This window comes from Ricinus communis, chromosome 5 (genome assembly GCF_019578655.1).
Source record: "Ricinus communis isolate WT05 ecotype wild-type chromosome 5, ASM1957865v1, whole genome shotgun sequence".
Taxonomy (NCBI): Eukaryota; Viridiplantae; Streptophyta; class Magnoliopsida; order Malpighiales; family Euphorbiaceae; genus Ricinus; species Ricinus communis.
Genome location: NC_063260.1, coordinates 9,887,551 through 9,958,707, shown reverse-complemented (window position 1 = coordinate 9,958,707; position 71,157 = coordinate 9,887,551). Strand labels below are relative to the sequence as shown.

At 30.5% G+C, this 71,157-nt stretch overlaps 8 protein-coding genes across 16 annotated transcripts in view; 3 read left to right on the top strand and 5 right to left on the bottom strand.

Annotated features, from left to right (window-relative positions):
* Positions 1-1,601, bottom strand: part of LOC8276959 (proline-rich protein 4) — a 1,751-nt gene extending 150 nt beyond the window's left edge. The window contains exons 1-2 of the mRNA XM_002525880.4: positions 1,155-1,601; positions 1-1,043 (exon numbers count right to left, since the gene is read on the bottom strand). The exon at positions 1-1,043 is cut by the window's left edge and continues 150 nt beyond it. Of these exons, the coding sequence (XP_002525926.1) occupies positions 52-1,043; positions 1,155-1,314 (1,152 nt within the window). The 5' untranslated portion in view covers positions 1,315-1,601 and the 3' untranslated portion in view covers positions 1-51. The remainder of the gene's footprint in view (positions 1,044-1,154) is intronic.
* A 5,935-nt stretch (positions 1,602-7,536) lies between these two features.
* Positions 7,537-8,690, bottom strand: LOC8276958 (cytosolic sulfotransferase 5). The gene has a single exon (XM_002525879.3). It carries the CDS (start codon positions 8,680-8,682, stop codon positions 7,747-7,749), a length of 936 nt encoding a protein of 311 aa, XP_002525925.1. The 5' UTR covers positions 8,683-8,690; the 3' UTR covers positions 7,537-7,746.
* Positions 8,691-16,863: 8,173 nt separating this feature from the next.
* On the bottom strand, positions 16,864-26,869 carry LOC8276957 (AUGMIN subunit 5). Its single transcript, XM_002525878.4, has 10 exons — positions 25,544-26,869; positions 24,125-24,667; positions 23,116-23,257; positions 22,620-22,796; positions 21,309-21,518; positions 19,968-20,153; positions 19,571-19,730; positions 19,158-19,353; positions 18,811-18,943; positions 16,864-17,498 (listed from the first exon to the last, which is right to left on the bottom strand). Exons 1-10 carry the CDS (start codon positions 26,095-26,097, stop codon positions 17,370-17,372), a joined length of 2,430 nt encoding a protein of 809 aa, XP_002525924.1. The 5' UTR covers positions 26,098-26,869; the 3' UTR covers positions 16,864-17,369.
* A 4,039-nt stretch (positions 26,870-30,908) lies between these two features.
* LOC107261786 (E3 ubiquitin-protein ligase At3g02290-like) lies at positions 30,909-36,942 on the top strand. Of its 3 annotated transcripts, XM_015723437.3 has the most exons (6): positions 30,909-31,202; positions 31,827-31,897; positions 32,000-32,192; positions 33,073-33,499; positions 34,857-34,966; positions 36,661-36,942. In XM_015723437.3, the coding sequence occupies exons 3-6, from the start codon at positions 32,073-32,075 to the stop codon at positions 36,685-36,687; spliced, it is 684 nt and encodes a 227-aa protein (XP_015578923.1). In that variant the 5' UTR covers positions 30,909-31,202; positions 31,827-31,897; positions 32,000-32,072; the 3' UTR covers positions 36,688-36,942. The 3 variants fall into 3 exon arrangements, with proteins under 3 accessions (XP_015578923.1, XP_015578925.1, XP_015578922.1); XM_015723439.3 differs by lacking the exon at positions 31,827-31,897; XM_015723436.3 differs by having other exon boundaries at positions 31,827-32,192.
* Positions 36,943-38,342: 1,400 nt separating this feature from the next.
* Positions 38,343-40,476, top strand: LOC8276956 (60S ribosomal protein L7a-2). The gene is made up of 7 exons (XM_015723431.3): positions 38,343-38,489; positions 38,567-38,617; positions 38,713-38,914; positions 39,483-39,652; positions 39,754-39,882; positions 39,975-40,067; positions 40,173-40,476. Exons 1-7 carry the CDS (start codon positions 38,487-38,489, stop codon positions 40,302-40,304), a joined length of 780 nt encoding a protein of 259 aa, XP_015578917.1. The 5' UTR covers positions 38,343-38,486; the 3' UTR covers positions 40,305-40,476.
* Positions 40,477-40,723: 247 nt separating this feature from the next.
* On the bottom strand, positions 40,724-43,309 carry LOC8276955 (uncharacterized protein YwbO). Of its 6 annotated transcripts, none has more exons than XM_015723432.3 (8): positions 43,086-43,309; positions 42,124-42,287; positions 41,918-42,037; positions 41,776-41,819; positions 41,572-41,697; positions 41,352-41,436; positions 41,078-41,134; positions 40,724-41,003 (listed from the first exon to the last, which is right to left on the bottom strand). In XM_015723432.3, the coding sequence occupies exons 1-8, from the start codon at positions 43,135-43,137 to the stop codon at positions 40,926-40,928; spliced, it is 726 nt and encodes a 241-aa protein (XP_015578918.1). In that variant the 5' UTR covers positions 43,138-43,309; the 3' UTR covers positions 40,724-40,925. The 6 variants fall into 6 exon arrangements, with proteins under 6 accessions (XP_015578918.1, XP_048230356.1, XP_015578919.1 ...); XM_048374399.1 differs by having other exon boundaries at positions 42,217-42,287; XM_015723433.3 differs by having other exon boundaries at positions 42,124-42,280; positions 43,086-43,284.
* A 9,800-nt stretch (positions 43,310-53,109) lies between these two features.
* Positions 53,110-59,023, top strand: LOC8276952 (ultraviolet-B receptor UVR8). The gene is made up of 9 exons (XM_002525873.3): positions 53,110-53,692; positions 53,952-54,232; positions 54,797-54,990; positions 55,095-55,142; positions 55,919-55,991; positions 56,237-56,408; positions 57,700-58,131; positions 58,215-58,406; positions 58,650-59,023. Exons 2-9 carry the CDS (start codon positions 53,974-53,976, stop codon positions 58,714-58,716), a joined length of 1,437 nt encoding a protein of 478 aa, XP_002525919.1. The 5' UTR covers positions 53,110-53,692; positions 53,952-53,973; the 3' UTR covers positions 58,717-59,023.
* A 1,710-nt stretch (positions 59,024-60,733) lies between these two features.
* On the bottom strand, positions 60,734-70,215 carry LOC8276950 (agamous-like MADS-box protein FUL-L). Of its 2 annotated transcripts, XM_002525871.4 has the most exons (8): positions 69,436-70,212; positions 62,197-62,275; positions 62,001-62,065; positions 61,799-61,898; positions 61,654-61,695; positions 61,409-61,450; positions 61,185-61,309; positions 60,734-61,096 (listed from the first exon to the last, which is right to left on the bottom strand). In XM_002525871.4, exons 1-8 carry the CDS (start codon positions 69,618-69,620, stop codon positions 60,982-60,984), a joined length of 753 nt encoding a protein of 250 aa, XP_002525917.2. In that variant the 5' UTR covers positions 69,621-70,212; the 3' UTR covers positions 60,734-60,981. The 2 variants fall into 2 exon arrangements, with proteins under 2 accessions (XP_002525917.2, XP_048230395.1); XM_048374438.1 differs by lacking the exon at positions 61,654-61,695 and having other exon boundaries at positions 69,436-70,215.
* Positions 70,216-71,157: the final 942 nt, after the last annotated feature.

Below are 71,157 nucleotides of genomic sequence, written 5' to 3'. Positions count from 1 at the left end.
TTGGTCTAAATACTCTAGACATTATTGGATAATTTTACATTGACAGATAAATCAAGGAGAAGTTTTGTGGGTGGTTGAAGTAGTACTAGAGGCTGCAGGGGGGATTCCTGGAATTCGAGGAGGCGAAGGAGGGAAAGGGAATGGGGGGAAAGGAGGAAAAGGAAAGACTGGTGGAGGTGGTGATGGAGTTAGGCCAGGAATTGGTGGGAAAGGAAACGATGGAGATGGAGGAGGTTGAAAAGGGTTAGGAGGGAATAATGGAGGTGGCTGAAATGGGTTTGGAGGAAGCAATGGAGGGATTAATGGAGGTGGCTGAAGTGGGTTTGGTGGAAGAATTGGTGGTGGTTGAAAAGGGTTTGGTGGAAAAAGTGGTGGTGTTGGAAAGAAAAAGTCTGGTTGTTCTTCTCCTGATTCTGGTGTTTTCTTCACACTTTCAGGGGAGGTTTTAACTTCTTTTGTGGTCTTCCCAGGGATCGGTGGAAATTTAGGTAATCCTGGAAGAGGTGGAAGAGGAGGAAGCTGTGGTAATGGTGGAAGCTGAGGAAGAAAAGGAAGAGGGAAAAAGTGTTGGTTAACAGGAGGGAGATTAGGAATTGTTGGATCTTGAAGTGGTGGTGATACAGGAGGGAGATTAGGAATTGTTGGGTCTTGAAGTGGTGATGATACTGAAGGAATACTGCCAGCACCAATAGTAGGTATTGATGAGATTTTCTTGGAATTGAATTCTTTAGAATCTTGGATACTTGGTTTTTGGTTGCAAAGATTTGGTTGTTTTTGTGGCTTGAAACTGAAAAAGCCAGCTGAGAAAATGTGTAATCCTTGCTTTCTTGATTTTAGACGTAGTGATGATGAAGTTGCTGTTGATGCCACTGCACAGTAAGGCTCACTGCTGCTTAATAACTTAACTGAACATTTCTTGATTCTTTTTACATGTTTACCAACAGAGAATGGTAAATGAACTCTGAATTCTCCATGTTCATCTGTTTTCACTTCTTGATGAAAACTTGAATTTTCATCTTTGCATTCCACTGCAACAGTTGCTCCTGTGTGCAAAATCCAATATAAACATTAAATTGAGAAACAGAATCAGTAAAAGGAGTTCAGATTAAAAAGAAAGGAAACAATTAGGGGAAGCTGTTATAAAATTAAAGAACCTGAAATGAAGTGACTGTTCTTCGAGAAATCTTCATGGAAGCAGGTGTCACAGTAAACAGTACCAACTACAACTGCAGATGGAAGTTTCTTGTTATGGCTAGCTTCTGAAAGATGATTAAATGTGGAGCAAAGAAAGAATATTATGAAAAACCAAGGCATTTTTGTTGTTTCTTCTTTTGAGAATTGATGCTTTTCTTGATTTATAGACGAATGAAATTGATGGGTTGGCTTTTACATGAATGTCTGCCTAAGCTAATATGCAGTTATGGCACTGCTCTTTTCTATTTATTAATAGCATATATGATCAACCTTATAATTATAAACCCTTATATAAAGGCTGACCCAAGAAGGCTCTTTATGTCATTCATGCAAAAACCAGTGAACTGCAAACTAGCAAAAAGTAAATGAGGTGATGGGGGTTTAATTTCCCACTACCAAACAGCTCAAAAGGAAGAAGGTAAAATTTGGGATGGAGAAGTAGATAAGGAGGAAGAGGAGAGGATCCAATAAGTACACTTTCTTTTTCTTTTTTTCTTTTTTCTTTTCTTCTCTTGGCCCTTTTATTTGTTTACCATCATTATTGAGTTTGTTCCTTTGTTGGTGTAAAATTACCAAGTGAAGAATATAGTTGGGTCTCTGTTGGTTCACGAGACATGTCAGAGTAGCCACAAATTTCTTATGTCTGTGTGTGTGTGTGTGAGATGACACTTGAAAGGCTCTTCTGTCAACCTAATAGTAACAAGAAGTTTGAGAATGTTGTTTGTTTGATGGGTTAATGTTATTTCACTTTTAGACAAAAAGTAGGACATCTGATGCACTTTCTTACAGGATCTAATAATGTTTATGGATGCTCCTAGAATTCATTGAAAAAGAAAAAAAAGAAGCAGTATACTATATAGAGCTTAATTACTGCCATCAATCCTGTCGCTTTGAGGAACATGTGATACATATTGTGAGATGATAAGTTTGTGTCTTTGGCCAAGTTCATATAAGAATAAATACATAAACAAATAAATAAACAAGGTGGTGTTTGCACATGGCCAAGTACATATATTTGTTTAGTTTTCATTAAAATTATTTGTATTTGTAAGAATCTCAGTACAATTATCAGAGTTATTTCACAATGACATCAATCAAATGTGTTCTCCATTTTGTTTTCATGTTCATTTTCATGGATTTGAAATCTGCACATACATCATAAAAGCACCTGAAATGCCTGAATTGGGGTTCCTTATCTCTGCCAGCTAGAACACTGTAGTACAACCTTTTAACATGTCTTGCTACATTACCAATTCATTTCTATGTTTGTCAATGTGCAAATTTTCTTCTTCTTTTTTTCCATTAAAAACAGGAAGGAGAGCAATTAATAATAGCAACGCTTGCTAAATGTGATTATATTAACTTTTCTCGCTATAGAAAATTTATAGATCATAATTAATTTGAATGGATTTAAAAATTCTTCATTACAACGCTAATTTTAGAGCTAAATAAAAAATTTAATTAAAATGGAGATATAATTTTTTTAAAATATATATTGTGAACGTTTAAGATTCCAATATAGACATTTAAATTATTTGATTATGTTTTATTATTTTATAATTTTAAATATGTTATCTTTTTCAAATAAAAAGTGATATACTATTAGAAATCATAATAAAAATATAATACTTTATCGTTAAAAGTTTTAATCATGAGAATTTAAACACATTAAATCTTATCAGTTATTATTATCATATCATTAGTGTTTAATAATATCAATTTAGAGTTTAACAACTCATAATTTAATTATTTAATTATTAAATTACAGCTTTAAATGTTATTAATCTGATGAGATCAATTTAATGTCAAACAATTATATTTTAAATTATTAAATTTTAAATGTATATTATTAAACATGAAAAATATACTAATAATTTAATCAAAATAAAAATACTTAAATTTTTACCAATTAATATTCTAATAATAAAATATTTGTATCTATTATAATTTTTAACTACATATATATTTTATATTTAAAAGAAATTATATTACTAAAAATTATTAAATAATAAAATCAAAATAATATACTTATCTCTTTTTGATGAAAGCGGTCCATCACTAAACTTCGGTGGTAATGTGTAAGTTGGATATAGCGCTCAAACTCCAATACGACTGTTGGCATTGGTCACCTCACCCGGGTTAAAGTGCACCATCTGGCAACCCCAAAAGTCGTCAATGCCATCACCATACGAGCTTCATCAAGTTTATACAATCATATACACCTGCGGTCCAATACCAAAATTAAAAGAAAATGTATAGCACACCGATCAAAGAGATAAAAATGTGATTCAATTTAGGAAAAAAAGCACAATATTATCCTTGTTGTTTCATCACTTTTTGACTATATGTACGTAATATTCTGATAAATCAGCATTATTTTACTCTGAGTGTTCATAAAACAGAAAAGAAAATATGCTATATTAATTCAATATTATATATTTATATCAGTAGATAAATTACTAAATTTATCTGAAAATTTAATCTGACAATTAATATATGTTTTAATTTAGACAAATCTTAAGCTCAAACTCCTCTTCTTTTTTTATTTTATTTATAACCTAAAACAAATGTTAGAAGGAATGTGTATTACATTAAAAATTAACTATGAGAAAATGTATTATGTAAATTCTTTTGTTATCATAGAGTGACATTTATTGAGAGGGTTTTACTGTGAGTACCCTTTCTCAAACAGGGACAAAAACCAAAAAAAAAAAAAGATTAGCTGAGCTTAAATATATTCGAATATTGTTAAATATGACGAGAGAGAGAGAGAGAGATTAGGAACAATTCCAACAAAGAAAAAGAAAAGAGACGTTTTGGCCCAATGCATGTCGATTGATCTCATCTTCTTCACGGGTGTCTTGGAAAGTTGAATTGAAACCCATTTAATTTTCTGTTATTCACGGACGAATTATTTGGTGATCATGTCCCATGTCAGCTTGTCTGATAATTTGGTTGACAAATTACTATTATGTCTTCAACAATAATAATAATAAGAGAAAATTTAAAAAAGAAATTATACTTGAGGCTTATATAGGATGATATTCAATAGGATCAGGTTGGCAATTTCTTTGATATTATATAATGGCTAAAAAGATTAATGGGGTGGATTCTGTTTTTCTTCATTTTCGACTAGAATTAAGAGAAACCCTAGTGTTATTCATCACATAGGAACATGAAACTACTTTCAATGGCACACTTGGAGTTGATATAAGAAAAGTTTTGAGACAACTCGTTACAGCTATGAGTAATGAAGGACCCCATGGATGGAACATGATTGTTCACTAGTATATTCTTCATAATTCGACTTTTTTTTCTGTAAGTGATATATACAAACATTAAATGATTGATCTAATAGGATGTCATTTAAAGGAAATGTATACAGAAAAAAGAATCCTTAAAATATTATAAATATATTTTAAAAATTGTTCTTATATGTCTCATAATATCAAACATAAATATTAAATTTATTTGTCATGAGTATATTATAGTTATTTATATGCTAAGTTACTTAATAAATAATTTTATTATTAAAACTTATTATAGTAATATATTATCATAAAATTTTGAAAATTAAGCTCAAGTTCACATTGAGAAAATTAGAAAAAGTTGAAAGATCAAATTTTAGAGCTGATTTGTAGAGAGGAAATCATGTGGAAGCAAAGGGCTAGAATCATTTGGTTGAAAGAATGTGATAAGAATACGGGGTCTTTTTCACTCTAAGGCTAGTCATAGGAGAAAGCCCTTGATTCTAATGGTATGGCTGCATTCTTTTATAAATCTTTTTAATAAATTGTTATTTCTATAGTACATATGATGTTTTAAATCCCAAATTTAATCCTTTCTTTTCATATGCTATTTTTATTGTTCTCATTTCAAAAATAAAAATCTAAAAACTCCAAAAGATTTTAGACCCATCAGTATGTACTGTGATTTTCAAGCTTATTACTAAAGTTATTGCTAATAGATTGAAATATTACCTTCCTGAAATAGTTCATGAGTGTCAATCAACTTTTACTCTAGGTAGAATGATAATAGACAATGTCCTTCAAAAAATTTGCACCATATGGAAAACAAAAGAATGGGTAATAAGGGTCATATGGCTCTTAACTTAGACATCAGAAAAGCCTATGATAGGTGGAGTGGATCTTAGAAGCCATTATGCTTAAGTTGGGTTTTGTAGCCTTATGGGTTTCTCTTATTATGAGAAGTGTCAAAATAGTTTCTATTCTTATAAGTGGGCAGCCCTAAAAAGCTTCTAAACCCACTAGAGGTCTTCGTCAAGCGGATCCACTTTTTTCATTTTTGTTTTTTCTTATGTATTGAATTCCTTTCCTGTGCTTTGCAAAATGCTAATGCTAGCATATTGTTACATGGTGTACAATAAATTTGAAAAATCAGAAATCAGCTTCAGCAAGAATGTTTCAGATGCTATCAAGAGTGTGATTACTCGAGCAATTGGTGTGAAGTGGCTAACCGTGTTGGGTATCTTAGACTCCCAACAATCACTGGAGAGTCGAAGAAATATGTTTTCAGCTTATTGATCTTAAAGATTAAAGACAAAATGCAAAGTTGGAAGGAGAAGAGTTTATCAAGTGCGGATAAAGAGATTATGGTGAAATCAGTCATCCAAGCAATTTCGACATGATGAGTTGTTTCAAAATTTCAATTGTTGTTGCGACAAAATAAATTCATCGACTTCAAATTTATAGCGGGATAGGTAGGCGGAAGAACGCAAGATCCATTGGGTTTCATAGGAGTCTATGACTATGAGCAAGAGGAGGGGAGGTATAGGCTTCGGGGATATTCATACCCTCAATTTAGGTTTATTAGCAAAGCAAATTTAGAGGTTAATAATTATTGATCGATCTCTTCTAGCAAAAACTTTAAAGGCTAGATATACTCCTCATGTTCCAGTTCTGCAAGCTTATAAAGGTTCCAATATGAGTTTTACTTAGCAAAGCATTATGGACAACAAATTTATGCATAGAGAAAGGATCTAGATGGTTGGTTGGAGATGGACAACCTATTCGAATATGGTGAGCTCCATGGTTGAAAAACCAGCCTGAATATAGAGTTTGGTTTCTGATTTCAGGATTGGATGAAAATGCAACTGTGCAGTCTCTTTTCTCGGAGGATAATAAATTTTGGAATGCTCAACTTGTAAGAGACATTTTGTCCCTTGTGAAGCTTCTGAAATTCTGAGAATTCCTATTTCTAGTTCAAAGCCACATGATACTTTAATTTGGAAGTATTCAAAGGATGGCTATTATACAGTCCGAAGTGGATATCATGTGCCAATGGAACTGAAATTTCCCACTCTCTTTGAATGCAAGGGATCAAGATACTAAGGACCACTCTCCTATATGGATTTGGATTTGGGAAGATCCAGAATTTCCCTTACCAGTTATATAAACTTGCGCTGCCAATTAAGACTAAATTAGTCCATCGTGGAGTTGATTTTTCCCCTTTTATGTATCAGGTATCATTTGGATATTGAGACAACCGAGCATGTGTTTCGAGAGTGCAGGTGGCAAAAGCCTTGATGCCAGTCTCTCCTGTAGAGTCCCAAATTGATACAAGAGACTGGATTTCTCTTGGTTTAAGAGCTAAGTACAATATTTTAGAAATAGATGAACTCATATTGATTGCCAGTAATATGCTTAGTGATTTTAGTATTAACAAATTACAAGTTTATTTTCTCAATCTGAGAGTCCAGTTTGGAAAGCAACTGAAGCTGGTAAGTTCAAAGTGAATATGGATGCTGCAATTAGGATAGGAATGGTGCCCGTTTAGGAACAAAGCTTCAAGGAACTGTTGTTGGTCTTCAATTTGTTAGATATCTGTCTCTTACTCATAAGAAGTGGAATCTGATTGTCAACAAGCAATTCAAGTCATTTTAGCAACAAACAAGCCATCTTCTTATGCAGGTTGTCTCGCTAAGGATATTTAAACTCTAACAAGCTCCTTTAGATTCTGATCTCTTAAGTGGTTTCCTCAAACAACAAACATTGCCACTTATAATACGGCTTTGTTGCTTTGTTTGCTATTGAAGATGTTCCTTTTCATATTCTCCGTTTTGTTGAACTGGATAATTGTATGGAATTCAACATTTAATATATGACCTTTCTTTTTTCTTTCTAGAAAAATAGGCATTTTATATGAATATATGTAACTTATAAATTAACATTATTAGAATGAATATATATATAAATTAAAATAGAGAGAGGATGCATGAGAGATAATAAAATAAATTACTAAGTTTAAAATATTCAAAATGATATGATGCACAAATGACAATGGTAACCATTATCTACTAATCATCTGTCATAAACAACACACTAACATAATCTTAGTGGATTAAATAATGAAATCACCCATATCTGATATGTCTATCCATAGATTAACATTTTTTATAACACATTGCAATCACACCACCCAAAGGTGTAGTCCATCGACAGATGGATACAGGTAGTTGATGATTTATTGGTAGCCAAAGCCAAAGGAGACAAAACCATGCACAACGTAGTTATTGCACTTACAATAGACTTGTTAAAGCTCTAAGCCAGATCCCTCTAGCTTCATCTTAGTAATCTTGTCCAGTCTCTCTTTCATTTCTTCTGATAATTTGTTCTTCCAATCCCCAACAGAACCCTGCCTGAAATAAGACTTATAGGTAAACCCAACATAAGGGTCCACCCCATTTTTATTAATCTCCAAGCTTTTCATTCTCTTCAGGCTACATTTTTCTATCACATTCTCCACTTCTTTCTCCTTCATAGAAGTCCTTCCAAGGAAAGAAGCCAGTTTTTGGATTTGGCCTTTTGGGTCACTTTTCAGCTCTTCATATTTCAAAAAAAGTATCTTTTCAGGCCGCTTTACACTCTCATTCCAATACCCTAAAACATGATCATGGAAAGGACCAAAGAGATGGACACCTTTGCAAAACTTGTCAAATGACTCATCAAAAGGGTATGAAAATTTTGTGTTCATAAAATGCCACAGTGACACGAACACATCTTTAGGATTGCGAGTAATGTACACAATCTTGCAAGCAGAGTTCTTGATAGACTCCGAAAGCAGTGGATAGGCAATATGTGTTCGGAAAAGTCTAGGAGAAGGCATACCTGAGAGATCAGGAATTGGATCTTGGCAATAGAGTTGAACCTCTAAAGACGGTATAAGAGCATTAGGATGGTTTTCTACAAAAGGGTCATAATCATAATCATAGCCATTGCCTAATGTAGAGTTGATAATACATGGGATAATAGCCTTGAGCCAGGTAGTTCCAGTCTTCATAGAGGAAGCTAAAATGACATCTTCATCCCGTGCCTCAAATCTTGATTTTGCAGCTATGGCAGCAGCAACATGTTGGCGCCAGAACCAGAAGCCTTGCCATTGGTACACATCTCCAACTCCGCTCAAACTTTCTTTAGGAAGTTCATCAAAAAATGTACGGGAAATTTCATGTGGACTAAAGGGTTCCATTTTACAAGATAAATTGCTCACTTCGTGAGAAATATCATTCATCATATATATTGCTCACTTAGGGGTAAATCCGGAATATAAATTAAGTGGGACTAATTTTTTCTTTCCATAATATTAAATATAATATAATATAATATGATAAGTCCAAAATATATATTTTTGGCTAAAGTTTAATAAACTAGGTTTGACGCTTTTTCACTTGGATAACGAACATATTTTTTGTATCAAAAAAATATCAGATACTTTATTTCTTTTAGCAATTTTTAGATATAATTTTATATTTTTATTATTTTTATATAGTTTTATATGATTTAATATGAGCTCTTATCAAATTATGATCTTACAAATAATATAGCATCTAACAATTTATTATGATTTTAATAAATTATTTTTTAAATTTAATTAAAATTAAAAAATCTATGTTCTAACAATTAAAAAATTTATATTATTAAAAATTTATAATTTTTATTAATATTTATAATTAAAAAATAAAATACATGTCACTCATTTAATATAAAAAAATTACCTCTATTCCTTAAAAGTAAAATCGCCAAACTCTAACATAATTTTTTGAATTTACCCTATCTCTTAAATAGGAGCAAAGTTTAGAAATCAAAATGAAAAAGATTTTAAGTTGAGGAAATTGTAGAAGGGCTAAGTGCCCCATTATCCCCATGTGGATTCATTGTGTAGTGGTATACAGACAAGTAATTATGGGGTACGACAAGATAAATTATATCCTTCTCTAAATCTTTCAAATATTCTTTGAAGACTAAATTGTCTTAACCAATAGCTCTGTTGCTATTATGGAGATTCTGCTCTTACTAAGGTGAAATCCAAGAGCTACTCTGGTGGAATAATTGCTTGTTTTTTTTCTTTATTTCAGATAATATGACAATGTGATGATTACATTAATCGATGCATCACTTAATATTGACCAAGACTATAAATAAAGCTGAAAATCCACTGGAGTTATGCTTTTTACCATTAAGCTGTCGCAATATCACTTGTTCCTCGAAACGACGCTACTCATGGTAATATTTAAGCTCTACAGTGTACTGCTTTTCTTCTTCTTTCTTTTTCACGAACTCAAGCTTCCATGATACCAATTTAATCTATTAAACTCGTATACAAATTTAATTTTATTATTTAAAATTTATTTAGAACTATATCAATGAAATCTTTTAAATATATTAAACTATTAAATCTAACATATTAAAGATAAAAAACATCACAATTTATTATGAATTCTAAATTGATACATCGAATTTTAACGCCACAAACAATAAATTATTTAATAAATTCAAATTAACTCATAAAATATATTAATCATCAATCAATAAACTTGATAGTTCGTACTAGGCTTTTATAGCCTTCAAAAAAACCATAACTCTAAACTATTAAGGAATTATAACTCAAATAGGATAGGAGATAAACATCATAACTAAAAGAAATAACTAAAAACAAAGTTTTAATACTTCTAAAATACTATGTAGTCGCCCATTAGGAGTAACAAATCCTAATTTCTTTAAGTCACATGGACTATTTTTTGTGGAGCTAATTAGGCTCAAACTCTCTTATGTGTTCCTTTATGTTCATTAAGCTTATATTATATTCACTAAAACCTAATAAATTGAATTAGATTAATGGGCCTTGAATTTGAATTCAAGTCTTAATGTGTCTTTGGCCTAAATGTTTTGAATAAATCCATTGAGAGTTTCATTTATCCTTTTTAGCCTTGAACCTTATAATTGGACCTCCATGGATGTAAAATGAATCTTGAACTCCTAGTTAAAATAGAATTCTTTATTAAAATAGGACTTCTAATGCCAATGGATTTGTGATGTGTCTAAATTAGTATTCGCAAGTATATGAACCGAATGATAGTTCGGGCAAGCTCACCACGAGGTCGATCTCACAAGAAATTGTATAGCATATATTATAAAGACTAACTATCACACAAAATATACTGAAAATAAATATAAACACTCTAAGTCAATATTTTAATAATGATCTTAAATTTAATAAAAGAAATTAAATAACCAGAAAATAAATATGCAACTAGAATGATTAATATGAACTATATGATAAAATAGCATTTAGTCTAGCTTTTACATAGTAATTCCCTTAAATCCTAATCTAACAAATAAGATGGTGATATGCCTTTTCTCCTAAATCACTCAAGCTAATGATACAACTTAGATTTCTTATGTCAATATAGATTAAAGTAAAGATAATGTTTCTAATACTTTTAACCTAAAGATTTTTATAATATATATTACTGCTAAATTGATATGATGGTCAACCAATAATAATATATAAAACTAATAAACATATGAAGATAAAGAAATCATTCATTAAACTCAAAATATATAAGGTTCATACATAAATAAAAAGCTAAACTAAACACTTATGGAACTTAGCCTAACATACTTAATCCAACGGTCATTGTAATTAAATAGAAAGACTTAAGATTTATAAAATAAAAAACTAATTGTTTTAAATCATTGTAATTATCTAATTATTTTTATTAAATACTATGATTAAATTATGTTAAAATTAAATATTTTTACTTTAATTTAATAAAAAAATTATATTTATATCTATTTTCTTAGAATTTAATTTAATTTTTCTTCACTGATACAAATTTGATTATATAAAATTTTAATATTTTATTCAAATTACATAAATTTTAAATGTACGAGTGGATTCCATAAATTTTAAAGATTTCAATGAAACACAATGTAAATATATCTTCGTACTTATTTATTAAATTGATAAATAATTGATACGTATTTATTAATTTTAAATAATTAAATATTATTTATTTAATTTTAAATTTTATATATACGTATCATTTTCCTATTTATATACAATTGAGATAGTTAAAACTATGAGAATGAAAATTTTTAAATGTGGGTGCGGTTAGAAAATGTGCAAGATTACCCTATTTCCAGAACTAAGGGTCATATTTGGTCAAATATGAGAAAACGTGGAAAAGATTTTTCCAAAGTGAAATAACATTAAAAGCATAAAACAAACAACATCCTGGTAAAGCTTGGCAGAAGAGCCTCCCAAGTGTTTCATCTCAACATACAAGAAGTTTGTGGTTCCTCTTAACATGTCTCGTGAACCAACCATATTCCTTACACCAAATTATTTCAAAAAAGAGACCCAATTTAATATAGAAAATGCCGCTGCTTTTCCTCAAGCTAAAGTTCCCACAATTATTAATTTGTTGAAGGAGTGGTGCAATCTTGTTTTGTATTCTTGCTTACACTCATATAAATAATTGCTTGGTGGTCCCTCGCGAAAATGACTTCTCACCAGAAAAAGACATTTGAGGTTTGTATTGACGATGCATGTGAAAGATATGGGATATCAATCAATTTTATTTTAGTTATAAGATTTTAATTTATTTTATTTTAATAATTTCATTTTAATTTTAGTTGTAATCTAATTATTTGTTAATAAAAAATTGACATGTCATTTTTTTATTTAATTATATTTTTTTATTGGCTGTTCTTGCCATATGTCAATTTTTTATTTCTGAAACGATTAAATTGAAACAAAATCAAAGTTGGATGATTGAAACAAAATAAATTAAAATTTTATAACTAAAATGAGACTAAATGCAAAGTTCAGTAACTATTTATATTATTATTTTTTAAAAATATGTTGAATAATAATAAAATAATATATAAATATCTAGAATTTTAGGATGATGTATTCAATTAAAATTCTTAAATACTTTATGAAATTTAGAAATTAGAGTGTATTTAATAATAATTTTAAAAGATTTTGCACAAGTTACGACGTATTCAATATTAATTTTTAAAGACTTTCAAAAGTCTATAGAAATTAGAATGTACTTAATTACAACTTTTATAAAATCTATTAACATAAGCTAATATTAGTGATTGACTTTTATAGACATCGACTTTTATATATTTTTAATAACTCTTTATGCCTTATTATGAGTAAAAGTTATCAAGAATTTTCTTTCACTTTTTTCAAAATTTATGGACTTTTTTTAAAAAAAAAAAATTCATCTTTATTCTTCTCATATCTTCTTGTATTATTGTCTACATTTTTCTTCATAATATTCTCCATCTTAAAATACATAAGAAATTAGATAAAACTCAGAAGCTAAAAGTTATTTACTAATATATAATAAAAGTTTTTAATTTAATATTAAAAGGGTCTTGTAAAAAATATAAATTTTAAATGAAGCATTTAGTGATTTGTTTTGAGCAAATAACCCAACTATATATAGATTTCTAGATTTTATTAGAAAGATTATTTAGATAATTATTTTCATTGGTATATGTGATTATTGTCGCTTTAGGTATTCATCAAATAATTGTTTAAGTATTTATCAAATAGATAATAAATAAAAATATGATGAATATGATATTAATTTGACAGCTTAATTGGAGATAAATTATGATATGATAATTTTTTTAAAAATAATTATTGTCTTAACAAAAATATAGTATTTATATTGTAAGATAAAAGATTTAAAATGAAATAAATTTAATACAATAATAAAATAAAGTCTATTATTGTATATGGAGTTGCAACTAGCATTATGTGGAATAATATTTAAAGTAGATGTAAAGAAAAAAGAAAAGATAATAAAAATAAAATAATTAAATTTATTTTTCGTTGCATAAATGCACCATCATTTGCGTGGTTCGAGGTGAGGCTGTAAGTTAATTATATTATACTATATATAAAAATATAAAAAAGAGAAAAACAAATAAATTTATAAAGACATTTTGTTAAATATTTAATTAAATAAATTAATTTGATCTTTTCAAATCTAATTTAATAATATATTTAATGTAATATCAATATGTAATAAGTAAAGAATTAAATAATATATAAAATAATAATAATAATAAGAAATAACATGTACATTTATAATATTAAATATAAAAATAAAAATATAATTTTATTTTTTAAATGATAACAAATTAAATAATTAATATTCAAGTATGACGTATATAAATAGAAAAACTTCATTCAAGAAGCTAAAAATACAAAATTGAAACAAAATACTAATGTACATTAGTTTAATAATAACAATAATAATAATTATATTATTTTATTATTATAAAATAAAATAAAAAATAGTAGTAGTATTTAAAGTATATTTACATGAAGTATTACATTATTATTTTACTATAACATAAATATATTTATTTCTTCTTAAAATGAGTATATGTCTTATAAGAGTTTTTTATATAGATATATTTTTGTCGGTGATCCTACCATTAAACTATTAACAAAAATTTAAAAGTTAAACATAAAAATATTTACAAAATTCTTAAATGATAATTTAAATAATTTCTTTTAATACTTAAAAAGTTATTAAATATAAATTTATAAGTTTCTATTTAAATATACTTATCCAAGATAATGATAATGATTTAAATATATTTTATACATCTAGAATTTAAGTTTCTATTCTAAATAAAATATTAGAATTTATGGGACAATTGAGGTTCAAAATTTTTTTATTTCTTAACTTAAATCACTTACACTAAAATTAATTTAAAACCTTATAACAAAAAATAAAGTACTACAATTATATTATATTTATATTCAACAACTATATAATAGAAAATTTTATTTTTAATCCATCAAACTAAAAAGAATTGCATATTACATAAATGTGTTTTTAATAGTTTCAATTCACCAAGTTGAACATTTGTAATATTTTATTGTCTAACTGATAAATATATTTTATCTAATTTCTCTAATATAATATAATGTTTTTTATTAAAAGACACATTATTAATAAGAATTATTTTATAAACATGATTAATTTTATATTAGTACTTTATCATCATAAGATAATAAAATTGATCTGCTTGGTACCAAAATATTTTTCATTATTAAGATTTAAAAGAATTTTAGGTCTTATATTTTTTAATTAAATAAATAATAATGATGTCAACTTGTAACTTTGCTAAACATCGAGATAAACTTAGTGAATAATTAATATTGTAATAAAATAAAAAACTTAGTGATTCTATTTTATTAGATTCATATTTGGTACTTGATTTTAAGCTTAAGCTTAAGATTTTAATTTATCTATCATAAAAATAATTATATATAAAAAATTAAATTTTAAATCAGTTCTAATTCCTATTCTTCGGTATAGCATAATACGGGATGGTTCGGCACAGTTCTCGCTATGGAGAACTAATGAGATCCATAACTGTACTGAAAGAAAATTTTGGTACGGTCTGGTTTGGAAAAAGACAAATGGTCAACAGATACTTTTGATATTTTGGTGCGGTTAGAAGTTTTCGAGTTGCATTATAAATGAGATGATAAGAGTCTTTTCTAAATTACCACGGTCTCGAGTTCGAAACTTAGATATGTAGCTGCATTAAAACTCTTAAAATAGTATTTTGACACCCCTAAAAACCACATGTACGACACGCTTTAAATTAACTCTAAATATATGTACACTAAAATAACAACATGCGTAAAATTATAAATTTTATAGGATTTTAGCAGCATGTATTCAAAAAAAAACATTGCAAAGTAAAAAAAGTTGCATGTATGAAAAAAATTATTGCAAAGTAAAAATACAAAATAAAGTTAAAAATTCAAAAGAAAAAGAAAAGATTTCATAAGCAAATATTGCAAGGAAGAAGCCATTTTAAATTAGTCATTTACTCATACAATATATGGCTTTTATTATTATCTATATTTATGTAAATATTTTGAGCCTTAAAATTTTTTGACATGTGTGTATATATTTTGACATATAATTTTTTTATATGTATATTTATTTTTGATATATAGAATTTAAATTTATGTGTAATTTTATAATTATTTTATTAATTAAAAAGTTATATTCCTAATTAAACATTGATTCTGATGCTAAGAAATAATATATTAATCATATTTTAATATTATATTAACTAATGAATTAATTTTATAATTAAATAATAATTCTAATTCTATTTTAAATAATTATATATTAATTATATTTTAATATTATATTACATAATAAATTAATTAATAATTAATTGATAATTTTAATTATAAAAACTAGTAATATCAATTATATTAATAGCATTAATTTATATAATATTAGAATTAATTAATAATATTTATAAAATAATTATATATTATTATATTAATAAAATCTTAAAATATTTAAAAAATCAGAAAAAAAATATTTCAAAACAGTGGATGAATAACTAGTTGAGACTTATATAGGACTCAAATTTAATGTGATCAGGTTGACAATTTCTTTGATAAATGAATGGCTATAATGATTAATACAGTGGATGTGTTTTTTTCTTCATTTTGGGCTAAAAATTAAGACAAACTCTTGTCTTATTCATCAAATTGGAATATGAAACTCTTAAAATGGTTAACTTGAGTTGTTGATATCAAAATTGCAGAATACATATTTATACCCTAAAATTATATTGATTAGTTAGTTTAGTATTTTTAATTTAATATAATAAATATCTAATTTTTTTTTTTTAATATTTAGACACTTTTAACTTTCAATTTAATATGTTGTACATCTAAATTTTATTTTTTAATACTATTTAAATATCTTTATATAATATATGTAAATCATTAAATGAAAACATACATTAAAAAGTGTTAAAATATTATACAAAAATAAACTTATGCATACTAACTAAATAGCTAAAATTAAAAAGCATAAAAATGCATTTGGACAAATTCATTACAGCTGTGAGTAACGAAGAACCACACGAATGGAATGTGAATGAGATCATATGTTCGTTCCATTCGTTTATATATTCTTCACAATTCTAATTTTTCTCTAAGCGGTTGATTTACCAGATATTATTTAAGGATAATGCATAGATAAAGTATATTTTATGATTATACGTTTTTGTCATTTCAAGGTTTGTGGGGTTCCTTTTTTAAAATAAAATAAAAAAAGTGAAAGCCACCATCTCTTAATAAATAAGAAATAATTACAAAATTTATAATAATTTTTAAAGCTAATTTTATAATTTTATTAAAGTAATAAAAAATTCTTACTACAATTTCTCTAACCGCGACTGTATTTATGAATTTTACTACTTTGAATTTTATTTTTATCTGATGGACAAAATAAATTATCAAGGAGAAAAAAAAAATATAAAAAAAAAAAATATGAGCGGTGCAGAATAAGCTACAAATACAAATTTGCTACAATTACAAACCTGATAATGGCATTATTCAAAAGCCTTGAACATGTAACAAGATTGCATAAGAAACCCACTCGCAACTGAAGAACAATAAACAGCCTAGTATACAGGAAGGAATTTACTTTAAAGATCCATTCTGTACAAAGTTAAAATTAAAAAAAGGGGTAAAAGAATCAATCGTGAATATCTAACTTCAAATAGTGCAGACCCTCACCTCATTGCCCGCTACCTTCTACACCAATCGACATGCATCCCTAATAGAACTTCTCCAACCATGCAAAAGGATTTTGACCATCTCCTTTCGCCTTGCATGCCAAATACATGGATACCCTCAAAGATATCTTCACTTGCATCGCCAAGTGTATCCCATGCACAAACAGAACTCCAGTTCAGGTCATTTTAAATATCAGCATAACCGTGGCAAGATGTGGAGACAAACGAGGAAATCTTAAGGAAAAATCCGTAGCGCTGGTTCTCTTATCTTTTTCACAGGAGTTCTTTATCATAAAATGCAAGGAGTTGCTTCACATGATTATGCCAAGCAGCAACATTTTGCCCATCGACAGTAACCCAGTCAACAACAGTAGATGCTGGTTGTTCCCACCATGCATCAAGCTGCAGTAAAATGTACCGGACGACTTGATAAATAATTTGAGAATTGATAAGAAAATAAAAGAGAAAAAGATCAAACTAATACAAGTAAGGTGTTCTTAAATTTTGACCATCAAACCAATCCAATGCAAAATCAGTGAAAAAAAATGGAAATGGATTGACAAAAAAAAGTGGAAACACAGATTTTGCCCCAAACTCAAAACCAGAAAACCTGTACCAATTACTGTTGCATATATATTTAAACCTAACAAGCACCTTTAAGCGCAATAGAAGGCAATAGAAGGCTTTGACGCAATGGGGAACTGATACTAAGAAACAAAAGTGAAATATTTATATACATCAACTACTGTTATGCAAACTTGACCCATCCAAATTTCTATGCATTAATTTACATTTTTTCCCTATAGCTCCTGAAATTGGTTTCACATTTACATTGACTGTTAAAATATTCATCATTCTTATTAAAGCATGTGCGACAGCAGCACAAACATACTACAGAAAGAATAATGTCATTTAGCAGCATCTTGTTTATTATTCATCAAAGATAACAAAAAACAATTTTAAAAGTGCATATACCATACCAGGAAGCTCCCACCTATCAAATTTTGGCTTTAGGAACTTTCCTCTTCTTGCTTTGACATCCACATTATATGACTTATTTCACAATACAGCGTCGAGCTTCCTATATACCAATCTAAAATAGGCTTACAAGTTTCTATGAAGCCAGATCACATCAATGCAAAGCTAGAGGTAACCATCAAATTTATGAACATATCTCACCCAACTTAAATTGTGTAGTTGCATTGCAGCCAATTTTTTCAATTTATTAATATGCAGTGGCTAACATGGCAATGCAGCACAATAACGAAAAAGAAAAACATAAAACAATGTTGATTAATTTTAAAAGATTGGAAGTGGATAACTGAATCCACAACAGCCGATCACTAAACAAAGGAAAATGATATTCATCTTCAGTTGTCAATATCTTACAAATTGAGAAGAACAAAAGAGCAAAAGGGATCAGTCTAGTGAAAAAATGTGTTAAAGCACTTTGCGGAAAAAGTAAAGCACTCTCAAGTTAAAGCATAAACTATGAAATGTATAACAATCAATTCCCCAAGCGTGTTCGATACTTGCCAAATTTAGCTTATAGAACTAACTGAAATTTCATGACTAGTATGCAACAGAATATATTTATAAGCCCAGACCAACTCTCATTTACTTTTATATTTTTGAGTCTCTTTTCTGTAAAATTAATACCATCAAACTGGTGCAATGAATAATTCAATAGCTTTTGATTATGATGGTTACTCACCAAACCCCTCACGTATTGGCATTCTTCCAAGCACTTCTGAGCATTCAAAACTGCTGTTTTAAGTTCAGGCAACCATTTATCTGTGACCATTTTCTCATGCTCAGACGCCAAACTCAGACAATATTTTGTAGTCCTGCATGCAAAATCGGTAGCTGATAAGCTTATAAAGGTACACAAAAGTATATAGAAAGATTATATCAGTTACTACACAATTTAGAATAGATTTCCAAGTCAATAAAGAAGGGAAAACATATGGCTTCAACAATGTAAAGAATTTTTAGTAAAAAGTTAATGACTTGGTAAGGACATAACCATAGAGTAACATACTTGACCACATTCAGCTTTACCTTTCATATTCTTGTTGAGAACGGTATGCATGATTCAACAATGCATGGCCACTTTCAACAAGATCCTGACGTATATGGACAAGATTGATTGCTTTTGCCAAGTCCTCCAATATGCTAGCTTCAGAGCCGCGAAGTTTCAAGCAGAACTCCAGGGATTCCAACACCGATGCTAAACCAGCATCAGAACCCTCCAGACCTGATTGTAAATGAATAACCTTCATTAAATGAAATAAAATATATATATACACACAAACACACATATATATCAAGCCATTAAACAGATCATCATCAGTATTCTGGTGGAAACATAAAAAGATAAATATGTTCCAATCTCCGCAATCACACTTGAACCCCTGCCAAAAATTCCAAAAGATAGCCATGCATCTATCATCCTAAGGTGAAAAGAAACTTACCAGCAGGATACTGAAGGGCAGCAGATACACGGCATATAGAAGGAATAGCCGATGGATCCCTAGCACCAGCTCTTGCTGTCAATAAAGCAGCACTTTTCTCAGCAGCAGCAACAGCTTCAGGTCCTGTAGATCCAGTAGAACCCATAGCCTCCAAAAGTGCCTGATAAAAGTAGATAGACAAATAAATAAATAGTATCAAAAAGCATAATTCACTAATGAGATATTTGAGACAAGAAAAACAGAACCAACATCAACAACAATTAATGTGCCAAAGGGGTTATGGTTTCGTAATCTATTAAACTAAGAATCGACAGCACAGGGAGAACACAATAGTTTCTTTCTGATCACAGTAAATGCTTAGAATCCAACAGCATAGTATGATAGCATTTTTACTAACCTGAGGAGTTGAAGGAAGCATGTATAGGCTATTATCAGGACTTCGAGAGAAAGCATTAACCTCTTTATCAATAAGATCTTTTGCATTGTTCGCAATATCTGCAACAACTTTACATGCTGGAATGATAGTACTTGATGCATATTCCCTTGCAGCCAACGGCTGTTGATTCCAAAATGCAGCTGCGTCCTAAAAGCGAGATGAATGAACTATATGAATAGCTGACTTCCCCAATTAACTTCAATATTTCAGAGTCTATTTGGACTCAAAAGACAGTGAACTTAAAGAAGGTTGTGTTTGAGATGCTGTTGGGTGTTGAAAAAGTAGATTTAGAATTTTTTTGATTTGATATATTGATCTTTTTGATTTTTTATAAACTGTTTTTCTAAAACCTGCTTTTGGGAAAAACATCAATTTACCTGCTTTTTGCAAAAGCAATTTTCAAAACTTAAGAAATAAAATAAAATAAAAATGAGGTTGGAGAAGCACTTCTCCAACCTTGATGCAATACAACCCCGAAAGGCATAACACCAATTTGAGAAAATTTTAAAAAAAAGATGCCATGTAACTCTCCTACATATATTTATAATTGAGAAACAAAAAATGATTATTGTCTGAACATTAATATTGTCAGCAAATTGACCTTTAGGATTGTACTAGGCTGCTACTGTAGTGTGTGTCAAACTGCAAAACACCTTTTCCTCAGACTCTTGAATGGAAAAGCACAACATTTGCATATTACATGGTCTTCTCCACACTGTGGATTGAATTAGACACCTTCAAATACTAGAGCAACCCAAAGCTGAAAGCTAAAGTCAAACACATGCACTTTCTAGTTTCATGCATGTAGTCTAGGCCATAGGGCTGCAAAAATGTAGGACGCAGTTTGTTGACTGTAACTAACTACTAATTAGTCACACGCTCGAGGTTTTCCATAATCATAGAAGCATAAAACTTAAGAATGAGGGAAGTTTATGATTCACAAGTTGAATTCTGTTTATGCCCACATTCTTCTCTACTAAAAATAGGTATTTGTCTTTGTCTAAATATAGTTAAGGTACAGCAGATGGATCTTTTCCTCCATTCCACTCTCTTAAGATCTGCATGTATAGCTAACTTCTTTAATATCTTCCCTCAACAAATTCTACATATTGTCCGTGTCCTCCTCACTCCTATAACTTGGAGAGAAATCTTAGTTTTTATTTAATACCAGAATAACAACTGACAACATATGCCAAGCTTCTTAAAAATTCCAAACAACACATGAACCAACAATTACCAATTCAATGCTAGACATTGGCCACATTATGTCTAATTAGAAATTACAAAGATATGATATGTTACCATGTTAGCCTTCAGTAAAGCAGTATATATGGCTTCAAGTTCAGATCTGCGTGCATCAAACTCTTCAATTTTCTTCCACTTCTTTCTTAAAGAATCCTCAGCCTCTTTCCTCTCTGCACATAATTTATTCAACCGTTGGATTTCAGACATCAAGGTATTCAGGCTTGCCCTCAGTCCAGCAGCTTCTCTCTCCTTGGCCCAAACCTCCAACTGCATGAAAGAAATGGAGAGATTTATTAAGCCACAGTTATGGGGGTACATTATGATCAGTAAATGCACTTATAAAGTGCCAACTTTAGCATAAGATAGATACAGCAAACACAGACGAAAGGTAATGATATCCAGAAGTACTTCTACATCCATACATCAATATTCCGTTTAATTAAAATTATATTAGCATTAGCCATAGTTTTAGCCTAACTGCACTGAATAATTAATTTTCTTCAATTTAATGTGCTAATCTCCATGAATTACCTATGATAACATGAAAGTTTTGGAGAAGTGCAAGCAGTTCTATCACATGGACAGAACCAGGATTTGAATGCCAGAAATATAATGTTATTAGTGAAAATAAACTCAATAACTAAAAGGAGGTCGAAGAAGAAATAATTACAATTTTTTTATTTTATAACTACCAATAAGATTTTAAAGAAGTTGTTCTTCCAATTGTTTACAATCCATATCATTAGAATTATGAATTTTGGATAGCAACAGCCAGCTGCTATGTTGGAGAAAAAGTTTTCTGTAGCATCAAATGAGTATTTTTAATATCAAATGTATAATGAGCAGTCATGAGTTTTGTTGATTCCATGCAGATCAAATCCTAAACAATACCCCTTCCAAAATAGAGCAAGCATGTAATTAGGAATGTTATAACAGATTATCACGCTACAGAAAGCACAAAATTGTTTAACATTTAGCTGTCAAATTCGTGCCCATTCAACCAAAATGGTTAAAAAGATATAGGGATGAGATTCACAATGATCAATCCAATGAAGATGCTGATTACACTTTATTTAAGACAAACAGGAATGAAGGTGAGGAGAATGCACCACTTCTTAGACCAAACAAGTCAGATACTGTACCCAGTATGCAAGGGTAATAAAGCCATATGAAACACTTGTCATCATGAGGAGAAAGGACCACATGTTATCAGACCACTACTCACTAGGCGAGGGTAATGAAACCATATAAAATGCTCCCCATTGTAATCAAAATTCAAGACAAGGAAAAAGGTTTAAATAAGAAAACATCAGAGCACAGAATAAATTCATAAAGTAAATACATTCACAAATTAGGTTCAGAAACTACCTCGAATTGCCTGAGACTGCCAATGTTCTGTGATGTACCTCCAACACCAAGTGAATGTGACGAGACTACATCACCACTTCCATGCAAGCGTTTTATGAGTTTTTGACATGTATCCCTAGCTTCTGCAGCTTTATTAATTGCATCTTCAGTAGCTAAAAATTGTTGAACATGTGCTTTCTGCAAACAATGGAAACAAATATCAACTAGACATCCTCATAAAGATAAGGGTGAGCAGATTTTACAAAAGTGCATACACGCACACGCAATATGTGAATAAAGGAAACATAAAAAGCAAAATAACCAGCTCATGCCCTTTCACAACAAAGAGGCATGAGTTTGATAACCAAAGTTATTAACTTCACTAATAATAAAAACTTAAAAGGTACCAGGGAAGAAACATTAGAAGAAGATACAAAGCACGGACTACTTTTAGAAGTAGTAGAGCATTAAAGGACCTAAAAATATGCAAAAGCTACAATCAAGAAAGGAAGAAAACCTGTCGTTCAAGAAGTTGATTCTGAGTTCCTTTAGAGGGCATGTCTGTTCCAATCTTTCCATTGCCATAAAGTTGATAGTTTAATGGCGAGCTCGGGTCAGGAGAAGAAATATCTATTACTCGATTGTTCTCATACTTGTATCTGATAAAGAAATTCACAGTAATTAATATGGTAAGATATACTGCTAAAGTTAAGAAAGCAACACCATATCTATTCATAGATATTGAATGTAAATAAAACAAGTATAATAGGCAAGGTAAGTATGCTAGATCATTGGGATAATGTAGATTAAATTTTGTTTATAATGACATAAGAACCTAGTTTTTTTCAGATATTTGATTGACACCACCCATTAACATAAGTAGACATTGACCCAGATACACGTGCCCATGCACAGTGGATGGTTTCAAGCACACATAAAGGTTAAGTTTCAGCTTCACCTTCCTCTTTAATTAGTAGAATGTATGATCATCAAGCTCTCATAAAAAGGAAGTTGCCCACAACTCTATTACTGCAGCACAGAGGTGTCAACAACATATTACCTATAAAAACATAGATAGTGCCCCAAGGATACATGTCATCATAAAAATTAAAATTTTAAGAATTAAAAACATTTAAAGAAAAGGACAAGTTATTTAATGACTACCACTATGGTTTAATGCAAATAACTAAGTAAATCATCTCACAACAAAGAACTTATTTTACACACATGCTAATATAAATAAGATGGTCCTGATAATTGGATGAATTCAGCTTTGTCTTCAAACTATTTAGTAGGTCAGTATCTAAAACATATTTGAATCCTACCAATTATTCTATTTTACATTCAACAGTAAAATGTAGCAACAGTATGGTGAGCGGCAATGTCATCAACAAACAACAGCTCGAAGAAACTTAGTAGTAATAAGCAAACATTGGAAGTTATATAACCCTAGTTATACAATCAAGTAGAAATTTGACAGAAAAAAGAATGATCTTAGCAAGAATTGACAACAAAACTAACAATACCTTAAATTTTCTGCATCAGCTCTAACATCAATTTTCTCTATTTCTCTAGAAATGAGAGTTTTCAGCCGTAAAGTGTATGTGGTAATTGCCTGAAGTAATTGAGGAGGATTCTTCAAACAACTCAAAATGACAGTTCTAATCTCATCAGGTAATTCGCCATCAAATTCAATGCTCAACTTGGCTGCTTCTAGTTGAGGATTCAAATGAATGCCACTTCCTTCATAAGCTGGAAAAGAGTTGCGTATTCTCTCAATCATATGAACTGAGAGAGATTCGCATGCCTTCCGGATATTTCTTTCCCTAGTGGTTTCGATAAGGATAACATCACCTGCAGATTTAGTACCCTTGACAGTAGAGTAGACAGCCTCCTTCTCACTGTTTGCAGTGAAGCTGCTAGATACTTCAACAGAAGAGTCAAAACTTGACCTTTGAGCATCTCTTGCTTGATTAACATAGTGACAAAGACGCTTATGATACTCTGCAAATATTTTTGCAGCTTCATCACATTGCTGATCATAAGCCTCCAACATCACTTGCTTATGCCTGCAGCAGCACTAAGCATACATCAATCCTAAACCAAGGGATGCATAATTACATCATTGTCTGAATGTTTCCCAGTGATTCTTAGTCCATAAAACAAAATAACTAAGCATCATTTCTAACGTCCAGTCCTCCATGACTAGCAAGAATAACATCATATAGAAGTTCAATAACTAGATTCACATTAGAAGAAAAATGAGATGGTCATTTGATATAAAAGTAAGGACCATTGCAGACATCCAAGCAATACAATTTTTTTCTTAATATCAAAACAACCAAGTATAATACCCAAATTGGAATAGTATCTAAATTGACCTTAGCAAAATGAAAGAAATAACTATTTCTAGAACCCAATGTGAGCCATGGCAGTTTGATAAGATGTGGTCGTTGTTAATTTTTAAATCTACAAATCCATGGTAGTTGGAAACCATTTCAACAGAATAAAATTGTGTTGAAAGCAAATTGGTAAGACCAATATGCAAATGCACCATCATCATCAGGATAAATCTTGCTTCATTAAAATAATGCAATGGTAACAATTAAAATAATGCTAATTGAAGCCAAATACAGCATCAAGCCTTCAATAGAACCTCTCGAACCCTTTTTATCAACATTGAAAACGTAAATTTATGAGCCTAGAAATAGAAGATCTAGCCACTAGATGCAAAATTTTTATAATTCCCCTTTAAACCAATGAAATCCATATTATACAAAAAATTTTGCAGTCCTTCACTCCTCACATTTTCAAACAAGCAAATTTACCGATAATAAATTAAAAAACTCAAAACACTCGCAAAACAATCTTTCTTAAACATGTAAACCAACTTTGGATAAAGCAAATTATTTAAACATTAGAGCAAAATGTCTTAAAAGCCAAACCTGTTCTTTGCGCGCTCATCAACCATTCTCTTCCTCTCAGCCTCCTCTCTCGAAACTTCCATCATTCTGGCTCTTAAATCCTTCCTTTGCCTCCTAACAATATTCCTCAACCTCTCAACTTCCTTTGCTGCCAGTTCCCTCTCTTGTAAAGCCATCTCCCTACTATCTACTGCACTCGAACTTGAACTCTCCCCAACAACAACAGCAACCTTTTCCTTCCTCCTCGCTCCCCCTCCTCCTTTAATCCTACCACCACCCTCCTCTTTCCCCAAATTCACCAAATTGCCACTTTCAACACCACCACTGCTACCATGCACCAGAATATTCTTCCTTATACTCTCTACAGTTTTCTCAGATTTCACTCTCTTTATCAAAAAACTCCAAATGGGTATCATATTCCCACGACAAATCTTTCGAATCGCATCAATTGAAGGCAATTGAGATTTGTTCGTGGAAGCATTGTATGGTCCTAATGGCCTATACCCCATTTCTTTTTGTAGCCACTCTAATATGGCCTCAGGTTGTGACACCACCGAGCTTGTTGAGCTCTGCATTGTAAATAATTTTCCAGATTTTCTTCAAATTTTACACACAACGAATAACTATCGCCAGATTCGCATTTTACCCAAACTAAACCCTAATATTGAAAGCAGGCTGTTTAAGCTTAGTGAGTCTGCAAATTGAATCAATCTAGGGTTTATGTTAGGATTCAAGGGTCTATCATGTCAGAAATTCTGAAAAATGGGTTGTTTGGCTATGAGAAATAAAACATAGAGATAGAGAGAGAGAGAGGAAACAAATAGATCTGACAAATTGTGGGTAGGTTATAGTTATGCGTGGCCGGCAAATAGTACTACAACATAGACAAGCTTGTGTTGATGTTGTATTAATTGACTAAAATCCTAAAGTGAAAACACCAGGCAGACAAAGAGAAGGTTTTGGTTATGGTTTTTGGTTTTGGTTGCAGAGAGAGTGAAGAGTGAAAAATAAGATTTCAAAATGGAGGACCCGCTCAAAATTGGTGCATCATTTGTTTACTTGTGTCTGCCTGTGCTGTGTGTCTCTATTATTGACGTATCATCAATTTGCAATCCACTTTTGGTCCTACTTTTATGATTTTTCTTTTCTTTTTCTCTTTTTCAATTTTTCCTCTTTCAAATGCCATGGGTATTATCTGATGCTATGTCCCTCTCCCACCAATTTTTAGGCTTTAGAGCATCCAAAATCATACTTCTTTCTGTTATACAAAATATAAGTGAAAATTAAGTTTTTAAAAGATTTTTTTATTCATCTCTTTTTTTTAAATAATTAAAGAGTCGCTATATTTAAAGATAAAAAGTGTAATTTTTAAATAGTTCTTAAGATAAATCATATTTTTTTTAGTTATATTCTCTTTATTTATTTATTTCTCTTCTTTTTATTTTATTAACAACAAATTAACTAAAGAGTAAAATAAATTAAAATAGAGAATTAATTATTTCTAATTTAGAGGAGTATTAGCAATATTCCCTTCTAACACTGTCTTAAACAATTATTCTTCTATTAGTTCATTTTATTTAATTTTTCAAAGTTAAATATATATTCAGATTTATGAATTTATCACAAATTTAACAAATTAATTAATTTTATATTATTCTTTTAATAAATAAAAGTATAGTAAATCTATTTATTACCAAAAGATAATGTTTTTGTCTATATGCTAAATTTGTTTATTAACTAAAAGGTAAATCTCTTTTAATACAGGCAATATATTATAATTTAAAATTTACTATTTTAATTTTAATTATGAAAATATTTTAATACGTGAATAATACTATTTTTATTTTTAAAAATTTACACTTTTGTAAATATTTATATAAAAATAAAATCTATATGAAATCATTAAAAATAATATTTTTATTTATATAATAAAATATTTTTAAATTAGCCCAATGCTTGCTCCTTGAGTATGTCGTTTTACATAAATAAAATATTTAGGTGAATTAAAACTAATTTCTACATTTGCAGTAGTATTAAAAATAAATTATTTAGATACAAATATGAACTTATATATAAAAATATGAAATTCAAATTGCTTTATATAAAAAAGAGATTTTTAATCTAAATAAGTAAATAATTAAATTTTTTTTCAGATTGAAAAATTCCATTGTTTGAGGATTATAAATTTTTATAACACTATTTTGGAAATAATTTTCTTTTCAATTTTGTTACTTACTTATACTTCAATTATATTTGAAAATGTAAGTAGAATATATGAATAAAAAAAGTCATTAACATATATATTTATTATAATAATAAAATAGTATAGTGCATTATCCTTTGGACGAAACACATTTTATATGAATAAAATACTTATGTGAATTAGATATTAATATGGATATATGTATATATAAGTCATTTAGATATATATACAAATTCTTAATTAAAATATAAAATTGGACTTTTTCTATGAAATCAAACAAAGAAATATATAAAAATTAGATTAAAAATCTTAGGATAATTGTTATGAAAGAAAATAGAGAAAAAAATTAAAATTAATTAAATGATTGAAAGTGAAATTATATTATTTGAGGATTATAAACTTTTGTAACACTTTTTAAGAATAATTTTTTAAATTTTCTCATTACTTGTATTTCAATTATATTTAGAGATGGAAATAGAATATGTGAATAAAAAGTTAGTCATTAGCATAAATTGATTATAGTAATAAAATAGTCTAATGCCCATCTTTTTGGCAAAAATAGTTAAGTGAATTAGACATTAACATAAATGTATGTGATTTATAAGTGTTACACTTATTTTATATTAATTAGGAGTGTACAACTATACATAATATGAGAATAATTAAGAATTTAGTTAGGAGTTAGTATTTGATTTGAATTCCTTTATTAAAGATATAACTTTTATATATAGATGTAACAATTATTGATGAAGAAACAAGGAATTAATTATTACATTGAATATTAGAGTTTAGTTTATACGATATTAGAGCATCAACGCCTATATCTTTGAAATTTTGCAAATTACAAACAGTAGAGTATTAGAATGTTTTGGATATTTATTTCTCTCACCGCCCAGACCAAAGGAAGCACCAGCCGCTGATCGGCCTTCATCTGGAGTTTCATCGCTGGAAGCCTAGTCTGTGACCCACACGCGCCACCATAAGAAATATGCTACAATGCCAAGCGCCGACGGGTGAGAATGTGTATGTCACAGTAATTTGGTTCTTTTTGCATCCATTTGTTCACCTCAACTTTCACAACACATTCCTCCACCTATTTGGATCAACATCTATTCAGTATGAGATCTAGTTTATGACATGTTTGATTTTTCAAAGAATTACAGCGGTGTTGTAGTTATTCATTCTATTATTAGGTTGATTTTTTAATATAGAAAATAAAAAATTAATTGTTGTGTTAGAACATAAACTTAATATATCTAATTATTTAGATTGAAATAAATCTATTCGATTTTATTTGCAGAGTATTTCTATAGATATTTTTTATTAATTTTAAAATATTTCTAAACAGTTATCTGGTAATTATGTCAGTTTAGATCCGGTCTAACAGTCCTTATCTAGTCCGACTTATTTTATTTGGATGTGTGGGATAGAGATGGATCGAAGGCCATAGCACAGGTCTGCCAACTGGACTCGAATTTATCTGGACACAGACCATTTATTCTAACTGGGCTTGAACTTGGGCTTCACAGGACACAAGGCCAGCTCTATTATTAGGGCTTTTATTTTGCAGTCGAATCAACCAATTTACTTACTAATATTAGTTAGTCCTTTTATTACTCTTAAAGCCAACATATTAGACTAATTTTGAATAAACAAATAAAGAACAAGTATTTAAGTGCATTTTTATATCTATAAAAGAAGTGGTTTTTAGCGTATAAATAAAAAATAAACTTACATATATTTATTGTGGTTTAATTGAAGAGAGAGATTATGATTTCAAGTATTTTGTTTCACATTAAATGAATTTTTATTTTTATGATGAGTGAAAAAATGATTCTTTTATATTATATAGTGCTGTATGAATAATAGAATATAATGAGTCATTAATGGGTGGCAATTAAACAAACTTTCTAAACTTTATTTGCTAATGCTAATGGCTAATTGAATTGAGTAAAACTTACGTCTTCATTTGTTTTTACACATATTAATGCATTGAAATGGTCTGACCTTGCTCAAACATAAACAAATACTTCCCGTAAAAGCATCAAAAGGGACTCTTTCTTTCACACTTTTATTGGAAACATTCATCAAAACATGTTTTGAATACAGCCACTAGGCATAGACACAGTCAAGGTGGCCATTGTCAAAGCAAGAACTCAGGCCAATTGCCCTCTATTCTTTTTAGTTACTAGAAAGACTTGTGAAAGAATATAGAACTACTAACTATAATTAAATTTATGATCACTAAACTCCTCGAGTAATATCATCTATTAATAGTAATGATGTTTTTTCTTTTTTATAATTAATCACTATTATTGGAGTTCAAATTTTTAAATTTGAAATTTTACGGTTCAAACTCAATACTAAATGAGTTATTTTTAAATTAATTATATTTTTTTCCTGGAGCAATAAGAATATTGAACACAATATCTATTCATTTTCACAATTTGCATCATTACATCAACTCATACAAAACAAATAAATAAGAGAAACTCCTGAGCTAAAAACAACTACAAAATTCATCATTATTAACACCGACAACTTACCAACTTTTGTGCTAAATTATTGTAACCACTAAAATGTTAATTGGGCCCAAATGTTTCATGAGCCTGCCCCCAAGGTTGGAGGGAGAGAGGTTGTTGTATAATTCTTTAGGACAAAACAGAATGTAAATGTAATAACTTTAGTTTCTCACCGGTCACAATCCCCACAAAAATCAAATAAATATTCACAGAAGAAATTTAATAAAAAACAAGCTTAAATAATTTGTAATTATGAAATTAATAAAAAATTTAAGGAATATATATAATTAATTCTTAAGATTTGCATTTTTCGAGTTTGATACAGTGGGGGTTTTCCAATTTTGTCCAAACATATTACCACTAAAGAAAACATTATTTTTGTTCTATCAATGGCACCATTTTATTATTATTATTATTATTATTATTATATGAACAAAGCTTTTCTTTGAAACAATGTATAGGACGAACAAAGCTAGAATGTGAGCATTGAACTCAGTTTCACAATTTTTTAATTTTTTCTTGACGAGTACGAGATTCTTTATTTGTATGTATTACATTAAATATAAATAAAACTATTATTATAAGAGAATAATAATAATAATAACAATAATTATATAAAACAAAAATATCAATATATCTTAAACTTTGTTCCAACTTATTCATAATTTGAAAAGTAAAGTTGAAAGTGGATTTTATTCTATCACCCACCACCAAAGAAAGAAAGAGAGAGAGACGGCAGCTTTAATTTCGGGCATTCATAGCTTTTCTCGCCGATACATAAAAATAAAATCCGATTTTCAGATTTCTTCGTTCTGTCCTCTCCGATTTTTAGCTTCTCTATTTCTCCATTTCACAAATTATATTTACTCTTATTATCTGTCTGCCTATTGATCATTTTATTTCTCTCTCTCTCTCTCTCTCTCGTTTAATTCCCACTCCTCTCAGCTCTCTGCAGGTACTTCTATTTGTCTAATTTATCATCTTTTTAGCTCAGAATCCACATAATCTTGATGATCCATTCATTTTCCTTTCTGGGTTTTCGAGGTTTTTTTTTTTTTTTTTTTCATTTTCATGCACCTTTTTTCTGGATTCCTTTATATGATTTTGTTTCTGAACAAACAGAAATGTAATTGCTTTGGTTGGTTTAATTGTTCAAATTCAATTTTTTTGTTGTTGTTGTTGTAATCTTACTTAAACTAAAGGAAAGAACCCTTTTCCTTATTTTTGAAGGCAAGTCACAATCAAGGATATAAATAGTAAATTTCATGAGAAAAATGAATAAAGACTGTAACTTTTGTAAGAACCAGGAGGACCCAATTGCAGCTAACAGTTATTAATTTTATTAAGAATTTTATATAATCATGATATATTATTATAATAGTCGGTCAGTTTAGTTAAGAGATTTTATATTGGTCTTGGTATAATATCCTGAATTGGTCAATAATGGATGTCAGTTCTAAAGTTCATCGACCTTGATCATATCATTTTTGCTTCATATGATGCTTTAGTTCATTAATATGCTTTAGTGATATCTATTTAGTGGATCTTTCTGAATTATGTTATGGACATAAACTTTCAGGTGATAATGATGATTGTTTAATCAAATTCAGAAAAGGGGCTATTGGCACTTAAATAAGAGAGAGAGAGAGGGTATTAATTCGCATTGGCAATGGAACTTCTGCGAGCTAAGATTCCTCTCATTCTCTATTGATATACTTATTCAAGACTGTACTTTTTGATGCTTATTGACAGTAAGACTTACTGGTGAGAGTGGAGAATTATTGCAAGGGGCATTGACTGAAATAAAGAGATTGGAGCTGACACCATGGGTGCTGTTTGTTGCTGTTTGCATGCGGAGGACTTTGAGGATTATATAAATCCTAACAGTTCTGTCTACAGAAACTGCATGTGTCTTAGTTGCTTTGTCCAGAATTTTCTACATGTGGTATGTTTCAATGTTGTTATTATTATTATTATTATTATTATTATCCCTCGTTTAAATATTATAAACTCATATCTTGACTAAGAATGTAATTGAAAGATGACACTATCAAGGATATCTTTTCGTGTGTGCATACATGAGTGATCCTTTATTCAATTCATGTTTGCATTAGCTAAGCATAGCATATCCACTGAATTTACAATATGGCAATCCCTGCCGCATTTTTTCTCTTCTTGGACTAATGAGGCTCGGGAGGAAGAAGATGTGTAGGAAAGTTGCTACTGATCCATGAGGGAGGAAAGAATTTTCATATGCACTTGAATGAGTTCTCTCGTAAATTGATACTTGAATGAGATTGTGAAAGTAAAAAACGAGCTGTTATACGCTTCACGCTTTGGGGGATGTATGATTATGTGGAGCAATGTAAACTACCGGGCTTGTATACCAATTTAGATGGAATAGGATCACTAGTGGCTACTTTTTGATAACTAAAAATAGCTGTTGCCAGGTTTTAGGACTGCACCTTTGTTTTGCTATTGGTTTTTTATTACCATAGAAATACAAAATGAAATGATAATAAATGTTTTTGGATTAAATGGGTCATATTTGATAGCTTATCTCTTTTCTGGGATAATATATCATCTATGAAAAATCTTCATATAGGTCCGATTCCATCGTAAAGTATCATCTTTGCGAAGAATTAATAGTTTATTCTATTTTTTCCTTGCATGGATAAAAAGGACTGCTATTGGGAATTGCAGGTTGATATGCATAGTCTTTGTACTTATGTTATGTAGCACTGAGAATTATCCTGCTTATATCCTTTCTAATGGAGTACCGTTGTCTTTCTCTTTTTTCTTTTTGTTTTTCTCATTATTTGTAGTATGCCTCATTATTTCGAAGAGGGGAGGTGCTTTCTGTCCCTTCTTCCATTCAGGGGGCAGCTTCTATTACTTCTTCGGCATCGTTGGACAACTCTCTTTCTGACATGTATCGTTCTCCTCCAAGGCCTTTGCCTTATGATGCCGATCCCCGATATTTTCACTTGCAGCGTGATGGTTTGGTTTCAAGACGGGAGAAGGGTTCAAGTCATTCACATGAGGAATCAGAACCATTAAGAAGTGATAACCATGGTGATTCTGATTCCTTGAGTACAGGAGACAAATGGACTGCATCTGGTTGTGAAGAAGGATCCAAAGAACAGCGTGCTAGATCCTCACTGAAATTCTTGTCAGCAAAATCAACTGTTGGAATTGGGTACGTTTATTCATCATCGGAAGATGAGGATGTCTGTCCAACATGTCTTGAAGGTAAAGTTCTTAATTAGCTTTAATAGACATTGCAGTCACTGACCTATCTTGTTATCACGATAAGTCTTCCCGGTGATGTCTGCCCATTGTCTTGGAGGCAAAACATTTAATTAGCTACTGAACTAACCTGTGACACCTATGGTTCTAACTTTTTATTTTTGTTTTTCATTTCTTCTTTTGGTGAAAGAGTTTCATTAATTCTTTGAACTTGGAGGCTACTAACTAATTGGAAACCAGGAACTAGTTCACCATGATGCTAGCATAGTTATTAAAGGCGTGAGGCGCACAAAAGTGCAAAGGGGTCTTGGAGCCTAGGCATAAGGTGCAAGGTGCGCCTGACAGACACAAGGCAAAATAAAAAAAGTTAAAAAGTAAGAAAAAGTATTAGTACCCAAAACGAATAGTGATGACAAAAAGCACACATAAAACTTAACAATAAAGTTTCTAGATCCAAGACACACATAGGGTTCCCAATCTTAGTAATACTAAAGCAAAAAAAATTCTTAAAGCACTTATCATAACGCTTTTAATCCTCATCAACATCAATATTATCTCATCATCATCATTATCAAATTCAATTTGATCACTTCCAATTTCCTCGTCTCTTCATATTCTCCATCATCTTCTTCAAAATCAATTTCTTCCTTTCTTTTAATCATCTTTTTTATTGAAAGGATTTGGTGAAGTAGGGCCTATTATAAGCTCTTTGTAAACCTGAAAAAAGGTCCATTACTTTATTTATTTTTTAAAAACAGATAAGATGTATATTAAAATTGATATGAAGGCACGCCTCAACAGCGCCTAGAATAGAAGTCAAGGCACATCAAGGTGCTGCTTTTGTAACAACGCCCGCTTTTGGCTATCTAAGGCCGAATGCATGCACCTGGTGCGCCTTGAGCCTCAAGCGCGTCTTTAATTACTATGGATGCTAGTATGTATATGAACGAGAAGTTAAGATTTATGCACATGTTAAAATTCCCCTCCACCACCCTCATCTTGAACTAGGAGTGATGAAATTTTGGCTCATCCTTGTTACCATGTGTTTAGAAGGGGAAGTTTCCTTGGTTGCCCTGAAGAGCAGGGTAATGCAATGTGTTTTCCTCCTCCTAGCTAGTAACTAACTCTTAGGACTACTAACTAAATCTCTCAATAAAAGGGAGAATCTCTCAATAAAAGGGAGCAATCTAATTGAATAAAAGAAATTAAAACCAATTAACAAGCAAGTGTAGGTTAAATGCTTTGGGTTGTAACTGCTAGTTGATATCAACTGTTTAATATGCTTTATCTGACACTAGATATTTGAGTTTTGAGCTGTCATTGTAAGTAAGTAAACTACCTATTGCCTTTGCATGTGCAGAATATACTCCAGAGAACCCTAAGATAGTGACAAAGTGCTCTCACCATTTCCACCTTGGTTGCATTTATGAGTGGATGGAAAGAAGTGACAGCTGCCCAGTCTGTGGCAAGGTAACTCCCGCTTTGTCTTATATTGGCTTTCTTCTCCGTTCTCATACAGCTTGTTATCTGTACAAAGCGCAAAAGCTTTTCCCTCCTTTTCTGTCAAGAACTTTTGATCCATTATATCTCTCATTTCCTTGTGTTTTGTGAAAACTTCATCTTTCACTCTTACTCCAAACTTGTTAGTCATTCCTTCAAAACTGGAAATTGCTCTTTTTTTTCTATTGTTTTTTGAGGGTCAGATACAGAACCTGATTGCAACTAGTTATGTTCCTTAGTTAGAAAGGACATATATGCACTCCAGCCTGATAATATTTGACCCGAGATGTTTTAAAATTAGTGCATCTTTGGTAGCTTCAGCTTATGTGCACAGTATATTATTTTCATTTTCCTTGTCCTCAACTCAATTAAGTTGCTTAATTCCAATGAAAAGTATCATTTACAAATCATTCTGTGCCATGCATTTAGGCGGAGCTAGTCACCTTAGATGATGTGTGGAGCTAGTAACCTTAGATAAACTTAGATGATGTGTCAAATTATAATGATGAATTAGGTGGTTTTAGTTGCTAACTTGCTACAGAAGTGACTTCTGATATCATAATCCTCTTTTATATCTGATGATGGCTTCAATTCTAAAGTGCTGATTTTACTATTTGCTGTATGTAAAATTGGGGGCGTGAATGTTATCATACTTCCCTTTAGGGCTATAAAAAATGCATCCTCCCAGTTGAGGTTTACAGAAAACAATTTTGAGATGGTTGACTGTTATTTTTTGCACCTTGAAGTCATCACACACACTCGCACATTTCCTATTGAGGCATATGCTGCCTAGCAGCAAAAAGGAAAATTGATAATTTTCTTTACAATGTAGTATTGTTATTTATAGTTTGATCTTTTGCTGCACTTTCATGAAATATGGCTGCTGTCACTTGTGCTCCATCAGCAATACAATATCATATTTGTTATTCTCTTCCAAAACCAAAGGTTATGTTTTGTTTTTATTTGTTTGTTTCTTTCCCCAATAAACACTTTACTGCTTTGCTTCTTTTGGGTTTATGTGTAATGGCTTCAACTGTATCTGGAATAGTTTTTTGCATAATAATTGGAGAAAATAAAATGGGGAAATGAGGGGACCTGCAAGGTCTTCCTTTCATTGAAATTAAACAAGCAAAAAGTTGCATTAGACTAGTTGCCGTTTTGGCAGGTCAATCTTGATTAACTGCTGGGGTTAGTTGGAAATAATTGATACATTCAGGAATTTAATTAGGCTCATAATAATTATGTGTAACTTACTGGACGTCTTCACTTTCTGGATAGCTGAACAACTGAAGTAGCGAGATGTGAAATCTTCTAGTTCATTCTTAGTGGAATGAAGAGGTTGTTAGATCACACCCTTGATGCAGTGAGATATGGCTACGTTGTCGTCTTTTGCTGGGGATATGTGTTCAGGATTTTCCTGTAGTATTGTTCTAGTCGCTTTATAGCAATTTGCTATGCGATTCCTTAAGTTTCTTCTACTTAATAAGTCACCTGTTCATTTGATGTTGAATTGCCTAAATTATATGTTCTTGCTTTTCTATAGCAATTTCTTTTTTCTTTCTTTTTAAACCAAAAAAGTAGGCCAAAGGAACGAAAGTGGATATCATGTTTTACTTAAATGTTGCTACTCTGACTGAAGCATTTCTTTGTTCTGGCACTTATAGGCAATGGTATTCGATGAAACGACTTGATTTTGCTTGTAAGGTTTGCGTCGTGGATGAAACCAGCAACAGCAGGAGAAGAAAGAAAACTAAAACGTTAGAGCTCTTTGTGAATATTGCAGGTTAAAGTGCTTGTTTACTATAGTAAATACAAAAGAAAAAAGGAAATGTTCTGATAACAATTGTTTCAAAGTACATTTTCGTCCAAATGCCATTTACAAAATTTTTCGTCCATGTGAATGAAAATCTGCTTATAGTTATGTCAGAACATGACTTGAACTTGTATACTGTCATGCGCATTTAATTCTGTCCTTTTAGTTCTTATCTCCAGTGTTTCAGGCTTCTATCTGCGTTTGAAATGATTAAGAAAACAACATAGGTTTAATAGAAAACCAGGAAGGAGAAAAGGGTAGTAGTGAAGGACCGAAGCCTATGACTGCCAATAGTGCGATGGATCTTGATCCTCTCTTGTTTTAGATAGGTCATTGAGAACCGTACAATTTTAATAATTAAATTCAAATCTTAAGCTTTTATCCTATTCTTTGAAATACTTGAGTTTAAATGCCTCCACATAAAATCTTCTTCATAATGTAACATTTGCCTTCACACAAAATTATAATCATAATAGTAAATAAAGTCAGATGTATTACAAGAATGCCAAAGCGCCATTTTATTCTGAAACTTTATATAGTCTTAACCAACATCAACTACAAACTTTACCACTATTCTTTCAGGGTACAGCTAAACAAATGCATGGCAGGACAGAGTACATGTCACCACTCCTTTATTGTTAGAAAAATTATAAATCTTTTAGTGTTTTTACTTTTTTTATTTTTTCTATTTTGGTGTTAAATTCTTTTTATTCAATTAAGCATTTAAATTTATTAAAAATATTTAATATTAAAAAAAATTCTTTCACTCCGAAACCAATATGAGATGGAGAGGTAGTGATTAATTCTTTTAAGAATATAATATAATAATTAGAAAGAATTGGGTGAATCTAAAGAATACAAAAAATAAAAAATAATCCAACATTTTTACTTTTTTTAGTGTTAAAAGAAAATTTAATTAAATAGAAGACAAAAAGGAAAAAATTAGAAAAAATTTGTAAAGTAAAAAGAAGTAATTAAGTGTAAAATGAGTTAAATTATTACTTTAATATGTAAAACTTATAAAAAAAAACCACAATAAATATAAATAACTAGATTCAAATTGAATAAAAAAAATCGAAGAGTTAAAATATGAAATTTATAATTATTGTTTCATTGTTCAATACAGGAAAAGAAATCCGTCAAAGCACATTTCGCACCAGAAGCAAGAAACTTTACCTTGGTGTGCAGGTCCGCAAGAGATTCATGATAAGAGTTGGTTCTGCAACATATGCCCAACTGACCATTTTTATGGATAAAACTTTTGAAACAGGGTTCAATCTTTCTTGATCGTACTACTAAAATCTAAAAATGCAAATACAGAGGAAAGCCCATGGGAGGTCCAAGCCCAAATCCTTAGCATCAAAGATAAGCTCGCTCCCACAGTTTGTTTTTCAAAAACACATCTTTTGTTGTCCCCGGACCTGCAAATTTTGTGGCCGTTCGAATCCACCTGAGCCTCTTCTTTTAGCAATGAAAATCCCATTTCCTTTTCTTTTTTTTTTTAAAAAAAAAAACAAAGAAAAGTAGTAAAGGAGTGAGTATAAATTAGCAATGACTAAAGCTAAAATGACGAAAGAGGACAGTCTATATAAGCTGTCCCGCGTATCTATAAAACCTCATTCAGCTTGCTGGCTCTAGGGTTTTTGCTCTCGTAGAAGGCGGCGGAAAGGCACAGAAATGGTAATCCGCAAATCTCAATTCGATGGCTCTTTTACCATTAATTTTGTTATTAATTATTGTATTTCCTTCTGCTTTAGGCTCCAAAGAGAGGAGTAAAAGTGTCTGCAGCACCTGCCAAGAAGAAACCGGTATGTGCTAGATATTTGCTTTTGCGGCTTCAGGATTATACCGAGTTTGTTTCTGTTGTGCTGTTAATGTTTAGATGCTTGTTTCGCAATTGTAGGAGAAGGTTCAGAATCCATTATTTGAGAAGCGGCCAAAGCAATTTGGTATTGGGGGCGCTTTGCCTCCTAAAAAGGATTTGCACAGGTTTGTGAAATGGCCCAAGGTTGTTCAAATTCAGAGGAAGAGGAGGATTCTTAGGCAGAGGTTGAAGGTTCCACCTGCTTTGAATCAGTTTACTAAGACTTTGGACAAAAATCTTGGTTAGTTCTTGGTGCCCGCTTGGCTTTTTTTACTGCTGTTCAATTACCATTTGTACGGTTATTACTTTTATAATATGTTCTGTCATTTTGTAGCTGCATTGAAAAAATGCTATTATTTTATTTTTTCTTGTAGAGAAATCTTTTCATTGCGTTGCCTAGCATGTGAAAATGACGTTTAATATTATGATATATCAGTTACCCATTAACATTAACTCAATAAACATCACTCAGTGAGCTTTGTTACTGGTGGATAAGAATCATTTTTCAATGGGTTGAGAAGAAGTTGTAGCTAGGTTTGGAAGCTTTGTTTTCTGTTATATGAAATTTAGGCAGGGGAAAGTGGTGCGATTTCTTTGAGATGAATATTCTATTTTTTTTTTGTCTAATTTTCTTGTTTTTAGATCTTTTAACTTTCCTATCGTTCCTTAGTGTTTGCTGTTCACACATGGACTTGTTGTCCCCAAGACCTTATACTCCATCACCCTTGTTTGATGCACTTATTCCAAATAAAACTTCACTCTTTTGATTGACTGGAGTATTTTGCCATTTGCTTGGTTGTGATTTGCAGCGACAAGCTTGTTCAAGTTGCTCCTCAAGTATAGGCCTGAGGATAGAGCTGCAAAGAGAGAACGCCTTGTACAGAGGGCTCAGGCTGAAGCTGAAGGAAAAACTGTTGAGGCTAAGAAGCCTATTGTTGTGAAATATGGGCTTAACCACGTTACTTATCTTATTGAGCAGGTTGGTGAAGATACTTGTCATACTTGTAACAGTTATTCTGCATGTAGAATTTATTTTTTCCTGAAATGTTCAATTGTAAGATTTTTTTTTTCTGTTTTCAGAAAAAGGCACAGTTAGTTGTTATTGCTCATGATGTGGACCCTGTCGAGTTGGTTGTATGGCTTCCAGCTTTGTGCCGGAAAATGGAGGTTCCTTACTGCATTGTGAAAGGGAAATCACGATTGGGATCGGTATTCTCTATAAATATATTTAATCTAGTTACATATTGTTTTAGTCATTAAAATTTCTAAGTGGAATAATTGATTTGTGATTTGCTCAATAGGTTGTCCACAAGAAAACTGCAGCTGTCTTGTGTTTGACTACGGTGAAGAATGAAGACAAGTTGGAGTTCAGCAAAATTCTAGAGGCAATCAAGGTATACTGGATCTGCAATTTTGTTTCTTGTTTTTACTTTCAAATGTTCATATGCATCCTGTACTATCATATACCTGTATTTCTAAGTAGTTTCAATTCAATCCAGGCAAACTTCAATGACAAGTATGATGAGCTCCGGAAGAAGTGGGGAGGTGGCATCATGGGTTCAAAATCGCAAGCCAAAACCAAGGCTAAAGAGAGAGTTCTTGCGAAGGAAGCAGCTCAGAGGATGAGTTAGGAGAATTGTCCTAGAGGAACACACTACGCTGTTGATTTATTACCCCATGTTAATTGAGATGTTCTTATGTCGTAGTCCTATAAAAACAGCTTACTTGTTTGGCTCACTTTTTTTGGTGCGAGTTTTGGCATGGATTTCTTTCAACTTTACAAGTATCTATTTGTTTCCATTACATCTTGATATACTTTTACAGCTCTTGAGATTGTTCAATTCGCTGAAAACCTTCTTAAATGGACTCGGAAAAAACTGTTTAATCAGTTGATGGGTAAGCATGATTAGATTTGAGAGATTAAATTATGTAAAAGATTTAATATTTTTGATTAGTGTTATTGCCCTTATTGTGTATGCATAAGTAGATTATGCATAAAATACTCGCATAATGTAACATTTGCCGTCGCATAAAAATATTGTCAGATCTATTATAAGAATCCCAAAGCGCCATTTATTCTGAAACTTGATATTGTGTTGACCAACATCAGTTATAAACTTTACCAGTATTCTTTAAAGGTACAAGTAAACAAATAAATGGCAGGACAGAGCGGTACTTGTACATGTCAACCCTCCTTTATTGTTCAATACAGGAAAAGATATCTTTGCTGTATAATGAAAATATTTTCAATATTAACTTGCAGCAACTTCAAAAGCTCTCAGGAAAACTTCTGTGGGCTGGCCGCCACTCAATTTGTGCTTCCCATTAATCTGTTTAAAAAACAGATTCCTTAGTGACATATATATCTATAAATATTTCCATGTAAACATATAAAATGACATACCACATAGTATGGAACTCCTGTGATGTTTGTTGAGTATTTCTCGAGATCTTCGCTGACCTTCAAATAATCATAATGAGAAAGTTCAGCTTGGCTAATCCACGATCCTTCAAAATAAATGGATTGTCTTTTGGTTCCTTTCGCTATCCCCCCAATAAATCATTAAAGATTTGTTTTCAATAAAATCTTATGTATGAAAAAATCCAGTTGGATAGTATCAGGTAGTCATGAATACAAAACAAAGGAATATGATTTGAGTGAGAGAAAGAGAAGTGACCTCCTGGACTCCATTATTTGGGTCTGCAAGGAACTCTGCTGCTCCCCATAGCCCAGCCTCTGCAGCGCATTCCAGAAGAAATTCCCTGTTTCAGTTATAAATGTTAGTGTTAAGTGTGAACCATTTCGGTATGCAATTGTCATCAGAAATCTCATGATGTAGTTGAAAATTTAAGTGTGTTAACAGGATGGACTTAAAAGCATATTTGTGGTAAATTTACCTGTCGCCAATGTATTTAGCCTGTGTGAAGTAACCAAGGAACAACTCCTCTACAAGCTTATGTTGCTTATCAAGACCTTGTTGCCCAGCAAAATTTATAAGCCTGTGGCTGTCTAAAGTATTGCCCCTGTGCAAATACAGAACAATGTTAATAGTTTACCAAACCGGACCATATTTCAATACCAAAATAAGTTTTGAATCTTACGTGAGACCAGATATGTTATATTCCAGACCAAGACCCCTAAAAACCTGCAATTTTCAATATGTTTTGCGGTTGAGTTCATTACATATGGCAGGACAGACAAAGGTACAGAGGAAGAGAGCAAGATGATGATGATATGAAAAACCTCAGTCATTCGAGCTATAATTCCATCAGTTCGAGATCCAAACTTTTCCCTATAATATTGCAGCTTATTTACGCCTTCTTTAGGGGCAGATGGATTAAGAAAAAATGGATGCCATTTGATCTGCAAAATAAAACTAAGCTCAGTTAGAATGTAACTTCACAGATCAAAAGCCAAACCAAGAGACAGCCCTGTCAAGAGAGGAAGACCTCAAAATCAAACCGATCTTTAGAAGCAGCTACAGCTTTGTCTAAATTTCTCTTGCCAACAAAGCACCATGGGCATACAGTGTCTGAACTTACATCAATCCGAATAAGCTTCTTGCCGCTGCTACTAGTGATTGACTCTGACATGATCCTCGAGGGTCTGCTACCTTGCTGGCACATTTTTTATATCAAACTCCAATATAGAAGATCTTACAATCACTCCGGAGATTTAACATTGTGTCAATTTTGAAGTTCTATAATATCACATGATCAAGATGGAGTCTGAATTAAGAAAAATACTTTTTACATCACTGCTTTATCAAAGGAGCACAGTAAGACACCTAGAACACTGATTGCATTCCATAACAAACAGTGACAAAGTAGCAGGTAGTTAATCAATGTGTTCTGTTCAAATCGCAAATCTTCATTCCTTAAATTGCCTTTTTTCTTTTTTTTTTTTTGGTGAAGAATTGCCTTTTTATTTCATTTATCTACTTCCTTTGTCAACATCACAAAAATCCCAGTCAGAACAACCAGAAACTACCCTTCTTAATTCCATTTGTTTTATTAATCAGATCCTACATTAAAGATGATTCCTTTTTGGTGTTAATTAAGATTGAAGCCTTTCATGGAACACTAATCAGAAACTAACATGACTAATTTCACTTGTTCTGTTATTAAGACATAATCACACAAAATTGCTTTATGGCTCAAGTGAGAGAAAAGATGGAAACAAAAGATAATCCGAGTAACAAAACAAAGAAAATACAGAACAAGAAATTGGGTTTGCTTCATTTGTCCAGCAAAGACAAAATTCACAATTATTTGGCAAGAAAATGAATTATAAATTACCAGTCAACAATTGAAAAGAACAAAAATTTGTGATAAATAAATAAAATTTATTCTAATTTTAACAGAAAAGATCAAGAAATGAGAATTGACAAAAATGCTTAGGTATTGTTTACCTGAAAGAATAAATGTTGAAGATGGGACCTTGTGAAGTGCTACCAAACGCATTGCCAGTGGGAAAATATAAGGAACGATATTTGCTTTTATAGGATGAACCTCTGGTTGACCATTTCCATTTCCTTTCACCTACCCCAATTTCAGACCAAGTGTTCTTTTTCAAAGAGATACTATTATTGCTACCATTATTTAACTTTTTGCCAGTTTACCCATCCAACTTTTCTTTAGTTACAATTGAAGAGGAGGAAGCACCTATTGGCATAGATGCAGTTTATCTATCAACTTGCCAAAAGGCTAATTCGATCAATCAAAAAATTAGATCACAAAAAAATGTTTAATTTGGGCCTTAAACTATACTAAGTATTAAATTCTATTTTTATTTGAGTCAAAGTAAAATAAATTTATTTTATATAGTTTGATCTTAATGCCTAACAAGAATTAATAATTATCAGTATAATAATTAATAACTAAATTATAAAAGTGATAATTTATTATATACTATAAAAATTACTTAGCATTATATAAATTATATAAATAACAAGTTTAAAAAATTATAAAGCTATTTCAAATAAATTACACAATATTAAATTATATATATATATATATATATATATATATATATATATATATATGAACCAATAATTCATTATTCTGTATTTTTCCTGTATTAAGATCCGAATCAAACCTAAAACTAAAAGAATTATCAAGTTATTATTTTTATTAAAAATTAAAATTGAATATAATATTAAAATTATAATTTAAAATGTTATTTCCTAGAATTAAAATCATTATCTAATTATAAAACTAATTTATTAGTTAATATAATGTTAAAATATAATTAATATATTATTTTTTAGAATAGAATTAGTATTATTATCTGGTTAGAAAATTATTTTATTAGTTTAGATAAGATCAAAATATAACTAATATGTTATTTCTTAGGATTAGAGTAAGTATTTAAATTAGGAATGTAATTTATGAATTAACATATTAATAGAAAAAACTATAAAACTACACATAAGCTTGAATTCTATGTGTTAAAAGTAAGTATATATATTAAAATAAAAATTATATGTGTCAAAAATTAAATATACAGGTCCAAAAAACTTAAAATTTCATAAATTAATATATATAAATTTTGAGCATAGACTCATGGCGTCTATTCCCTTATGTAGTCTAAGGCTATTCTATTTTTATGCATAAATTAGAATATGAACCAGATTAATACCTGCCACAATGCGTATTATTTTAACAATAATAGAATTATATTATTATAAGTAAAATTTTAAATTAAAATAATATTAAAATATTATCATTACTTTTGGATGTAATCACTTTTGATAATTATCAATTAAATTTTTACTAATTTAAAATAAAGGTAAAAAGAGTGTGAGATAAAATAAAATAAGAGATAAAAAATAAATGAGAATAAATATATGACCATTAAAAATGTAAAATAATTATTTAATTAATAAGATAATTAATTTCTATGAGAGTAGAAAAATTAGAAAGAAAATAATAACAAAAAATTTGAAAGTGAAAAGGAATATTAAAAGTTGTGCTTTTAAATAGTACTCAATAGGATATTAAGTATCTAACTGATCCTTATAAAAGTAGAAATGTTCTAAAAAAAATATAACAAAAAACTTTAAAAGGAGAAGAAATATAAAAAATTGTGCCTTCAAATGGCACTAAATAGGCTATTAAATTCAATTACTCTTATAAATATAAATGTGATGATTAAAAAGAAAAAAAATAATTTTTAGTTAATAAGATAATTATTTCACTATGAAAATTAAAAAAATTTAATCAAAATTTAAAATTATGAGAAAATTTGAAAAAAAGGATTATAAAATAATTATAATTTATAATTAAGTTATTTTATGTTGTAATACAATAATTAAAAGATTATCTAATATGAAATTTATAAAAAAAGAATTTAAAATGGTAGAGAAATGTGAAATAATTAAATATTTTAATTAAAATGTTAAAGTTATAATCTTAATACTTTATAAAATAGTAAAAAATATTAAAATTGATTAACTATCTAAAAATTATAAAAAATAGCTTATGAGTCATAATATATACTACGTAGGAAAGAGAAAATAATGTGATATATATATATATATATATATATATATATATATATATATATATATATATATATATATATATATATATATATATATAAGCACAATTTTTACTCCGCCAACAATCAAGCACATGTACTGAATAAAATAGTAGGAAGAAGTTTAAAGTTATTAAATTATACATTTATCTAAAATTAGTTAGGCTTAACATGGACACTTGCAAGCAATGAGGTCGGAGCCTTTTAAAGCCATTATCCATCCATGAACTTATATTTGTGCGAATTCAACAAATTTTGTCTTTATTATTTCTTCTAAAATATAATATGAAGTAAAGATAAATACATTGATATAAAGTTTATGGAAAAAGACGTTCCAACAAATTTTTTTTACAAATCTTAGTATATTGGACTAAGAAGAAAGAAGAAGAAGAAGAAGAATGAAAAAAAAAAAAACTTATAGTATCAACAGCTAAATTTATGTAAACAAATACAAAAACAGGAATAAAAAATAAAAAAATTGAAAAACATAGTAAAAAAAATAAAATTTGACACGAAAGGAAAATTGTAACATTAGTGATTTATGAAGAAAGAAAATCAACAGTTATTATCAAATTTTTAAAATAATAATTAGTGGTATAGAAAGTAAAACTCTAACAATTTATAGAATAGTATCAAAAATCATATAACATGCCAAATAAGAAAGAGCAAACATGTTTTAAGATATTGTTTTTATATATAGATGGATGTGTTCTTTCACTCTTAAGAAATATGATTTGAAATGCAAATATAAGGTTAATAAATAAATGAAACCTAAAAATACACGGAAAGAAAAAGTAGAGTATAGAACAACAAATGTATGTATTAGAACTCTAACAGAAAATGAAAAAAAAAATGAAACATTCAATACAAACCGCCTTCGTAAAGCCTCTCTTTGAATTATCAAACATCGCATCAAAGAATAAAAAAAATACGAATTTTATTTTTTGCTTGTCACTTCTTCTTTAATCAATAACATAAAGAGAATAAAAAAGAAAAAGATGATGAAGGAGCTCAGATGCCGAAGAAAATCTTTACTGTAAGTTCCATCAAAGACGCTTCAACTCTTATGATTTATCTGTTTGGTAATAATTTTTCTTTTTCCTTTTCAAATAATTGTATGGTGATGCAGATATTGATCAGAGTCTAGTTTCTGATTTAACAAAAGGAACCGAAATGACTCTTTTAAGATGATTGTTTTACTATGTATTAAAAGCTAATGTATGTATTAATCTAAGCCTAATATCTGATTTTAGAAAAAAAGAAATTAAAAGGGCTCTTTTACATTGAAAGATGAATGTCCTATTTTACATTAAATGCTAGATACAAATAGAAAACATTAAAAAGGAAAGATATATAACAGAAATATCAAAATATAAAAAAAAATTCAGATTAAAAAAAAAGAGGAATTGAAACAACTATTTTAAGATGGTTGTTTTACTTTGAATTAAAAGCTAATGCATGTGTTAATCTAAGCCTAATATCTGATTTAAAAAAAAAAAACGGAAAGGGCTCTTTCACCTTAAAAGATGGATGTCTTACTTTACATTAAACGCTAGATACAAATAGAAAGCATTAAAAAGAAAAAGTATAACAAAAATACTAAAATACAAAAAAATAATGTCTGATTTTAAAAAAAGAACTGAAAGAACTCTTTTAAGATGGTTGCTTTACTCTGTATTAAAAGCTAATGCATGTATTGTTCTAAGCCTAATATCATATTTTAGAGAGAAAAAGGAAACTGAAAGGTCTCTTTTATTTTGAAAGATGGATGTCTTATTGTACATTAAATACTAGATACAAATATAAAGCATTAACAAGGAAAAGATATAATAAAAATATCAAAATAAAAAGAAAAATTCTAATTTTAAAAAAAGAATTAAAATAACTCTTTTAAGATAGTTTGTTTACTTTGCATTAAAAGCTAATGCATGTGTTGATCTAAATCTAATATCTGATTTAAAAAAAATAAAAAAATTGAAAGGGCTCTTTTACCTTAAAAGATGGATGCCTTAAATTACATTAAACACTAAATACAAATAAAAACATTAAAAAGGAAAAAATATAATAAACATATCAAAATACAAAGAAATAATTTCTAATTAAAAAAAACTAAAAAACTCATTTAAAATTATTGTTTCACTTTACATTAAAAGCTAATGCATGTGTTGATTTAAGGCTAACATCTGATTTTTTAAAAAGAAATTGAAAGGGCTTGTTTATTTAAAACATGGATATTTTACTTTACATTAAATGGTAGATACAAATAGAAAGTATAAAAAAAGAAAAAAAAAAACCAAAATATAAAGAAAAATTTTTTATTTTGAAAAAAAGAAATTGAAAAAACTCTTTTAAGATAGTTGTTTTACTTTGTATTAAAGATAATGCATGTATTGATCTAAACCTAATATTTGATTTGAAAAAAATAAATTAAAAGAGCTCTTTTATTTGAAAGATGATGTTTTACTTTACATTAAACACTAGATACAAATAAAAAACATAAAAAAGTAAAAAATATAATAAAAATATCAAAATGCAAAGAAATAAAACTAAACAATTGAGTGATATCACTTATGAAAAAGAAGCTATATGTCAAAACACTCTTTTTCATATATATATAGATGTCTTGGAGATCTTTAAACTTAGGATAAAGTTCAAAAAAACTACTATGTGGTTTGACGTTTTTACACTTGAGGGACATATATATTTTTTGTATAAAAAAGAACACCATATGTTTTATTTTCTTACTATTTTTTAGGTAAATATTTATATTTTTATTCTTTTTTTTTTATATAGCTTTGCATGTATTTAATTTGAACCATAACTAAATTATGATTTTTATAAGTAATATGATATCTAATGATGTATCATAGAATTCACAAAGATATTAAATTTTATTTTTATTTTATAAATTTAATTAAAATTAAGAAAATTTATGTTTTAATAATTTGTTATGATCATAAAAATATCTTGTCGAATGCTAAATTACTTAAAAATACTTATTTTATCAAAAAGTTACATTCCTATTGATATTTAAAATCTAAAAAAATTGAGAAAAACATGATATACCTAAAAAATATATAAAAAGTAAAATATATGTTACTCATTTGATATAAAAAAATCTCTATTCCTCAAATGTAAAAGTCTCAAACATAAGATAGTTTTTTAAACTTTACCCTGAAATTTATTTATTTATTTTAGCGCTTCTAAATTTTGTAAAATGTATGCAATAAAAGTTCTTTATCTTCGGCTCAAATATGATATTGGTTTAATTACCAATTAAATTTTGAATTTTAACTTTTTAATAATTTTAAAATTTTAAAATAACTACACATTTTTTTTTAAATAAACAAATATACATATTTTTAATTTATTTTTAAAAATATTTTTCAATCAATTTTTTTAAAATTTTATAGTAAGAAAGATGACACGGGAAGTTGAATATACTTACTAAAAAAATAATAATTATAAATCAATAAAAATAGTTTATGCTAGGCTTAATAATATAACTACTAAAAGTCTCATATATGTGCTTTCTTTCACACATTTTACATCTAAATACAATAAAAATTTCTATTGACTCACTAAACTTTTTATATTAGTAAGCAAAATTAACTTATCACGTGATTGTTTAAATTGCAAAATTTTAAAAATTATTGTTGAATAGTATTTTTGAAAATAAATTAAAAGCATAGGCATTTATTTTAAAATTTTAAAATAATTAGATAAAATTATTAAAAAGTGTAAAGTTTAGGATAATTAGTAATTAGGCCTATGATATTTATGCGTATGAAATTTGTTGTTTATATCTAGATGCTAACATAATTTACAGGAGCAATTAAAAATGTTAAAGCTAGAAGATATAAATTTGTTAAGTGATAATTGATTTAAAGTTTTGATATCTTAAGAAAAAATGGATATTACATATATGATAATGATATGGGATAATGAACTTTCAATCTAAGCCCAATGTAAGGTTAATATTAACATAATTGATTAATGTTAAGGTAGTGTATGCATGCTCTGAAAATTGATTCTTTATGTAGTATCAAATGATATCCCCTTTTAGAAATATTGTGGTTCAACTTTACAAGAGTGAGAAATTGAAATTTGAAGTATGAAAACTCAATATGTGCTTGAAGAGCAAGAAGCTCTTAATTTGTTCATGAAGGAGGTTGAGAATGGCAACTCCACCTAAATACGAGACACCGTAAAACTTATAAAACTTAAAAAAAAAAATAAAAGATTTTACCCTTCACATGATATAGTATGAATAATGACATCATAATGAAGTTTTAAAAGTTCGAGGATCGACATATTGCTATTTTGATTATATTAGAGTTCATTAAACTATCAGAATACTTGTATAATAATATACAATGACATCTAAATATGAGGGACAGAAAAAATATAATTTTAGGTTGATTGCTAAAAAATTCATGAAAAATTTAGTAAATATTTGTAAATTTTTAAAATTTGATGTCATATTTTAACATTTATATTAATTTTAACATTAATAAAATTATTTGTCAAATTTATCAAAGTATCGACTCAATATTAGAGTTATTAATTTATTTTATTATTAAAAATATTATTATTTAAGTAAATAAATTAATATTTTATTTTTCTTGATTTTAGAATTTTCTTAATCTTATATATTTAAACGATAATAATTTAGTAGTGAGAGTGCTGCTCAGTTTTTTTTTTTGTCGCTATAGTTTACAGCATGTCAAAAAGATTAGTTGATAATTTGACCATTAGTTAAATTTGAGATCCATTAAAAATTTTGAGATTAAAATAAAATTTTGAAAAAAAATATACACTAGATTTGATTACAAATACAAAATACAATATTTATTTAGCATTAAACTTTCTTTTTATGTATCTAATTAGAAATAATTGTTTCTACTTCATGTTAATAAAATATATTAGTATACATACTCTATTATCACAATTGAATCCGATTGATAATTAAAACTATTACGAAAATTATATCAGAATTTTTACCTGCACTGTTTCCTTTGAAAGGAAGATATGCTTCCACTAAAAAAGATCAGATCACAAATAAAGTCTGGTAGAACCCCAAACTAAGACATAGGACGTGACAAGGAAACACTTGCTCTAGCTAACATATGAGCACAATGATTCGTAGACCGCCTAATACAGGTAAACGCAGCATCATGAATATTAGCAACCACATGCTTGCAACCATCAATTATCAAGCCGAAGCTTAAGTTATCAGAAGTCAAGGCAACACAGACACCAAGAGAGTCCATATCAATGCTGACTCTAGACCAGTTCATGTGTTTAATCCAGCTCAACGCCTCTCGAACAGCCATAGCTTCAGCCAAGTTTGCTTCGTACACACCATGGATTATCAAAGCTCGAGCTGCAACAAGATTAGCAGCGTGGTTGCGAACAACCATCCCATAACCAGTTCTGTTTTGAGCTTGAAAAATGCCAGCATCTTCATTAATCTTCAAGTACTCATTATGAGGTTTTCGCCAACTGACAGCACCACAATCAACATTGCACACTGAATCTTAGCAGAACTGCTTCCTACGAGCTTCCTGCCATAGGAGTAATTGTGTGCCTGCATAATTAACGACCTGCCTGAGGCTGCAATGCTTAGAATTCCACACAACATCATTTCTGGCTCTCCATAAGGCTCAACAGAGAGTAAGAGCTCAAGGGACCGGATCAGCAGCCAAATGGTGGAAGACCATATCAAACCATTGTAGCAAATTCGTGACAGAGTTAACATTTATGTGACAGATAAAAGACCAAGCTGTTGCTGCAAATGGACAAGACACAAGAGCATGGAAAGCTGATTCATTATTTTGGGCACAAATTGGACAATCTACTACAACATCAACCCGTCTAGATCTTAGCATTTGCAAGGTGGGCAGAGTATTGACTGAGCCTCTCCAAACCACATCTTTAACTTTTGGAGGAACTTGGCAACTTTATATCATTTTCCACAGAGAACTATTAGAATGAGCCAAATCCTGCCATAAAGAAGACATAATTGCTCTATAACAATTGCGGACAGAAAAGTTGCCTCTAGTATCATGTCTCTCGGTAAAATTTATCTTGATTGTCTCACTTACTAAAAGGTACTTGTATAGTGAGGGTACGATCTCTAGCATCAAAAAGATAAGCTAGGATGTCCACATCCCATATTCTCAGATCCCGAAGCATTAGTTAGGAAACTAAAGTAGTTTCCATTCCAGCTAAAGCAACAGAAGAAGGTAGGGGTTGTTATAATCAGGAAACCAGGGTGACCCCCAGACAAGAGTTGAAGCCCTTGTCCTAATGCGAACACGACAGCCATCAATTATCAATTGTTACATGGCTAAGATACTCCGCCAAATCAAACTCGGGTTGCTCCGCAGAGAAGCATGCACAAAATCAGTTTGAGAAAACTACCATGCCTTGTACAAATTAGAAACTAGAGAGCTTGGATCATTAATGAACTTCCATGCCTGTTTGCTCAATAATGCTAAATTAAAATGATGTAGTTTCTTAAAGCCCATATAACCTGCTAATTTGAGGACACAAAGACGATCCCAAGACATCAAGTTAATTCCCCTACTATCTCCATTACCCGAACCCCACCAGAAACTATTCATAATCTTTTCAATAACATCACAAAAATCATGAGGGAGTAGGAATACACTCATAGCATAGTAAGGCATTGACTGAGCTATAATTTTCAGAAGTATTTCCTTACCCAACCCGTGAAATAAGAGATCTTTTCCAGCCTTGAATTCTATGCCGAATCTTATCTTTGATAAAAGAAATATATGTTTCTTATTTCTGCCAACAAACGAGGGAAGACCAAGGTGCTTGTCATGACCACCGTCCCTCGGAATGTACAAAATCTGCTTGAGAAAAGTCATAGCCCCTGGATGAACATTAGGACTAAACCGTATCAAAGATTTCTCAAGGTTTATAGCCTAGACTGAAGCTAATCGATAGTGTTAGCCTTGAAGAAAATGAGGTTGTCCTCCGCAAAGAAAATGTGGCTCATAACCGGAGCTTCGGTTTAAAGGTCAATTTGGTTCCTTAACTTAGAGTTAATGCCAATTTACTCAGATTTTAACTTTTTGGCCCATTTCACCCATCAACTTAGCAAAAGCAGTCAATTCAGTCCAAACTCACATAAAATTAAGAGATTAGATTCCATACATCAATGCTAAATAAGTAAAAACTCAGTTAAATGACCTAATCAATAAATAAAATTCAGTTTAGTCCTTAAAACTTCATATTAAATATCAAACTCAATTAAAATGAAATTACTAAAGAATTTAACATAAACAATAGTAACTAATTAGTAATTTTCTTATTCACTTGACTAAATAATCCTAAAAATAATAACTAGATCAAAAAATTTATCAACTAATTATTTTTATTAGAATTTAAGATTAATTATTTAAAAAAATAAAAAATTTTCTACATTTAATACAAATTTAAACTTGCATGAGCTAAATTTTATTATTTTATTTAAATCTTTATTAAAAATTGCAAATTAATTATTTTTCGTTAGATATCATTATTAGATTATATTAAGATAAAAATTTTATAATACAAATTATTTTTCTAAGTTTAATACATAATATAAAGTCGGACTAAAATAAACTTTACTTATTGATTAGGTCTTTCATTTACTTGCTTTGCATACGCCTGTAATTCAATTTCTTATTTTTATGGAAATTCGAACTAAATTGATCGTTTTTGTCAAATTAGTGAATAATAAAAAATTACAATCTGAGTAAATTGACCATTGACTCCAAATTTAGGGAGCAAATTGACCTTTAAAACCCAGAGCTTCTCTAGCAATTCTTAAACCATGAATAGCACCAATTTCTACTTGTATCTCAAAAGATGATGGAAGAGGGTCACCTTGGCAAAAAACTGGCTGAGGAATGACAAGGCCAATGTTACCATCCTCACCAATAATGCTATAAGACACCGAAGTAACACACATCCTTATGAGATCAATCCACCAGATGTTTGAAACCCAAAGCAAGCATCATATCAAATAGGAAATTTCACTCTAGCCTATGATAGGCTTTACTGATATCAGTTTTCAAAGCCGTTAATTTCATAAAGATCAGATATCATCGTATGGAGAGATTTTAAAGTATGAGAAAGAGACTTTGTCAAAAAAAAGAAAAAAAGGTATGAGAAAGAGAATCGTAGAAGAAAAGAACGTGGGTCTGTCCAAAAGATTCATGTGCTGTTCGGACATAGGCCCGATCCACCCGACCTAACGTCTGATCCAACTCCCAATTTCTTGGTAGTTAAAAAACTTGAACAGAGACAATATCGTTTTTTCCGCTTCATCTCTCATCATAAAAAATATTCACATGCTGACTACTTTCTTTTATAACTTTTTCTCCACAAATTCAATTCACTTGAAACTTCAAACCTTGTTTTTCTGATTCTCCAAAAGTTCACGAAAAAATAACAGAAAGGGTATTCTTTTTTCATTCTCATATTTATTTATGCATTTACGTTTCGATTCTCTATTCTTTTCTTGCCTCTCAATTTTCCCACCAACCAAACACACAAATATAACATGACCCATTTAAAAATTTGGCATCTTCTTGCTAAGATTTTTAATGGGTCAAAAAAAGAATCACAAATTTTGATTCGTTTAATAAATTTCATTTCCTTTTATCTGGCTTTTGTATGTTTGTGATTGCATTATGTTGTATACTTTTTTCTGTTTAAGGTACATATTAATAAGATTGTAAATGGATATTGATGAGATTATTGGTGAGACAACGACAAGGTCAATGAATCTGCCAACAAAGAGTGCAATTTATGTTTGGGGATATAACCATAATGGGCAAACAGGCAGGAAAGGGAAGGAGCAAGAATTGAGGATTCCAAAGCAGCTTTCTCCCGAGCTTTTTGGGTGCCCAGCTGGTGCTAATGCTCGTTGGTTAGATATAGCTTGTGGCCGTGAACACACTGCTGCTGTAGCCTCTGATGGATCTCTTTTCACTTGGGGTATGGTCCCTTTTTAACTCATTTGCTTTGGTTATTTAAATTTTGCATTCTTAACTGCTGTTTTTAGCATGTGATTTTGTTTGATATGATTGGTTTAAGATGGGAGAGTGTGAGATATGACGCTATAATGACCAAATATAATTTTGGTTGTTTCCATGAATTATAATTGATAATAGTCTTGAGCATAGTTTGATCATCATCTTTGATAATGGGTTGCTCTTTACCTGAGATTTGGTCATGATTTTGTTTAGTTTTGAAGTTTGATCAAACTATGACATGTATTTCCCTATGTTGTTGAGTTGACAACTCTAGACCCATTCATAATGATTTTGGTAGTTGTTACTCATTGTGCATGGCTTTTTGTTATGATTGCGGATTATGTTATAAGATGGCTACAGTGTTTTCTTTCTTTCACATTCTTTGACATCTACAAAAGCTAATATCTACCATACAGCTGTGAAAATTTGTTTTCTTATGAGATCATTGTATCATGCTTTTGGGTGCTTCTGCAACATCAAAACAATTAATGATGATTCGTTGGTGGTTGTGTTTTCTTAATGTCAGGTGCTAATGAATTTGGTCAACTGGGAGATGGCACTGAGGAGGGTAAGAAGTACCCAAAGAAAGTAAAGCAATTGGAAACTGAGTTCGTGAAATCTGTATCTTGTGGAGCACACTGTACTGCTGCAATTGCAGAACCTCGTGAAAATGATGGAACCATATCAACTAGTAGACTTTGGGTTTGGGGACAAAACCAAGTAATAATTCTTATGAATTATATGATTTATTTTGTATGTGGATATGGATTGGTCTTCTGCTTTCTGTTATCTTTTCAATTTGATGAGTTTTTCCATCATTTCAGGGATCAAATTATCCACGTTTATTCTCAGGGGCCTTTGCACTGAATACGGTATGTGATCATTTAGATTTTACATTTTTGAGTTTCAAACAACACAACCTATTCTGAAGCAAAATCTTATTTTAAATCAAATGAATTAAAATAATGAATAGTATGTCCTTAAATGATTGTATTAATCATAACGTCACTCAGTTATCTTTTCGAAACATAAAGGCCAAGTACATATTTATACCCTTGAACTTGTAACGATTAGTTAGTTTAACACTTGAGCTTTTCATTTAACTTAATAGGAACCTGAATTTTATTTTTTTAAAAACAAACACCTTTAACTTTCAATTTAACCTAACACACACTTGAACTTTATTTTTTGGTAATATTTAAACCCATTTGTGCAATACATGTGGACATATTAAATCAAGACACATGTCAAAAAATGTTAAAATATCACAAAGAAACAGGTTCAGGTGTCTATTAGGTTACATAAAAAACTAGTGTTATACTGACTGAATGACCAAAGTTCAGGGGCCTAAATATGCATTTGGCCAAACATAAAAATAAATTGTGGTTTTGTGGTTCTCACTAAGACAATGATTGGAACATGCAACATATGATCTCGGACTTCATCTCAATTCTTTTTGCATTACCTCATACTACTTAGCACTAAGAAGCATGTGAAGTTCACATTTCATGGACATCTGCCAGTCAAAGGAACACGCTGTACATGCATTTGTGTTATTTGAGAGTTTACTATCCACACTGAGTTATCTTCCAAATTTATTTTGCTTCCATAAAATTATGATTTTATATATTTATATACATTTTTTCAGATTATCTGTCAAGTGTCTTGTGGTGCAGTTCATGTAGTGGCTCTATCAGAGGATGGCCTATTGCAAGCTTGGGGTAAATGCATTTCTGGATGCATAATCTGTGTTTTTCTCCGTTTTATGGACTTTAATTAAGTAATATTGTCTCAACTTGATCAGTTCTTATTTGCCTTTCTTTGTGCTTTAATATTAATGCAGTGTCAGTAAAATCATTTGCTTATTTTTAACAAAATGGTGACTACGCATGTACAGTTGATCTAAAACAGGATCGTAGAACAATTTCTTTCATCTATTAATCAGATCTCATCATGCTTCTACTAGGCTACAATGAATATGGTCAGCTTGGCAGAGGTATCACCTGTGAAGGACTACAGGGGCCTCGTGTAATAAATGCTTATGCAAAATTTTTGGATGAAGCCCCTGAGCTCGTGAAGATTACCCGGGTGTCATGTGGGGAGTACCACACAGCTGCCATATCTGAAAAGGGCGAGGTGTAAGTTATTTGAAAGGACTTCTTACATGGAGATAACTATTAAATTTAATCATGAGAATTGTGGTTAATTGCATGACACATCTAACTCTCTTTGAAGGTTGGAAAATGTCTTTTTTTGGGAGTTTCACATCTTGTCAGGAGATGGAACGCAATGCAAATGCGATGCATTCTAATATGCAAGTCTCTTTTCCCTTTGTTTGTTTCCCCTGTTCTTAATATGGTGCCTAAGTTTTAACTGGTCTTTAATCTTGCAGTTAGCTGGATTTTGTGGTTTTATGTTTTAAGTTCTATCAATTTAATTTGTTTCTAAGGATCAGAACTTCATTTCTCCTTCATTAGTTTAACTATTGCATATCACCCGCCATTGATCGCAATAGGAACACTTGCGATACACCTAAGCATAAGATTCTCAAATATCAGTTTATTAGTGAAGTTTTGACTGGAAATTTACAGGATTTGTACTCATTATAAGGACTTCATATACAACCATCTGCAAACAGACATAAACATACGAGGTTTGGAACAGGGATAGGATACAATAGTTGGAAATTAAAATTGATATATAGAACTAGCCATATAGCTTTAGGACACAAGGGTTTGTTCTTTCATATTATGTGGCTTGTAACTGCATAAGATCATACACCAAAGAAAAGATGCAGAACCTGGCATCTTACTTATTTGGGTCGAAGGCCAAGCCAACACAATAGGCTTTGTGATGCAAAGAGCTGGTGTCCAACATGCGTAGTGGCCCCACTTGTTTGCTTTTCCCAACAATTATATTTTCTCCACATGTATGTTGATCTCCTAAAAAGGTTGTAAATCTAGAAGCCTGCCCTCCATTGGGGAAACACAAATTCTTCAACTGAAAGTGCTGCCTCATTGTTAAGGAGCATTACATGAATGTTGCTTAGCTTTCTACTAATTTTCTCTCCTTTGTTATCCATTCCATGCTCTGTTATTCTTCTTCCCTTATTTTAACACTTCATTTGGTTCATTTCTTATTCCTCTAATGCATTGTGAATAAAAGTCGGATAGTAGCTTTTGCTCCAAGAAGGCAAGAACAAGTACTCGTTAGCCCTTTGTTGCCTGCCATTTGTCTCTAACTTTGAGATTATTCATAAAAATAATCGTTTATATCCTGAAAGGCTATGTTGTTGAGAGGCCTTGGATTTTTTGTCATACGACCATGCTCAATAACAGGAATTATGGAATGAGTCCCTTAGAATATTCTTATTTTATCCATCTGCACTAATTTTTGATTACTGACAGTTCTTAGCTTTGTTCCTCACAGCTATACTTGGGGACTAGGAAGTACGGGCCAACTTGGGCATACTTCTCTTCAATCCGGGAATAAAGAGTTACTGCCTAGGCGAGTGGTCGCCCTTGATGGAATTCTGATAACAGATGTTGCATGTGGAGGTGTACACACTTGTGCTGTGACTCAGAAAGGAGCTCTTTATGCTTGGGGTGGTAGTCAGTTTGGGCAATTGGGCCTTGGCCCCCAAACTGGATCCTTTTCATTCATTCCCAGTGATACTGAATCATTTCTTCGGAATATCCCTGCTTTGGTTTTCCCAACTGGTGTGCAGCTTGTTGCTTGTGGCCATTCTCACACTCTTATCTGTTTGAGGGATGGAAGAATACATGGATGGGGTTATAATAGCTATGGGCAGGCAGCTAATGAGAAAACAACATATGCTTGGTATCCATCACCTGTTGACTGGTATGGTTTACCCAATGTTGTTCCATAGCCTCTTCATGCTTAGTTATGATGTCCAGAACGTTGATGGAAATGCCATATTGCAGGTGTGTAGGAGAAGTGAGGAAACTAGCAGCTGGTGGTGGCCATTCGGCAGTTCTGACTGATGCTTGTTCCTTGAAAGAATTGTGTGAGTTTAGACTTGCAGATAGTGTGACATTATCAAATGCTTCGGAAATTGAGGATGTTGCATCTAGAACTGGAGCAGATGCCTTAGCTCGCCTTTGTGGAAGATTGAGGTATTATTCTTTCTATTGTCGATGGATGTAATCTTTCGACATATTATTTAAGTTACTCTTTTAGACTGGCTGCCATTTTTTGGAGTTCGTAGTAAAATGTCGTCCTTTTCCTGTGAAGGTGTCATTATTATGTTCTTACATGATTTGGCTACTATCTTTAAGGAAAGCAAAGCAATTTGCTTTGACACCTTCTATCGATGCTTTAAGGATATAACTCACCAGTACAACCAACTCTATTTGCAGGGAGCATTTGCTTGATGGTAGTGAATTGGATTATGAAGATGATGAAATGGGAAGTGGGAAGAACTGAACAGTTGAACCTGGGTTTGGAGATTTCTGACCATTGTTTTAGTATGTAGTTTCTATGTACATATATTTAATGCAATCTGATCAAAACAGCAAATTTGATGAACTATATCCCTTTCAGATGAAATTGGGGAATCCCTGTATCCTATAAGATAAGATAGTCTTTGTATTAGTTTATTTGTCGTCTGCCACCTAGATGAAACATGTGTTGGCTGGTGGCTGTAAAATTAATCATCTTCTAGACGATGGATTTGTAATTGGATACCTGTTGAATAAATATAAGATTTAGCGACTAGGACATTTGCTGACTACTTCTTACTCTAGTTTGGTCCATTGGTGATCGGAGCAGTGTTTCAATATCTAGTGGGAGGCAAATCAAAATTATAGCTAAGATGCTAAGAGGTTAATAGCTAATGATTCCAATTGCTCACAGCCAGCGCCAGTAGCTAATATAACAGCCAATCCAAGGTTTTCTATTAGTCCTCTTCTGTAATAGGAACTCCCTGAAGGTCCTATCCTATAAGCAGAAGAAAATGAAGATCTAGAGCGAGTCTTCCTTGATGAGCATAAGGAGATAGAAGGAGCAAGGCTCTAATCTCCATTTTACCTATTGATTAGAACTAGGAATCCTAGAAGCTTCCACAGTTAAGCAAGGCACTGAAAGTGAAAGCTGTAAGCCAGTTGTTGAGGTGAGTTAAGGTCTTTCCGAGTTCGGGTCTTCTTGATTTCATGAGTTTAGGAGTTCACGAGCTAAGCCAGATAGCTATTCCTGACTTGAGAGTCCTGTTTTATTAAAAATTTGCTTATGAGTAAGAAAGCAATCAAAGGGATGCGCCTTACTAGGAGCTAAAGATAGCATTCCTTCTTCTCGAATCCATGGGGGATTTAAAGGTGGTCTGTCTTTCTTTGATGCATTTGTTTTAGCTGAGCTATATTGTTACTACAGAGTGGACAGCCTGATGCAGTTTCTTTTCTTTTTTCCTTTCTTTTTTGAGTTTGGGCGAGTATGAACTCTAGCATTCATTCTTGAAGTCTTACTACTAGGCTAAGGCACTAGATAATGCAGTTGTTTTCATGTGTAAGTGTCTTGCGGAAAGTGTTTTGCTACTGTGTTGAATGTTCAAATATTTATCTTATCCCATGAAAAGGAAATAAGTAGAAAGACAAAAAGAAAAGGTTTTCTACTTCAACCCTCAGTTTCTTTCCATTTTCAAATTGCTTAATACATGTTCTCATCCGTTACATTATACACAATACTAACATTGTAACTGTTCCCCTTGTCGTCGACTTCGATTTGATCATTCACTATCACTCGATCACTGCTGTTGCTGCTGCAAACTACTATCAACTTCTTATAATTTTCAGTTCTCACCTCAATTGTCATCATCGAAGTCATGGGAGCTGCCATCGTCGCTTACGTTACTATTATCGACAACTGAATTATTATTCTTGCTGTAAATCAGTCTTGTTATAATTAACTATACTGGAGTGTACTTTTGCTGTCAGAGCCGTGAAGTTGGCCTATACCAATTTGATTTTTTCAAATGAACCATAAAAGAAATTTGGGATAGAGACAAACCAGAATAGGAGAATAATCAATATTAAAATAATCATATATCTTCGTATTTAAAGAACCATTAGAATCAGAACCGCCATAGATAACTCAAGGTGGTCAAGGCATTAGCATAAGTGGAGAACAAGAGATGCATGTTTGATTTCTCTTTCCCACAAAAGAACTTGTGTTGCATCCTGCATTTAAGCGAGAGACTAAGACAATGCGATGCTAGGCTAGTTTTTCCAGAATTCATCAATTTACCAGTCGGGTCCACTGTCCAGAAGAACAGCTGAGCTATGTTAAGTAGGATTGTCAATTGAAAAGCAACAAAAGAAAAAGATCAATTAACATGATCTTCTTTTGAATTGGTTAAGATATACACAAATGGATCAGCGGCTTCATGTCCATAGCTGAAATAATGAAGTCCCATCTTGATTATGGAATGATGACGAGTTGTGGTCATGGATAGTTCAAAACAAGGCCATTTGATTATAGGTAGATATAAGATGTCAATCCTAGCTGTTCTGAAGTTTGAAAAGTGCATATATGCCGAGGCAAAAAGTACATTCTTATGCAGAAGCAACTTTTATTACCGCAGTTATAATACATGATACATTTATGGCAACAGGAGGGAACTAAGTGATACTCTTCCACTTTGATTTTCCACTTAGTTTACTCGCACAGCTGCACCTCACGTAAATTCTTGTCAAATCTCTACTCATTGACAAGATGGCGAAGCATCCATGGGGGCATCTGCATTGTATTAGGCTGAGCATGAGCTGTAGACTCCTCATTTTCGTTCAAAAACTCTCTTGTCTGAGGATTGCCACTGCGCCATTCATCAAGAAAATATATAAGGTCAGAACAGTAGAATATGAGCTTTCTTATTAAGTCTATCGAGGACAGTGAAATGATACCATGTTGTTGGAGAAGGAAGTGATAGCATTGGCTGTGGTGGGAAGAAGGCCGCGGCATTCTGGCTGAGATTTTGTTGCTCCCACTGCTCACGTTCACGAGTCAGTGTTTTCTCATTTTCCTTGAGCTATTAAATTTTATTGCCAATTCATGAGATGTTATCAGATGCAATGTTAGGTATATAGTATTGAAAAGAAAAGGCATAGCAATTAGAGGTGCCCTTTACCTGTTTGGCTAGCATGTTGTTCTGCTCATGCAATGATCTTTCCTGTAATCAACTTTCTGTGTCAGAAGGCATATTGTACTAAGAGTGTTGAGTTAGTCTTGTACTGATATACATTGTGCATGTGAAACTGATTAGCCTGAACCCATATGCCTATAGCTATAAATCTCCATTTTAGTTGTCAAAATCTCCATGAATCAAATCCGTTTAAGCACATTCCCGCACTACAAGCAAGAAAAAAAACTTACGTTCTTCTGCAGGGCTGCAAGAGATTCATGATAGAGTTGGTTCTGCAAAATGTCATGTTATATTAACAAAGTAGAGCATTAATTATTATGCCCAACTGACCATCTTTATCGATAAAACTTTTAAAACAGGATTTACTGTGTTCACCTTTCTTGATCGCACGCGCTTAAGAGCAGTATCAATCTGTTGCTCTAAGTGTTGGAGCTCTCTTAGACTCATCGGACCCAAATCTTTTCCTGCAAAGTTCCTGCTTAATCAACGTAACCAGCCATTAGGCTATGCAAAACAAGTTATACATTAATAGCACACACATTGTTCTAAGTGATTTATAGAGCCATGTTATTAGTACCTTAGGCTTCTTTCTAAGATCTCAATCCTAGCCACGAGCTTAGGGTATTCCAAACACCAGGTTCCCTACATGAGCATTTGTAAAATATGCATTCACCGACAGATTAGGAACATGAAATTTTAAAGCGTATCCAAAACCCAGAAGGCTGAACACTACATATTTCTGTGAAGTAAGACAGAACAACAAAGCAATGTACCTGTTTTTCGGAATCATTGGGAACAGCTTGTTTTTCTGCAGATGCACACCTCTCATATCTATCCAGGATTGCTTCCATACTGTCACAAAAGGGAAAGATTCTAGAATAAGCGCCCAGCCCACCAACACATGAGCAGCTAGCTGTAAGGTGAAGTCAGTAGCATCTGGCTATCTGCCAGAACTAATTAACAAGATAAGCTACCTCCCCAATAAAAATGCACAAAGGTAATGCAAAATACTGGGAAACCCCTTATCCAAGATAAGCATAACCTGAGTAGCACATGATTGTTGACATGTATTTCGTTGATGGAAAATGAAGAGGATCCTTAACAGGGAGACAAATTATCTATCCCATGATTCTAGAAAATGCTCCTCTTCCTTTAAAAAGATCTTCCTATGAATAAAACAGAAAAGAAGAGAATACAAAAGGAGATGATCCTGATGTACTTTGTCATCTTCTATACGCTGTAGGAATTTATTTAAAGGTTGCATCTTATTATGCATAAGAAGCAAATGTATGTGAAGCTATTCTTAGCAAATGAGCAGCTATATTGTAATAATATTTAAAGAAGGAAGAATGATTCTTCTTTTATATGTAAATAAATTGCAAAAGGATTTCCCTTTTTCTTTTCTTTTTCTAAGATTTAGTGTTGAATGCATTAATCATATCCTAGTTGGTTAACTCTAATGAAATGGCTTATGTAGTTTGATTAGACACTTAACCTTGCCATGTGAGCAGCCAATCATTTTAGAACTTCCAAGTCATCTTTGGTAGTAATTATGTCCTAGAATTAGTTATTAAAAAATTAAATCAAATAATTAATATATATACATATATATTTATTAAGGATGTAAAAAAAATGTAAATATTAGGAGTTCTAATTTATATTTTTCTATATGGACAGCTAAAGGCCACTATAATTGAAAAGCTAGAAAGTCCAGAAATCCAAAATATTGATGTCATTAAATTTTTTGTTACAATAAATAATTTTAATTGTTTTAAAATAAATAAATAAATAAAATTACTTAATCATGTAAAATATAATTTAATATAGTATTTATAAATGTTATAATATTACTGTGAATATTAATTTAATATTATGTTACTCCATTACACTATTATGGTTAATTTAATTGGATTTTCCTAACAATCCTTCACCTCTTTTTTCTTTTTCTTCTTTTTTTTTTCTTATCGGTCCATTTTTTGCCTTAATCAGATCCTAACTAATAACCATCTTAACCACCTTTAACAATTAAACACAAAAAAAAAAAAAAAAAATACAATGACATAAGAATTTTTAAAAGATCAGAAGAAATTCATTCCTAAATATCAAAATCCATATAGAATATATTGTAAAAATTATAATTTTATTAATATTTCGAGATATAGCTTATATAGTTTGATAGGATTGATTCGTGATGATATTATTAAGAAAAAAATAAAAAAAATGATGAAGAATTAATGGATTTATTAACTTGTTAATTTTAAACAATAAGAAAAAAGAAAAAGAAAAAAGGGAACAATCCTGATAATCTCTACGTATCAAAAAAATGAAGCAGAACAAGGAGGAGGAAGAAGAGGGGTAAGGTTCATGGATTTGATTAACTTGCTCAAATTATAGAGAAAGAAAGAAGAAAAAGGAAGATGAGGAAAGAAGGAAATAAAGAAAGAAGAAAATAATGGAAGATGACGTGGAAGTCTTAAGGGTTCGTACAATCATTATCCATAATACAAATATTATTAACATTAATAATAATAAGAAAAGTAATGGCAGAATGATTTATCTCATTAGCAAGTACGATCAAACTGTTATATCAATTACTAACTCCAGAGCTTCCTAAAAGAAATTTAAGACCCAAAATCGAGTTAAATTTTTCAAGTTTATAATGATAATAATAATTAGGGTTAGAGCGCAAAACTCGAAGATTTCGTATCGTACTAAAAACCAAACTAAAAGTATTTAAAATTGAAAATATTCCCTGACTGTTTTATTTTTTTTTCGAATCAAATCGTACTAAAAGTATTTTGGTATAATTCTGAATCTCATTAGTTCTTTATACTGAAAATTGTACCGAACCATTTCATATTATTTCAAACGGGAACTACCGATTTAAATTTTTATTTATTTGTTTATATCTATATTATTTTATAACCAAATATAAATCCAACAATTCTATTCTAATAAAATATAAGTTCATTGACTCAAATCTAAAATAGAAACACTAAGTTTTGTATTTTATAACGATATTAACTATTTCTAAATTTTATCTCAATTCTTTTAGTAAAGTTTCAAGTTCATATTATTATTATTCATTTAATTAAAACACATAGGACCTAAATTCCTTTTCAAATCTTAATAATGGAAAATTCATTTTGATATCAAATAGATTAACTTATTAACTTATGATGATGTAGTGCCAATATGATACTTATTATGTTTATAAAATAATTTTTGTTAGTAATGTTTTTAGAGGGATCAGATGAAATGTAATTATCAATTAAACAATGAAATATTACAAATATTTAGGTGGATTGTGATAATTAAATATACATATTTATTTACTATATAATTTTTTTTTGCAGTTTAGTGAATTATAAACAAAACTCTATATTATGTAGTTGTTGAATACAAGTATAATATAATTATAGAATTTTTTTATTTTTATATATTTTAAATTAATTTCATTCCAATTCATTAAGCTAAAAAAAATATCTTAAATTATTTAGATTTTTTTTTAAAATTTCTATTATCCCATGGCGTACAGAATTATCCTATTAAATACAAATTTCTCTATTGAAATTGAGAATTTTATGCTTTGAAGATTCAATTTTAAAAAGTGTGATGGTAAATAACTAAAGTTATTTGCTAGTGTTGGTAGCTGCACCATTACCAGCCAGTCATAACCCCAAATACATAGGCACAAGGATGCAGTGGCTGAGCCATAAATTTCTTGAGGGGTCAAATAAAATGTAATTATATCTTTTATTTTTATATTGTGTTGTTTTTAGAAAGTGAATATAAACCTAATGAAAATCAAACAGAAAACAACTAGAAACCAACTATAAATTAAACATAAATCAACCGAGACCAATCAAAAAGTCAAAAGAAATCAATCCACCATATTTTTAAAATATTAAAAAAATAATTTTATAAAAATAATGGATAAAAAACTACATCAACTAGGCAAAAGACGAATAAAAAATAATGGCTGTGTAGTAATAATCTAATCAATATCATTTAGCACTTATACATTTATCATATGTCTACTCCTATACACTGAAGGCAAGGCAAGGCAAGCTTAAAACACTATCTTATAGTTCCAGGAAATTATAATATTTTTTATATTTTTTCTTTTACAGCTCAAGATATGTATTTTACTCTCTCATAACTTATTGAGGCATATTTTTCTAATATCATCACTAATTAATTACCTAATGGTTAATGTTTTTTATTTTGTAATTGCTTGTCTTATATTTCAGCTGACATCTTCTCAATTGCTAACAATAGTAAGACTAATTGAATAAAACTTGTATCTTTAATTTTACTTAGCACATTCTAGATTACTAAATATAAAAAAATTATAAATGTCTGAAACTATATGATACTTTTTCGGTATTTTCTCATAATTTTTTTAGTCATTTAAGCTATAAAATAACATGGAAAACTAGAGACAAGCAAGAAAACTTATTGAGAAGTGATGGAATTAGTAAGTTGGACTATTCTTTTTCCGTAATCAATCACCTATCATGTTCTGAGGAAAACAGCTTCAAAATTAAGATGACAAGGAAACCTTGACAAGTTCTGAATTTTCATTTGCAGAAAGAATTCTCACAAGTTTGAGCTATTAGATATGTGATCTACATTGTAATTAAGGGCATTTATATCTCTTTTAATAATCAAAACTTATTTGCCATCCAATAAGGATGGAAACTGTTTATATATGAAGAAAATGGTGAAGCAAAGTTCACAATTACAGAAATGATAAGCTTAAGCAAACCAAAGACAATTTTGGAGAGTTTGCTAATTTGTTTCCCAGAGCTGGATTAAGAGCTTTTGTTGGTTTTCATATCATTATTCCTATTTCCAGAATTGCATTCCCAGTAATCTACTTCCAGTCCCATAAATTTGTAAACCAAATATGGCCTAATTGTTATTGTACCAAAAAGAAAGAAAAAAAAGTGTGGGACTTTTAAGAACTGTATTATAAATAATAAGGTTTTCAAAACAATCTAATGGTTTGATAGAATATCTTTCAAATAGATAACTCAGAGAGATCATTATACAGAAATATCATAATCAAAAGGGAATAAGTCTATGCATGCATGAACCTGTTTTAAGTTTAATTTACAAAAGCTAGTTTTAAGAAAAAGTTTGAGTTTTTCCCATTAATTAATGTCAAATGAACTAAATTTGATTCAGTCTTCATACGTGTACTAGTGTTTTCCTTTAGCTTTGTTCTATTTTTGGTGGCACTTAGCTCTAATTTAAATCCTCCTAGTCATATTCCTTAATAAGTACATAAGAAAACCCGACATACTGTAAGTACACTTTCATGATAAAAGATTTGTACCCAAACCATAGGCTAGATTGCATAAAAACAGAAAATGTAAAACGACACGACATGATACAGAGATACGAGATTTTTAAAAAAATTAGAAAACGAAACGACAAAAAAATATTTATATATATACACGATTATTTAAGATTTTTTATTATATTACTGTTTACTTATCATAAATACAAAATACAATTAATGCAATTAATATAATCAGTAATGTTGGCAATGTAATTACTATATACCACAAGAAAAGTAATGTATAAAAAATATATACATATATAAATAATTAATAATAAGGAAAAGATAAAATCATCTATAAATAGAAAGTAAAATAAATAAAAAATTTCAAAATAGAAAATCCAATTAAATGAAAATATTTTTCTAAAAAGATTTCTTAAAATTTTTAAAGTACATAATAATATAAAAATAATAAAAAATATATATTTTGAAGTCCGAATTGAAGAATTTCAATGTCTAAAAGTATCCGAAATGAAAGCCCTTTTAGAGTTTCCGTACTTCATAGGCTATAGGGCTCTAATTTCCCTATGCAAAATTCCTACTTCCACCACCAATTGTCGCCTATCTAAACTCAAAACTAGGCCACTCCTTTTGCCTCTTACGCCTTGTCGTTTGTCAAGGAATCAAAAGGACATAAAACAAGGAAGATCTCCTACCTTCCTAATTCTTCATGGGTTAATTTCTCAAAACCCTATTGGCTGTTGTTTTCCATAGAATACACGCCACATCATCTTTCACAATATTTAGCACGCACTGATATCTTTCCCTTCTTCTTCTTCTTCTTCTTGTCTTTTCTGCATTTTGTGTGAGCTGAGCAGCCATGCCCTTAGTAAAATCAAAGCAATCATTCTCATGCCCATTATTTCTTTTGACTTTCGAGAAAGCTTAAAAAAGGAAATGTTTAATCAGTTCTCTTCCTTTCACAAAGCCATGAAGGTGTAATACTTAAGTTATTGTCCAACCTCTATGAAATTTACACAGCTATAAATAGTTAATTGGAGGTTCATCACCAAGAACCAGTTTGCATCATGACTTATTTATCGGAATCTTACACGTTTGCTTCCATGATCACATGCTCAGGCGTTCTTTCTTAAATCTATGGCAGCTTATCGTACTGTGTCCCAACACATGCATGCAAGAAGATTGGCATTTCTGGCTAGTCCTTTTCTTACTTATTTAACTACAAGATCTTTACTAATGTACTTGGCTTTAGAGGTTTCTCCTTCCTTAGTTCTTTCTTTGATTTCCAACCATTCACATATCAATTCTAGACTTAAAAGGAGTTGATTCTTTCCAAACTCTACAGAATCCCCACTAATTAAGAAGTTGATTCAAAATTTTGTCTTAGCATTCTTCTGAAGATTTTTTTTTGGTTGGTTTGACAACAAAATGTTGTTTCTTTTACTCTCTTTTTATTCGGTTTTCTCTCTTACCATAAATTTACTGTCCAAATAGTTTTTATAGGTTAAGGAAGACAACAAATGTAACAAAAAGAAGAAACATCCTTGATGAAATAGCAAGCTCATTAGCTTAGACATGTCATTTTGATGAAGAAGAAAACCTCACTAATTAAATGACCCTTGAGATTATTTACATGTATCTTCATATATTGTTCAATGAAACCTATAGAGTTACTTACAAATCTTGTTAGCCCTAACTACATTTCAAAGATCTGATGACAAGATTGCCACTTTTAATTTCCATGATCTTCTCCTAAAAAGCCTTTAAATAAAAACTACCGAAAAAGAAAAGGAAAAAAAAAAGACTAAGGCAAGTAGGCAAATTGACCCAACACTAGTGACAAACATCCTTAAACTTGGCACTAACAGTTGTAAGTTTCGTTTAAATAATGGCCTAAATATCGTCTCGTGGGAAGATCTTTGTGGAAATCGTAAATAACTACCTTAAACACACATATCATTGAGTGGGCATGCTAACAACAATGAATCCCAATGTCCTAGATTACAAAATCAGATGCAGGAAAATGCACCATGCCCCATGCCTTGACACAAAGCTCTAGATAGCATTTAGTAGGACCATGCTACTGAATTCCTATCTACAGCAAGTTTTGATTTTGGTAACAAGTCCAAGCTACCATGCCAAAACACCCACCCACCCTCGTAAACATAGACAATTAAGTCCTATTTTCTCTGAGCTAATTCATTACTTAACAGCACAGCTATAGCTAGGAAATTGATCATGTACAGTGACATTTTACGCCTTAAGCTAAACATTTACGTAATTGAAACATCCCAGTACTGCTTCTCAACTGATTAATTGATGCCAGTGTACTAGTGTCTAGATACAGCTTTGGAGAAAAACAAAACTGATCATATGGCCTAGAAAAAGGAAGGGAAGATGAATCTGAATAGCTATATATTTTTGTACAAGAAAGAAATAAATCCAGTCCCTATAGAAAAGTAAACACATGACACATGTCTAAATTCATGACATTAAGGTTCTGTTAGTACACATGTACTAAAACTCACTTTTGTTCGTTTGTGTTTTATCAAGAAAAGAGAAGCAAGCTTAAAATGAACGGATATGGATGATTATAACCGAAAAATCTATAACCCACATCATAAAAACATATTTATACATATAAAATAAAACATGCAATAAAAATAAGAAAAAAAATGTAGAGAGGTGAGGTGAAGTATACCTGGAATCAGTTGAGTATTCAAAGAGTTTTCCTTTAGTAGAGAAAACAATCAAAGCAACTTCAGCATCACAAAGAACTGAAATCTCATGAGCTTTCTTGAGAAGACCAGTTCTTCTCTTAGAGAAGGTGACTTGTCTACTGATCTTGTTTTCGATCCGCTTAAGTTGAACCCTACCTCTACCCATTCCCACTCTTTTCCTTGAATTTTTGATGCTATATAGCAAGTAAAAGAACCCAATTAAAGAAAAACATAAGCAAGAAGATAAGAACCCTACTTTGCTAAATTTGGAGGTTCATTTCAAGAAAAGCAAAAAGAAAGATATATAACAAGAAAAAGGGTACCAAAAAAAAAAAAAAAACAAAGAAAGAAATGAGAAGGAGAAGGAAATGGTAAGGTATTATAGGAGAGTTTCTATATTAGTGATTGGTGAGGTTTTCTTGTTATTGTATGAAAGGAAGCAAAGGTCTTTGGTCTCTGGTGTGTATATATGGGAAAAGCAAAGAATAGGGAAAGGAGTGAGTTGAGTCTTTTGGTCTTTGGTCTTTCTGTTGTTTTTTGGTTTTTTGGTTTAAAATTTAAAGAAGAAAGGGCTGGTTTGGTAAAATGGGTATGTGATGGTTTTTGAAAACAATAAATGGTATAGAAGGAATTTGCTGTCTAATATTGATTGGAGGAAGGGGCTCAGCTGAGGAGAAGTTTGTTAAGAGTAAGGATTAGACCACACAGACAGAGGCATAAGAATGGGTGTCCGTACATATATCATGTCAGGGGACTGTGATGATGAAATGGGGAAAACTCTGGAGCAGAGATTGGTCTTTATATCGTCTCATCCGTGTATATGGTGACGGCGCTTCTGCTCTTATATATATATATATATATATATATATATATATATATATAATCCTCTCAATTTTTAACATTTTGATAAAATTAATTAATTTTTTTAAATTTATAAAATTATATTCAAACTATATATGTTATTCAAAAAAACTAGCATTTCAAAAAAAGCCCTTTTAATTTATACTTTTACGACTAATATTTTGTTTTATAATAAGTATAAAGAGATACTGCCGTTATTCTAGTGCATGATTTGTTAATTTTTTTGTTGGAGTCTTTTTTCTTAATATAAAAAAATTAAAAATAAAGCAAACAAGAGTGTTTCTTCATTTACATTGGATTTAAGATCTAGGGTTTCAAAAAAAATTCATCCTGCTATCCTCATTCATGATATATTTCAAAAATAGAAGTACTTAAGCTAAATCACAGGTTCTTTCTTCATTAATCTCAATCAAGGCAACTAAAAAAAGCAAGCTCCATATACCAATTCTTTACATACTAATTCTTCTTATTATCTTCACTTCTTCCTAGATAGTCTGATTGATCTCAATCTCAACAAATGCGACAACCGCAAGAATTTCTTATTCACACAATTAATGAAACACGAATACTAGTCTTGCTTTTTTCATTAATTGATCTTGATTGAAATTTGAGATTCAAATTTATACTTTTAAAAATTATTTCAATATCAGTTAAATCATACCTAATTATATATATATATTGAAATTGCTGGAAAAGTAGATTTTAATGATACCATATTTGAAAAGTTTGAAAGAATTAATCAAATTTATTATATATATTGAGATTATTTTTAAATTATAACTTAATCAAAGTCGATTAATAAAAAAAAAGAAGTAAGACTACTATTTCAGCTTCCATTAATT

Coding starts and splice junctions, on each gene's coding strand:
- LOC8276958 (XM_002525879.3), bottom strand. CDS start 8,682: ATGGAACCCTTTAGTCCACATGAAATTTCCCGTACATTTTTTGATGAA.
- LOC8276957 (XM_002525878.4), bottom strand. CDS start 26,097: ATGCAGAGCTCAACAAGCTCGGTGGTGTCACAACCTGAGGCCATATTA. Junction 23,258..24,124: donor GCTGATGCAGAAAATTTAAG/GTATTGTTAGTT, acceptor TTTCTTTATCAG/ATACAAGTATGAGAACAATC. Junction 22,797..23,115: donor ATCAACTTCTTGAACGACAG/GTTTTCTTCCTT, acceptor CATTGTTTGCAG/AAAGCACATGTTCAACAATT.
- LOC107261786 (XM_015723439.3), top strand. CDS start 32,073: ATGGGTGCTGTTTGTTGCTGTTTGCATGCGGAGGACTTTGAGGATTAT. Junction 32,193..33,072: donor TCCAGAATTTTCTACATGTG/GTATGTTTCAAT, acceptor CATTATTTGTAG/TATGCCTCATTATTTCGAAG. Junction 34,967..36,660: donor GCTGCCCAGTCTGTGGCAAG/GTAACTCCCGCT, acceptor TGGCACTTATAG/GCAATGGTATTCGATGAAAC.
- LOC8276956 (XM_015723431.3), top strand. Junction 38,618..38,712: donor CACCTGCCAAGAAGAAACCG/GTATGTGCTAGA, acceptor TCGCAATTGTAG/GAGAAGGTTCAGAATCCATT. Junction 39,883..39,974: donor GGAAATCACGATTGGGATCG/GTATTCTCTATA, acceptor TTTGCTCAATAG/GTTGTCCACAAGAAAACTGC.
- LOC8276955 (XM_015723432.3), bottom strand. CDS start 43,137: ATGCGTTTGGTAGCACTTCACAAGGTCCCATCTTCAACATTTATTCTT. Junction 41,820..41,917: donor TTATAGCTCGAATGACTGAG/GTTTTTCATATC, acceptor TGAAAATTGCAG/GTTTTTAGGGGTCTTGGTCT. Junction 41,135..41,351: donor CAAATAATGGAGTCCAGGAG/GTCACTTCTCTT, acceptor GATTATTTGAAG/GTCAGCGAAGATCTCGAGAA.
- LOC8276952 (XM_002525873.3), top strand. CDS start 53,974: ATGGATATTGATGAGATTATTGGTGAGACAACGACAAGGTCAATGAAT. Junction 56,409..57,699: donor ATATCTGAAAAGGGCGAGGT/GTAAGTTATTTG, acceptor TGTTCCTCACAG/CTATACTTGGGGACTAGGAA. Junction 58,407..58,649: donor CGCCTTTGTGGAAGATTGAG/GTATTATTCTTT, acceptor CTCTATTTGCAG/GGAGCATTTGCTTGATGGTA.
- LOC8276950 (XM_002525871.4), bottom strand. CDS start 69,620: ATGGGTAGAGGTAGGGTTCAACTTAAGCGGATCGAAAACAAGATCAGT. Junction 61,696..61,798: donor AGCGCGTGCGATCAAGAAAG/GTGAACACAGTA, acceptor GACATTTTGCAG/AACCAACTCTATCATGAATC. Junction 61,451..61,653: donor TTGCAGCCCTGCAGAAGAAC/GTAAGTTTTTTT, acceptor AGTTGATTACAG/GAAAGATCATTGCATGAGCA.